Raw genomic sequence first — 72,089 nt, forward strand, 5'->3', positions numbered from 1 at the left:
ACACAGAGAAATCAGTGGTAGCAGAACACTGATATTGCAATTGCCATTGAAGGCACAAAACTACTGTGCCGTGCCAATTGTTTTTGGGACCACCTGGTGAAGAAAGCCATTGTAATAAAACTAGAGAAAAAGAATTTTAACAAAGACGAAGGTCTTGCTCTATTAAGAACAGGAATTCGATGGTAAACAAGTTGGGATAGTGGAAACCTGATTGGAAGAGGGCTAACCAATCAGGATGGATGGATTATGTGGGTATAAATACTGCTGGACATGCCCAGGCATCATCCCTAATGAAGATGGCAGAGTTTGTCATCAAAGCAACATTTAACCTAGAAAACTTGTACCCAGCTGGAAGCCCGAGAAAAGTTTATTCGTGTTTATTGCCTATTTATGTTTTTACTATTGAGCTGTGTTTGACAGATTTTCTTAAGCCTTGAAGTAAATTCTGTTGAAAGTTTTCCTTTTATTGCACCATATGATCTATTTCCTTGGCTTCTTGCTCGCTCAGATACTCATATGTTTCATATTCATCCATTGGTTGTTTTGTATCCTGAAGCTCGGTTTTATACTCTACTAGCACAAATGCACCTTTGTTTATGTTTAATGGTCTGCACTTATCTAGTCCAAAGTTCATGTGTTTATCTTTAGAAATAGTTCTACTATTTGAATTAACTGTTCTAGGTTTACTGGTGAAAAAGCGTATAATTTCAAATCGTCCATGTATAGAAGGTGTGTCAAGGTATAATTCGTTTGGTTGTTTCTGACTTGATACCCTATTTTTGTCCGATTCAGTAAATTAGGGAGCGGATTTAAAGCTGGAAAAAATCATAGTGGGCAAAGAGAGTTGCCCTGGAAAATGCTTCAGTTTATTTTGATAATGGTGGTTGTTGTTTTTGGTTGTTAATAGGGTGATCATAGTACACCAGTGTCGTAGGAACTTCACACAGATTGGGTAAAGTTGATATATATATTAAGAGCTGTATTAACCATGAGTGTGGGACAGAATCAAATGCTTTTCGGTAGTCAATATAACATTATGAAAAATTTCTGCTTTTCCGCTGGGCTTGATTTAAAATTACTGAGTCTATTATTACTTGTTCTTTACATCCTTTCATACCCTTACAGCATCCCTTCTGCTCTCCTGTAAGAATATTGTGGTTATCTAAGTGAGTGCTGATTAGTTGTGAGATGCACGATGTTACAATTATATATATAATTTGTAAACAAGTAAGAGGATGATACTTTGATGGGTCATTTAGTGATTTTTCCTTTAGGTAAGAGATATGGTTTAACTATTGGCAAAAATTCAGGTAATTTTTCAGTACTTTTAAGAAAATTATTGATATGTATTAATAGGTACAGACAAAGACAAGTAATTTTTTTTATTCCAATAGTTATGAATATTATCACTGCCAGTACTTTTCCAGTTGTGGGTATTTTTTATTGTTGCTCCATTTTTCCTGAACTGGTAATTCTATTTTCTTCACAAGCACGGGAAAATCTGCAGAAGCTGAAATCAAGGTAACACACAAAATGTTGGAGGAACTCAGCAGGCCAGGTAGTATCTTGAGACCTTGGCCCAAACGGTTGACTGTGTACTCATTTCCATAGATGCTGCCTGGCCTGCTGACTTCCTCCAACAGTTTGTATCCTGTTTTCTTCATCTGGCGCATTTCATGTACCTACTTAGTCTGGCTTTGTAAGCACCTAACTTTCGTTTTAGCGTATCCATAAATTCTATAATACTTTTGTTTGGTTGATCTGATCTTGCATGGACCTTGCATTTCCTTAGTATAGCCTTAGCTTTTCTCTTAACTTTTTTGCTTGGGTATCCGTATTATATTCCATTATGTGAGCTATTTCTGCACTTAAGGTTTCAATGTTGTTTCTTTTTCTTTTCTGCCATTTTGGTGTTCTTATTTCATTCGCAAACATGAGGAAATCTGCAGATGCTGGAAATTCAAGGGTCTCGGCCCGAAACGTCGACTGTACATTTTCCCTTAGATGCTGCCTGGCCTGCTGCGTTCCACCAGCATTTTGTGTCTGTTGCTTATTTCATTATTAAGTTTTGAGTTTTTATTAATGAGTGCCTATATTTTGAAGCCACTGCACTGCTGTTAATGCTGCACAGTATGTTATAGTGTGTAGTTCTTCAAATGTTTCAAGTTTTCCTAAATATTGTATAATGTTGGGAGTATTGACAACTTCTGCAAATTTTGACAACATGTTTTGTTTTGGTATGTGGGGTCTTTTTGATGGGTCAGTGCCCATGTATTCTGTTTGTGTGATGTTAAATGTTAGGATAATTTTGTCTGCAAGCTCAGCTTCATCATTAGCATTCTGTGATTCTGTGGAAGGCTGTACATCTGTGTCATTGCTATTATCATTAGATTGTGGGGCACTTGTTGAAGTAATTCTATTTTCATCAGCGCTTCAGGGGTTGGCATCTTTATTAGTTTCTTGTATGGCATTGTGGTGGTCTTTAGGTTGGTTTCTTTCTATCTAGCTCTTGTGCAACTTCATGTTTTATTTGGTTTAACATGTTTACAGGGGTTACGTTTTTATTTGCTATCGCTCTACTTTGATCTGCCATTCGTTGTGCATTCACCTGCATGAGGGTATATTGTAATATAAACTATTGATGAAGTTTATTCCTGTGTGTTGTCGTGTCAGTGTCAAGTTCTGTTACTCAGTAATATACATGTATTTTGAAGGTGTTTACTTCTAATGACCCTTTCACGTGTGTCTTTCTTCTTTTAACTGCTTGAGTGGTCTCATTTGTGAGTGGACTCCTTCCCTGAGAAACACCGGCAACAATCGCAGGCTGTAGTGCTGGTGGGCTGCCTTGAATGCTGGCTGTAACCTTTTTGGGTTTCCCGGTACATGCTCACCTATTCGACAGTGCCACACGAGCAGTTCATATACTGCCACGCCCAGTGCTAGCTCCAGGCTGGCTCTGGTGATCCCCAGGCATTGGCCGTGTCACTCTATTCTGCGGACTGCTCTCCACTTATAAAATGAAAGTGTATAGCATTTTATACCTACAGCCAGCTTTTGGCTCCAGCCCCTTTCCTTATTATTATTATTATTATTATTTAGTTTTGTATTTGCACTGATTATTTTATTTTGCAGACTGGTTGTTTTTCAGCATTTGTGTGTAGTTTTTCATGGAATCTATTGTATTTCTTTGTTCTACTGTGAATGCCTGTGAGAAAATGATTCTCAAGGTAGCATGGGCACCATGGTAGTGTGACACTACTACAGCGCGGGCATCTGAGTTCAGAGTTTAATTCTGGTGTCCTCTGTGAGGTAGTGTTTATTTGTGTGCGTGCGTGCGTCCATCCGTCTGTCCTCCTGGTGCTCCAGTTTCCTCCCACAGTCCAATGAACATACTGGTTAGTTGGTTAATTGGTCCTGTGATTAGGCTAGGGAGTTAAATTGGTGAGTTGCTGGGTGACGCAGCTTGATGGGCTGAATTGGCCTGTTCTGCACTGTATCTCTAAATAAAATAAAATTAAAATTAAATATGGTGACATACATGCAGCGGCCACTTTATTTGCACACCTGTGCACCTGCTCGTTTATGCAAATATTTAATCAGCCAATCATCTGGCAGCATAAAAGCATGCAGGCATGGTCAAGAGGTTCAGTTGTTCAGAACAAACATCAGAGTGGGGGAGGAATGTGATCTTAAGGACTTTGACTGTGGAATTATAGGTAGAGCCAAATGGAATGGTTTGAGTAGCTCAGAAACTGCCAATCACACACAGAAGTCTCTAGCATGTACAGAGAACGGTGCAAAAAAAATGAAAACGTCCATTGAGAGGCAGTTCCTCTCAAAAATGATGCCTTGCTAATAAGAGCGGTCAGGGGAGAATGGATAGACTGGTTCAAGCTGACTGGAAGGTGACAGTAACTCAAATAACTACACATTATAACAGTGGTGTGCAGAGGAGCATCTCTGAATGCATAACACATCGAACCTTGAAGTGGATGGGCTACAGCAGCAGAAGACCAGACTCTACTCCTGTACCTAATGAATTGGCCACTGAGTGTAGACATACTTTCATAATAAATTTACTTTGAACTTTGTATACTCGAGAAAGGAATGTGTAATGTAATCTATAATCCTTTCTTTCTTTTTCCATCTTTTTATTATCATTATTAATAACAACAAAATAAAATTGATACATAGATAATGAGATTACACGCATACATATTTCAACTAACTATAAAAGATTACAAGAGCAATGATTACAGTATAAATGAGTATTCCCACATCATAAATGATACAATATACAAATAGACAAGGCAAACCTAAGTGTATCATAATATAAAATAAAAAAAGAAAAAGAAAAAAAAGAAAAAATCATTATGCAAAAAACTAATCTAAAAATCTAATAACTAATAGAAGTGAAAAAAAAAAACAAAAAAAAGAGAAAAAGAAAAAAGAAAAAGAAAAAAGGGGCTGTTTATAATATCTCACAAAAATACAAAATCATCAGTGTCATCAACTCCGATCCTCTTGACATATATGCAATCAAAACTGGAAAATCAAATAGGCCTGGAACAGGGTCCTATTAAATCATATGAAAATATTGAATAAATGGTCTCCATATCTTTTCAAATTTAGTAGAAGTGTCAAATACACCACTTCTAATTTTTTCTAAATTTAAACATAACATAGTTTGAGAAAGCCAATGAAATACAGTAGGAGGATTAATTTCCTTCCAATTCAACAAAATAGATCTTCTAGCCATTAGTGTAAGAAATGCAATCATTCGACAAGTGGAAGAAGATAAATGAAGTGAGTCCATCATTGGTAAACCAAAAATTGCGGTAATAGGATGGGGTTGTAAATCAATGTTCAATACCGCAGAGATAATATCAAAAATATCAAAAATATCTTTCCAATATTTTTTCAAAAGCGGGCATTTTACCTAGGTTAGGTAAAATATACTTACAGAAGGCAAAGAAGGAAGGTGGATTAGCATTGCCTAATTTTAGATTTCATTATTGGGCAGTCAATATCAGATATTTGATATGTTGGTTGAAAGATTGGGATGGATCTTTTAGCCCTCATTGGGTGAGCCTGGAAATTAAATCGGTACCAGGTTTTGCACTGGGTTCTATTTTGGGGACTTCTCTCCCTTTTGCTCTTTCTAAATTGCTGAAACGAATTGACAACCCGATAGTTAAACATACTTTACGTATATGGTTTCAATTTCGGAAATTTTTTGGGTTGACTCAGTTTGTTTTAAATATTCCTATTGTATCCAATTGTTTTTTCCACCCTTCAATTATAGACCAAGCTTTTTTGGCTTGGAAGACTAAAGGAATACTACGATTTTCTGACTTATTTTTGGATAATTGTTTTATGTCTTTTGAGCAGTTATCTAATAAATATAATTTGCCTAGATTTCATTTTTTTTAGATATTTACAGATTAGGAATTTTTTAAATACTGTACTTCCTACTTTTCCAAACTTTGTGTCTTCAGGCATTTTGGAGAATTTGTTTGAATTAAACCCCTTTCAGAAAGAGCTTATATCAAAACTTTATAATATAATTATGAAGATACGTTCAGAGCCCCTTTATAAGACAAAAAATGATTGGGAAAGAGAGCTCAACATTATTATTCCTATTGAGAATTAGGATAAAATTCTTCAATTAGTTAATATATCATCTATATGTGCTAAACATTCATTAATACAGTTTAAGGTTGTACACAGGGCTCATATGTCCAAGGATAAATTGGTTCATTTTTATTCCTATATAAATCCTATTTGTGATAGATGTCAATCTGAAATAGCATCTCTAACTCATATGTTCTGGTCGTAATCTATATTCCTTCTGGATTTCAAATCATAACTTGTTCACAATTATTGTGTTGGATTACTCACGATTACAAATCAGAGCCCATGGTTTCTCATTCTATATCTTCATGACAATCCAATGAAGGAAATTACGATCATATCCTAGAAACTAAATAAATTCTGGAAAGCAGCACTGATTTATGAGTTATCAGTTATGAGGTCTCTACATCCTCTAACAAATTTGTTTGTATAGGACTTAATAATAAGCAATAGCAAATTGCTATGTCTCTCACGTATTTAATTACATGTTTTGTAACATCATGTCAGAGCATTTATTTCAAGATTTGCAAGATCACTACCATTTATGCGGCAGCCTGGTTAAGAACATTGTTATATTCTATTCATCATGTTAAAATGTCAAGCATATTTTCTACATAAGATTAAAAAGTACCCTCCTTCTTTCTGCTGTGATGTAAGAGAGCAAGGCCATAATATTCAACTATGACGTTCATGCACTTTTCTCTACTATTGTATTTAACGGAAGAACAAAATTGAGTACAAGCTTTTGTGGTACACAGTATAATGTTCATAGCACATTATGTTGTGCCAGGTTCTGGACAGATGATGTGCTGAAATAAAGATAATGTTGGATACAGTACAGCAAATATACAATGTACGTTTGACACAGTTGCTGCAACGTGGGACTGACCGTACATAGTGACGAAAGATTGTGGATTTTAACCAGGAAAGCAAGCCTTCATAAAAGAATGAAGCTTGCTCAAATACAAAGGAAAGAGCCAGTTGCTCACAGAAGCATGATTAAGGAGTCAGACAGTGAAGATGACCATGGACCAAACCCCTCAAAGGTATCGGTTGATGAAGGGGTGAGTGTGGGCCCAATGCACTCTGATAGCTTTCCCGGCCATCCATCTCTGTGGCAAGAGATCTTGCAGCAAAATTTACATTTCTCTCTTAGTCCATGAAATTAAACATGAAAACTCGTGAAATTATGGATCATTTATGAAAGCTCTTCTTTGCAAGTCACTTGAATATCATAGAACCGCAAAAAATGGCAACGCAGGTGGCCATTCCATCGTATCCATGCTGGTTGAAAAACAGCTAAGCAGCACAATCTCACCCTCGAGCACAGGGTCTGTTGTATTGCAGATCATGGAACTCCAGATGTCGATGAAGTTTTCTGCAGCCTCCTCCTTTGAGATAATGAGCCCCAGATCTCTACCACTCCCATGTAATTGTTCCATCGATCACTTTAAATCTCCCTTGTTTTTGATCCTTCCAATAGCAGAGTAGCAGAACAGTTCGTTAACTCCGCACTCCATTACTTCCCTCTTGAACCTTGTCAAAACCCTTGCTCAGATCCATGTAGACCATATCAAATAACAGCCCTCATCAAGCCTCTTTGTTACCTCCTCAAACAGTAGTCAAATACAAATGTCTGTCAATAAATCCCAGCTGACAATCCATGATAAATCTATCTTTCTACACGAGAATTTATTCTCTTCCTCAAGAGTGATCCCATCCACTTGTCCAAAGTTAAACTAAGTCACCTGTTATTATTATCACCTGTTATTATGGCAAAGCTTCTGCTGTCAAGAAGGACTGGAAATGGTTAGAGCTCATACAATTTCCTCTGGTGTTTCTTTTAAAGCTTAGGGTACATTTTATCTGGGTCTAACAATTTACTATTTCCTCCCTTTCTTGCTATGGAGATGTGCCAGCATTTCAGGACAGATCCCAATGAAATACTTTTGCTGGCAAACCTCCTGCCAATCTCCTCCTCACCCTCCAAGCAACCATCGAAATGTAAAAAAAAAGAAATTATGTGGAATACCAGAAGCATAATCAAAAATGTCAAAACAATTTTTCCTGAAGAACTTCATATCAAAAATAAACAAGTTTTTGCTTAAGAGGTGCTTAGTAAATTCATACTTTGAAGCAGAGAATTTCAGCTAATTGAAGAACAAAGGAGGAATGGAATATGTGGAAATCTATAAAGCAGTTGCTTGTGGGAAGTCACTTCATTTAATACAAGTAAGACATAAATGTAATATGGCAAGTGGATATTACAAGCAGTAATAACCTGGCTGCTTCAGGCATTAAAAAATGCACACTCTAAACTCCCAATGAAAACAGGAGGCACACCTCGACCAGTTTCTCAGTCGAAAATACATTGTATGATTGCACTTATATCATATAATATAGAATATATAACAACATGAGAACAACTGTTCAGTGCATGATGTCTGAACGCAATGTCAAATTAAAATAAATCTCTTCTGCCTGTAGAGGATCCATATTCCTCATACCCTGCATGTTCATGTGTCTATCTGTGAGAGTGACGGCCTTTGGCAGTCAGAGTTGACCATGGATATTGCGTCCTAGCTGTCTAGGTACGCAGTTCTGGGCAGTACAATATGGAGGGCAAGCTGTTGCCCGTTCAGCAAGCTCCTCCTCTCCACGCAACTGACGAACCCAAAGGACGGCAGAGAGCGATACAGTTTGGCACCAGCAGTGTCGCAGGAGTTGCCAGTCAGCATTGAACACAATGTAGGACTGCCTTAGGGACTCCAGCTCCGGATTTTTCCCTCAGGGTTTGCTCCCGAAGCCTTCCCCACGAGTGGGTGTAGCTGCAAAGCAGCAGAAGTTTGAGATCAGAGCTTTCCTTCTCCTAGATGAGATATCAACCACAGCTGACGAGCCCAATCTGCCCAAAGCAATTGGTTTTAAGGTGCCAGTAACCCACAGTTGCCCCTTCTTCTGTCAGTAGAAATGGTTTTACCGGGCTTAGTAGCTAAGCCACACATGAAGACCAGGAGCTGGATTTGGTTGTCAGAGGCTATTTGAGGTGCATGCCATTGGGAGAGTTTAATAGGTAGTGGGAGCTTGTCCACGTTACCACCACCAGCTATAACAACCTTAAGGATTCTGTGTCGATCGAACAGCCTCCTAATGCCATTATTGTATTCAATTCCACTACTCCCCTGATTGCTTGTTCCAGGTATCTACCACTCTCTATGTAAAAGGATTGCCCTGAACAACTCCTTTAAACTATCACCTATTCAACTTAAAAGCATGTCCTCTGGTATCAGACAATTCAACCCTGGGAAATAACTTATGTATGCTTCTCTTAATCTTACAAACTTCTATCAGGTCTAACCTTGGACCGTGACACTCCGGAGCTAAATCCCCCTCTTTATATCTCATGTTCTCTGATCCAGATGCATCTTGGTCAACCTTGAGCACTCTTTTGAAAGCCGTCACATCTTTCCTCTAATGGGGTGACCAGAAATGCACATAATACTTGAAGTGTTGCCAAGCTAAAGTTTTGAATAGTTGTAACATGACTTCCTAACTCTTATACTGAACGTCCTGATTAATGAGGGCAAACTTGCCATATGCTTTGTTTCCTACCCTGTCTACTTGTGTGGCCGCTTTCAATGATCTCTGCATTTGGATTCCAACATCACTCTGAACATCAATGCTGTTTAGGGTCCTTCCGTTAACTATGTCCTTTCTCCTTACCTTAAATCTCCTAAAGTGTAACACCTTACACTTGCTCAGATTGAAGTCTGTTTGCCATTTCTCCATGTAGGTATGTCTGTAGCTGATCTATACCCTGCTGTATCCTTTAACAGCCCTCTACACTATCCACAACTCCACCAATTGTTGTGCTGCCGACAAACTTGCTTCCTCACCTATTTGCATTTTCATTCTAGTTATTCTTATCATCACAAACAACGGAGGCCCCGACACCAATCACCGTGGAACAACACGGGTCACAGACCTTCAGCCGGACCTTTCCGCCTTTACCCTTTATCTTCAATGGGTAAATTGATTCTGAATCCAATTTATCCGATGATCCCATACTCAACTCTCTGGATCAGGATACCATGAAAGAGACCTCATCTAATCCTCACTAAAATCCAAGTAGATAACACCCACTGCCCTACATTCATCAATCACTTTTGTCACTTCCTCAGATGTGTAAGGTGTGACCTACCTTGCACAAAGCCATGCTGACTATCCCTAATCTGGCTGTATTTTTCCAAAAGTGCATAAATCCTGTCCCTAAGAAGCTTCACTGCCACTGGTGCGAGGCTCATCTGCCTACAATTTCCTGCACATTTCCTACTTCCCTTCTTCAGCCAGAATGCATAAAACAACTCAACAACCTAAAGGCATGTTGACAAGAAAGGGTGAAGTAAGATTAAAATGGAATTAGCAATATGGATGTCGTGAAGAGGCAATATATACTGCAGAAAGTTCCTTCCATGGTTTAAATTACCAGGTTTCATTCCCCACTGTTGTCATGTATAAAGCCAGTTAGCGGAGGGCACAGTATGTAACAGATGGTAAATCATCAGATACTGAGGAAATCATTCGACATAAATTCAGGAGAGCAAGTTTAAGAAGCAATGAGTATCAAAGACCTTGGGAACCATCAGTATTAGTGAGAGGTAACATCATTTAAAATTTATTTGATTTTCTATGTTATACCAGCTCGCAGTTTACATGATTATGCACAAAGATGAAAGCTAAGATATATTCACCTAGATTCTGCAGTCAGAATAGCACAGAGGCTCTCGCTTGATCGATCACCGTTCCTGAAGATTAGATTGGGCAGCAATACTCATAGCTGCATGCAGAAATGTGGCATTCGCTGTCAAACTTGTTCAGTTCCTCCACAACCTGGGCTATGTTGGTATCTTGTTGAGAAAGCTGATGTTCAAACTCAGCAGACATGAATTTGCGTACTTACTTCTAGGTACTCTCTGTATATGACAAAAAAAATCAGAAATTGCCATCAAAATGGAAATATTGCTCGGAATTTGTGTGTAAACATTTGAGAGTGTGCTTCAGCAGAATGGAACCTTAGTTCCTTCAGATTGGGTTACTATCAGCGAATTTTAAAGAAAATGGCTCATACGTTTCTCGCTCTTTTTGTGTTCATTCTTTTCTTAATCCTTAATCATTTTTATTTTCCTCTTCACTCAGCTTTCTGTACAGTATTGGATTTTACACTATTGTGCACTATTTCACAGTGAAATGACATACAAATTTAAACTTCCAGCTTTAGTTTCAGGCCCTCAGGGTGTTTTTGAATGCTGATTTGTGGAAACATAAGACAATAGGCCACTGTAGAGTTCCTGTGAAAGATGGGTGAGATGGATTCAAGGGTTGGGGATCGGAAGAATGAGGGAGTGTAGTCAGAGGGAAGATTAGTAATGGTAAGGTGGAGTGGGGTGGTTGAGAGAAGTAGGTAGAGAGGTGGGGGTTCTTATTTATTTTAGCCAGTCATATTGTAAGTGGTCATGCTGCCCTATAAACTCTCATCCAACGGAAACTATCTCTAGGCGGCCATCAAAAGTAAAGCCTTTTTCTGAGATCTTTGGAGAACTTTAGCTGACATGGATATTTAGACTATTTAAATATAACACCACCAGCCTACCTGGACAGAGAAGTCTGCTTGCTGTAGATTTACCAACTTAAGCAGTACTTTTTGTAAAACAAGTGTTTTAAACTGAGTTTTGCAGCCTGAATTTCAAATTTTCACTCACAATTTATGCACATCCATCTGCCAGAAATGCACCGTGTGCCACATCGGTCAATGAACTCGAAGACACGCACTCACTGACAGCACCCACAGCAGGCAGATTGACATGCCATACTCATTTAGGCAGATTGACATGCCACTATCAGGGAAGCTTATCCTCCACCCTCTCTGACCCATGCAGCTGAACACAGTGTAAAAAAATATAAAGAAACAGCCAGGTTTGAAGAGATCAGCAACCATCTCTATGTCTATTTCTTCTGCCTTAGGGTGGTAACTAGGATGAGGGAGGGGGAGAAGGGTTGTCATGAGGAATTGTTGCACTGAGATGTTTAGGGAGCAATTCTGTAAGAGAAAGTTGGTAGTTGCGCTCTGATGCCTTGGAAGATGGTTTATATTTTGTTATCCAGAGGCACAGCAGTCACATTTGAGGCAGCTGCTGCATGCACCGTAGCTGATGCTGCAACAGGAACTTCAGAGTTCTCATCCTAACTGGATGACGGAAAGCGCAGACTACAGGTTGTACGCAAATCTCAGTGACCACATACTACTCGTCTCCTCTACACACTTTGATATTAAATGCAGCCTTCCCAGTGCGGCTGGCATTTGGTGGGTGCACCCACCAGTTTTGTCCAGAGTCCGCAAACTGGCATCTCCACTCTGCCGTTCTTCCTCTGTCCTACAATTCCCTTGAAGTTCATCACCCCCCTCAGTGCAGAGCCGGTAAAATCATTACGGACGAATTGGCTGATAAATGTGGGGTTGCACTGAAGACAAAGGGGAATTTAAGAAATGTACATTTACACTGTCCAGCACTGTGTCCAGAACAGAATGTGAACTGTAAGAACAAATAGGTGAGAGCAGTAGGCTCAGGTATGCAGAAACTATAATCTTCAATTATTTCAGCCTTGCTGAGTGCCTGTGATTTGAGCAATGATCCATTCTGGGATGGACAGCATGGTGTCCTTCAAGAGGTCAGAGCACAAACAGATAGCTTGACGCCTCTCATTATTTCCTGTTTTCTGCATTGTATATCACTTCCCTCAGTAATAAAGAGAGAGGGGTAGTAGCAAGTGTTGGGAAATCTGTTTGAGTAACACACCTATCAACGATGAAGAAGTGGCAACTTTGTGCAAGCTGTGAGATATGGATTTGAGGCCAACCAGAAGCAGAGGAACTTGGGCATTTTAGCAACAAACCCTAATCTATAGACATTGGTAAACACGTAATGAGCTTGTAGTGATCTGAGCAGTGCTTGAAGGAAGTACTGCAATTGGTATCTGTGATGAACCCCTAGGTTTATCTTGCCGTGGACTGTCATTTTTAAGAGAGAGTGCCTGAGTGACGTCGGCCGCCGGCTTTCTTGGCTCTTGTTTGATTCTTACTAAGAGAGAAAAAGGAGCAGAACTATTTAACTCTGCAGCTTGTTTTGATTTAAGCAAGGACACTCACTCACACATGGTCAGTTGCAGTTGGAGTCAGACAATGGGAGGAAACCAGTGACTAAGGGGTCACAGGTTGGAACTTTCGAGTGCCCACAAGGGTAGGTTGAGCATCGACCCAGCATATCGGTAAGTAGCTATCACATTGTGTGATTGGGGCAACCTTGTGGAATCTACCTATGTGTTAACTCTTGCCTGGGTGGTAGTTCCTTTGAAGACGGTACCCCTGTGATAAGCTACTATTGGTGATAATTCGTAAGTGGATTTGGAACGACAACGGATAAAACCTACGGTGATTGTTATCCTGTTCTACCACTGTGGAACCTGTGGAATACGACATCACCACTTTCTCTTGACATTCACCTTGGATTACAAATGTCTCTCTCATATTATTTAATCTGCAGATCAACTGAACTTTCATACCTCACCATCTCAAGATTTTAAGCCTGGTGCCCCCCCACCCGAGCTGAATAGTTTGGGAGTTATATTTACACATATGTATATTCATAACACTGTTAACTTTTGATTATTCTTGTTTAAGTTGCTACATTAAGTAGATAATAATAAAGATAGTGGTCTTAACATCAAAACCATACTTCAGGCATGGTCTGTTGCTGCTGGTTCATTTAAGCCTTTATGGTTACGTAACATATCTAATATTTGACGATGATGCATTCACTGACAATGACCACGTGTGAGGTCACTAAACACTTTCTTGCATTGCATGCATATTCTTGTAGGCATACTTCAGCATTGACCTGTGCTGTCCACTGCCTTCTTAAGGGAGTCCAGCTTCCCAAAATCTTGGTGCTCGCTCTCTGTCTTGTCAGATTTACCATGACTCCCAACATCTATCCAATCCACAGCGCATTAGTAGCAGCAAGGAAGCAGGAAGATGAGGGAAGAGAAGGAAGTCATGTTTGGAAACTACAGGTATAGTTCAGAGTATGCACGGGTATTCGTGATTATGGACCTCCTGTTGAGCTATATAGTGATCCATAACAATATGGTGAGTTCTAGTTGCAGTGATAAAGATGAACAGTTAGCCTGCTGTGTGCTGAATGGGCCTGCATTATCTGTCAGCTCTATGCCATCTCCAAATTTCATTCACAGGTTTGCTTTGCGTTTGGGCTCCAGCTTTACCCCACCCTACTCCACTGCATTGTCACTTTTTTAAAGACCACCCCTCACGTTGTTACACTCATGCTCAATGATGAAAAGGTCCTCTGTAATTGCTGTCACTGCTATGATGTTACTTCAAACACTTTCCCCTCATTAAATTCAAAATAACCATGGCTGAAGCTGAAGTAAAATGATTCCTTGAACAGAGAACTCAGCAGCTACAGTGTGCCATGGATTTCAATCGTCAGAGCCTGCTAACAAGACAAATTGGCATTACTTTAGCCTTTTTTAAGGTGCATTCATTCATGTATTTGAGCACATTGTCATCTTTATTAACTTCAAATGCTGTACTAAAATGAATGAGGACAATAGTGCTACACCTTCTGTCACTTGATCCTTGAAATCTAGAATTAAATATGTATGCAGTAATTGCACAAATGGAAACACTCTTTCTTCGTGAACACAAAACAAATTCTCTAAAAATTACCAAATATCATTTTATCTATTATAGACATCTGTGACATAGCAAATGCACTGTAGAATTTGTACAACACAACATTGCATATTATTTTCATCTAATTAATACAGTATATGAGAATTAAGATGAATGGATCGACCAATGCAACATTGAACTGTTAACTGGAATGTTCAGATGCTTCAGAAAAAAAGCAGATGTCTCAGTGAATATTGGTAAAAAGCTAATGTATGGGGAGTTTGCTCATTCCCGTTAGAAGCAAGGGATGATTTATGTTATCTCCCTGAACTGGCACAAATTACCTTATGTATGGCTTCTGCCTTCCTCTGGAGATTGTTATTTTTGCACTAGTATACAATGCCAATAACAATGTAAAAATTTACAAAGACTCATCAGAAAAAAACTAATTGACAAGTCAAAGCTGTTCACCTTGTGTGCATGAAATCTATTTAATGTATTGGGGAAAAACAGATCACAATTTACTTGTCGTCGAGACCCTTTGTCAGGATGAGTCCTGACGAAGGGTCTCGGCCTGAAACGTCAGCAGTGCTTCTCCCTATAGATGTTGCCTGGCCTGCTGTGTTCCACCAGCAATTTGTGTATGTTGTTTGAATTTCCAGCATCTGCAGATTTCCTCGTGTTTGCTCACAATTCACTTGGTTATTTACAAAATGTTAAAGAAAGAGGTTTTGGGTATGATGGATCAATGATGTGAAATTTTGCTGAGGCCTGACTAACAGCAAAATGACCAAAGGCTTTGGAGGGTTGATAAAGGAAGCACAAAAATTAAAAAAAATTATAGAGCTGATGTGGAGAATTTTCCAAGTTTCAAATAGAGTAAAACTTCAGAAGTTATTGAAGAAGAAAAATAATTAATATTATATGAACTATATGCAGAAATGTAGCACAACCATTGTAAGAAAGAGGGAGAGAGAAAACAGGGTACAGCAGACCAGTTAGCCTGATATCAGCAGTGAGGAAAACATTAGAATCTATCATTAAGGAAGAGGTAACAGGGGACTGGGAAAGTAATAATAGGATTTAGCTGGATCAACATGGACTTGTGAAAGGGAAATCATGTTTGATAAATCTGTTAGAGCTTTTTAAGGTTGGAAAATTGCAGAAAAAGCAAGAGTTAATCAGTAGATGTAGCATACTTGAATTTTCCAAAGGCCTGTGACAAGAGATTATTAAACTATATTAGAGCACATGGGATTGGAGGTAACATGGAGACGTTTAATTAAGACTGGTTAATTGACAGAAAACGGAGCAGAAATAAATGGGTATTTTTTGGATTTGGAGCTTCTATTCAGTGAGTTAACACAGGGATCAGTGCTGAGGTTGAGGAGACTAAGCTGGGTGGCAGCAAAAGTTACTAAGGGATGTGATTAGACTCCAAAGGGTCTAGTGAATAACCTACACAGGCTAAATGAATGATTGAGGATATGGCAAATTGAATAAACCAGAGATATGAGAGGTCATTCACATTGACGGGAAAAAAATAGAGAAGTAGGGTAATATTTAAATTAGATGATTGGAATTTCTGGTGTTTGGAGGATTGGAATGTCCTTGTGCATACGTCACAAAGTTAACATTGGACTTCATTGTGGCACAGACTCCATGGTTCAGCTTCATTCCCCAGGACCACAGTGGATTCCCCCCAGATGTCCTGGTTTCTGCTCACATCCAAAATACATAACTGTTGGCAGATTAATTGACCACAGTAATTTAATTCCCCTGTGCACTGAGTGTTGGAATCAGAGAGGAAGTTAATGGGAATATTGGAAGAACAGATTTGAGGGAAAATTAGTGGGAAATTGAAGGGTCTGTGATCAAGTCCCCTTCCATGCCATCAGGAAATGTGGAAAATATTGGTAAAGCAAACAATTGGGAAGGAAAATAGTCAGTTGACCTTTATTACAAAAGGAGTCGAGTGCAAGAGTGAAGGGTCTTACTGCGCTTCCATAAGTCCCTAGTAAGCCCAGAAACATTGCTGAGGTCTGAGCAACACACACAAAATGCTGGAAGAACTCAGCATGCCGGGCATTACCTATGGAAAAAAGTACAGTTGATTTTCGGGCTAAAACCCTTCAGCAGGACTGGAGAAAAAAGGCTGAGGAGTTGGTTGGAGGCTCCCACCATGGCCTCCTGTATATCGGTGAGACCCGACATAGATTGAGAGACCACTTCGCTAAGCACCTATGCTCTGTCTGCCAGAAAAAGCAGGATCTCCCAGTGACGGCCCATTATAAATCCACTTCCCATTCCTGTTCTGATATGCCTATCCCTGGCCTCCTCCACTGTCATGAGGAGAGCACACGTAGATTGGTAGAACACCTTATATTCTGTTTGGGTAGCCTCCAACTTGATGGCATGAACACTGATTTCTCAAACTTCTGGTAATGCCCCACCCCCCTCTCCTTCACCATTTCCCATTCCCCTTTTCCCTCTCTCCCCTTATGTCCTTGCCTGCTGATCGCCTCCCTCTAGTGTTCCTCCCCCCTTTACTTTCTTCCATCGCCTTCTGTCTCTTTCACCAGTCAGCTTCCCAGTTCTTTACTTCATCCCTCCTCCTTCAGGTTTCACCTAGTGTTTCTCTTCCCCACCCCGCAACCTTTTAAATCTATTCCTCAGCTTTTTTTCCTCCAGTCCTACTGAAGTGTTTCGGCCCAAAACATCGACTGTACTTTTTTTTTTCCATAGATGCTGCCTGGCCTGTGGAGTTTCTCCATCATTTTGTGTGTGTGTCACGTGGATTTCCAGCATCTGCAGGTTCTCTCTTGTTTGCTGAGGTCTGGTTGTCTACTTAAGGAAGAATAACTGCAATACAGAGAATGTAACAAAGCTTCATCAGATTGATTCTTGTGAAAGGTGGACAGTGGCGTGAAGAGAGATCAAGCAGACTGTACTAATGAAGAAATTCAAGTTCAAGTTTATTGTCATTTATATGTATATATATACCACCGAACAAAACAATATTCCTCCAGACCAAGGTGCACAACTCAAAGTTTATGTTACCACAAACAATAAGGTACATTTACAAACAAGTCAAAAAGCAAACTGTATAAGGCTTCTGTAGTGCTTCATACACGATGAGGCCTGGGTGGTGGCTGTGAGTTCAGTAGCCTTGCAGGCTTGGGGAAGAAGCTGTTTACCATCCTAACAGTTCTTGTCCTAATGCAATGGCATCTCCTGCATTGTGAGGACTGCTCATTGAAACACTTAAAATTGCCATGAGAATGAACATGGTAGATGTAAATTTGTTGCTTCCCCTAATGGGGATTGCCTAGGACTAGGGATCACAGTCGCAAAATAAGGTGTTGAACTTTATGAATTAAGACTGAGCTGAGAAACAATTTCTTCACCGAGGGTGCACTGAATTTTGGAATTTGATACAAGAGGGTTGTGGAGGGTCGGTTTCTGAGTATTTTCCAGATATTTTTGTGTGTTAAAAGACCCAAGGGATATGAAATCAGTACAGGTAAAGATAAAAGATCTGTCATGATTTTATTGAATGGTGCAGTGGGTGTGAGAAGCTGAATAGCCTATATGTATTTTTATTTCATATATTTCTTATGTCTCCACTCCTACAGGAGCTAATGTAGAATGAATTGTTGCTCCTTATTATGAGATCTATCACGAGGAGACACTGTAAATTTCTCCCTCATGAAAACTTCATCTTTATCAGACTATAAAATCAACAATGTATCTAGATTGACTGGCAAACCAAAAACGTGGTAGATGTTCCTTGTTGATATGGTACTAAAAAAATGAACCTGGGAATTCTACAGCACTGGGAGAAGTATGCTGAATGTGCATTGTGTAGTGAGCTGGGGCTACCTTTGTGGAAGGAACCATTGAAAAATTATTATGGCATACTTGGCCCAAGGCACGATGCGGTGAATAACAGGCTTTTTTGATTCACGTGCTCAAAGGCAAGTGGAAGGCAACAGGGGGTGTCTGAGACCAGGTCAGCACAAGTATAGAAGTTTGCAAAGCAAAGCCATTAACTGAGTTCAATGTGGTTAGTCCAATGTTCCGCTACTGATTAAATTTCCAACATGAGTTTGTGGAAGATTTTATATTTTATTCAGTAACTCTGATTGTTTGAAGTTAGTGGTTACTTTATCCACTCAGCACCATTGATTACAGTTCTTCAATTTCACTGCCAGAAGCAAGGTTAAGCAGGGGAAGTAGAAGAAAGCATGAGAAGATCTTTGCCCTCTCCACAATTCACCTCACAGTCACTCTCCCATACATGTCTTAATTCATTAAATGTATCAAACACTATTGAGCTCTGCCTTGAGTGGAAAAGCATGAGGAGTATTGGAAGAACATTTCCCAATAGCAAAGATGTCTAAAACTAGAGGATATTGATTTAAGGCAACATGCAGGAGGTCTAAAAGACAACAAAGGGTTTTTTTTTCTCCCACCCAGTGAAGATCTAGAATCTGAACATTACACATCCTGCAGAGGTGGTGGATGTAATTCTCAACATTGTAGTGTGCTGAGGCGCCCACCACGTTAGGATCCATGAGGATGGACATATCACACTGTATTCTGCCAAATACAGAGATAAAATTGTACCTTTCAGCAGGTGCAAGGTGGTCCTGTCCTTTGAACATGCAGATTCACCAGTCCAGCTGGGGAACAGTGATAGTGTCCCAAATCTCCTCATTGCAGTCTAGAGGTGAATTGTAGGTCAGAACCTATCTTTTCAGAGAACAGCAGAACATAAACAATAGAAATCTAGGACATTTGGCTCCTTATACCTGCTCTACTGTTCAGTAAGGTCATTGACACTTTCCTACACCAACCTCCTATCTTTTAATTAACTTAATATGTAAAATTACATTGATTCCTGTTCTGAACATACTCAGCAACTGAGTGTCCCCTGCCCATGTGGGTAGAGAATTCAAAAGGTGCACCAACAGCAGAAAGTATTGTTCATCTCTGTTTTGAATATCTCAGATATATTGGCATCTATTCTATTAATCACCAGATGGATTTTGCATGTTTCAATATCCTTCCAGGTTAAGAGTCCCAACCTGCTTAATCTGTCCTCATGTGACAAACCCACCATCCCAGAAGTCAATTTGGTTAAACTAGTTTTATCATCATCAAGTGTATCAAGGTATAGTGAAAGTCATCTAAAAAAAATGTATATTGCTTGTGACATAGGTAGTTTTTTTTTAAAGTTGGCCATTGTGTGTTAATTGTCATATATTTTAATGTGGTTTTTCCAATCCATCATAGGCATCATGAAGACCTCACGTCTTCAGAGTTGCTTTATTCAAATATAAAACTTCTATTTCAAATGAAGTTCAATTTCTTTCAGTTTTAATAAAATACATCATCATATTCTGATCACTGTTCCCTAAAGCCTCTAACTACTAGATTGTCATTCATTCTTTCCCACTGAACGTTGCTAGATCCAAATGGGCCTTTTCCTTCTTTCGATCAACACAGCAATTCCGAAACCATTTCTTCCACATCCCACGAATTTGTCCACAGTTATTTGCTCATTTGATTTTCCAAATCTATAATACAGATTAATGTAACTCTTAATTAATATATTATACTTATTTTATATTTCTAAATCCCTGAGTTAGTACACACCCAAGGTTAAACCACTATGTGTTACCCTTTTAAAAACCCCTATTATTTTTACCTGCTCTTTGTCTTTCTGAGCTCAACTTAAGCAACTTCTACTTCTTGATTTCATGAACCAAGCTGCTTCCTCTCTATTGCCCTTGCCATTCTCTAATGTCTGAGCTACCCTGCTTTCTTTCTCATTTTGCCGTTCCCCTCTAGAATCCCAGAATATATCATACCCACCTTTTGTCACTTTGCAGCCCTATCTCTGTGTAGACTTATTAAACCTTTAACATTAATTTCTATTTAAGAGAGCAGTGTGTATTCAAAGAGATTTCATTTGTTTTAGTATCTTCTCCTACCATTCTGATTAGAAGCATATTCAAATTACTGCAAATAACCTCCCTTCCTGACATATTTTGATTGTCAATACCCATTTTGCTTCCTGAAATATCAAGTTATATTGAATTTCAGGATGTATATTGTATACATTACTCTGATATTAAATGTACCTTTTGAAACCTATTGAAACTTTCTGAATTACCCCTTAACAAACTCTTTCCCCCACTCTTTAGTTTGAAATATTATTTATGGCTCTAAATATGCACTCTGCATAGGCCTTGGTCCCAACCGCACTCAGCTGAAACCTATCCCAACAGAGCAGCTCATACCAGACATTAAGAACAAAAGTAGCCCACTGATCCATCAGTGCTGCTGTGTTAACACAATCATGGGTGAACTACTTTCAGACTTACAGTATGTACAGTAAAAATCATCTCCTTGTTTATCCAAAAATACCTTAAAAATATTCAAAGATTTCCTTCCATTCCCCTTTGAGGAAGGAAGTTGTAAAGACTCAGCACCTGCAAGAGAAAATAATCGGGCTCCTCTCTGTTTTAAATTGGTGATTTCTTTTTCTTAAATACTGACAGCCCGCCCCAGATTCCCCAACAAATTGAAATATTTTCCCATACCTACCCTGTCAACATTCTCCCATACCTACCCTGTCAGTATCCATGGGGATTTAATGTTTCAATTAAATTCTTCCCAATTACCCTTTTAATCTCCATTGAATAAAAAGCCTAGACTTCATTGGAAGTTGAAATAACTTCAAAATTCCTCATATTAGTTCAGTAAACTTAAAATGTGTTAACTGCCTTCTTTCAGTAAGGAGATCACATTTTTCCATTTATCAATCTTCACCCACTTATTTAATCTTTCTATATTTCTTCATAACCTTGTTATGCCCTCTTTTTAACTTATTTTCCTAAGTGCTTTTGTGTCATCAGCCAATATAGTCACCACTGCCCTGGTATTTTCATCCTAGTCATTCATAAAAATTGTGAATTGTTGATATCCTGAAAATAATACTCAGATCTTACCACTTATACACCTTGCCTACAGCTAATACATTGCATCCTGTCAGGCTGTCAAACTTTTTTCCCTGCTGATATGAGGTTTTAATTTCTACACTTTGAGGTTTTATTTCCTGCAATGACAAATAAAGGTACTGTAACATAGTGACTAGCGTATCATTTTACAGTGCCAGCAATTGGGGTTCAATTCCTGCCGTTGTCTGTAAGGAGTTTGTACTTCCTTTTGTAACCAGGTGGGTTTCCTCTGGGTACTCTGATTTTCTACCATGTTCCAAAGGGTGTACAGGTTAGTAAGTTGTGGGCATGCTATGCTGTTGCTGGAAGCACATATTTGGACTGTTTTGATCGTTGATGTAAACAATTGATCGTGTGGATAGTCAGAGGCTTTTTCCCAGGACTGAAACGGCTAACAGGAGAGAGCACAGTTTTAAGGTGCTTGGAAGTAGGTACAGAGGAAATGTCAGGGTAAGTTTTTTATGCAGAGAGTGGTGAGTGTGTGGAATGGGCTACCGGCAATGATGGTTGAGGCGGATACAATAGGGTCTTTTAAGAGACTCTTGGATAGGTACATGGAGCTTAGAAAAATAGAGGGCTATGGGTAACCCCAGGTAATTTCTAAAGTAAGTACATGTTCGGTACAGCATTGTGGGCCAAAAGGCCTGTATTGCGCTGTAGGTTTTCTATGTTTCTAATTCATTTCACCGTATGTTTCGATACTTTGATGTATATGTGACAAATAAAGCAAATGTTATATGTTTATTTTCTCCTAATTTAACCCCTCTCTCCACCCCTCAGTAGACTGATAGTACAATCTATCAGGAGTTTTTGATACCTGTTTTAAGGTTTTTTTTTGGCATTTCAGGGTCAATTATAAGTGTCTATAATTTTATAAAATTTAGAAAAACCCTCACTGCTTCATTCCATTCATTTTATAAGTGCAATAAATAGAATTCTCAGGTGGAGTTAGTTGACATACCCATGCCAATGGTGGTCACCTTTTGCTTGAGGAAGGAGTCAGAGTTCTACAGCACAGACTTGGGCCCTTCAGGTCACCACATTATGCTGACCATTTTTGCCCATCTACACTAATCGCATATCCACACTTTTTTGTGTCACTGGCAAGTTTGATAACCACACCTCCTACATCCAAAATCATGTCATTAATATAATAGCAACCAGCACTACCTTCCAGTCTCCTGACACCTCAGTTGAGGCTAACAAAGATATTAGCTACAGGACTAACTGTGTCAGGACACCAGCAATCCCCTCCCTTCTTCCCCATTGTAATCTGGGGATTTATCCACCACCGTGCAGTCTGACACATCTAAACCCTTCCTTTGCTTAACATTGACATGCTCCAGACTATCGATGTGTCTTTCCTTAACTCAGAATTCTCCAAGTCCTCCTCCTTGGTGAATATAGATGACATTTTGTACCTTGCCACATCTTCTCACTTCACACATAATTACATTTTTGTTCCCTGAGGATATCCAGCCTTTCTCTGACTATCCTCATGTTCCTAATATAAAATGAATTAAGATGTTCAATCTTAACTGACGAGAATACCTGATGGCTTCTTTTAGCCCTTCTAAGTTCTTTCTTAAGTACTGTCTCTATTCCTTAATGACCTGCCAAGTGTTTCTCTATTTTCCTAAATAAACCTTCATGGCCTTTGTTATCCAAGATTCTGTAATCTTTCCATCTTTGTCTTCCACCTTTACTAGAACATGCTGACTCTGAACTCCTGCCAAATCTCTTTTTCTAAAAGATTTCCATCTGTCAGACTTTGTTTTACCTGCAATCTTCTAATCCCAATCTACAACGTCTCTTGTGCTACTAAATTCTCAATTTAGGACCAACCTTATTCTATTCCGCAACTTCCTTGAAACTTACGGAATTATTTCCACTGCATCCAATGTGCACCCTAATTAATGCTTCTACCACCTAAGTTAGGCTCCAGCAGGCCTTGCTCTAGTAGAACTATCTACATATTGTCTCAAAACACTGTTTTAGATGCACTTTATTAAATTTCTGCCCATCTAAACTCTTTGTACTTCCATTCCCAGTCAATATTGGGAAATTTAAACTCCTTTACTATTATAAACTATTTCATTTAATTCTTTCTGCATACAACTAGAGAAATATTTAAAAATCACTGATAACAGCAGCCATTTACATCTCTGAAATGTCCTTCCAAGAAGGCGATACAAGAGGCAACAGCCATTCACATCTTTGAAAGGAAAGTGGATACTAAAGACATGAAATAAACAACGTGGGAGCATCGACAAAAATCGACACGAGTGTAATTACTTCTAAGGTATACTTTATTGAAATCGCCAACCAATGACGATGTTGTATATAGAACCATAGAACATTACAGCACAGAAACAGGCCTTTTGGCCCTTCTTGGCTGTGCCGAACCATTTTTCTGCCTAGTCCCACTGACCTGCACCTGGACCATATCCCGCCATACCCCACTCATCCATGTGCCTGTCCAAGTTTTTTTTAAATGTTAAAAGTGAGCCCGCATTCACAACTTCAACTGGCAGCTCATTCCACAGTCCCACCACTCTCTGTGTGAAGAAGCCCCCCCCAATGTTCCCTTTAAACTTTTCCCCCTTCACCCTTAACCCATGTCCTCTGGTTTTTTTTCTCCCCTAGCCTCAGTGGAAAAAGCCTGCTTGCATTCACTCTGTCTATACCCATCATAATTTTATATACCTCTATCAAATCTCCCTTCATTCTTCTACGCTCCAGAGAATAAATTTCTAACCTATTCAACCTTTCTCGGTAACTCAGTTTCTCAAGCCCCGGCAACATCTTTGTAAACCTTCTCTGCACTCTTTCAACCTTATTAATATCCTTCTTGTAATTCGGTGACCAGAACTGCACACAATACACCAAATTCAACCTCACCAATGTTTTATACAACCTCACCATAACACTCCAATTCTTATACCCAATACTTTGATTTATAAAGGCCAATGTTCAGCACAGACTAAAAGGACCAAAATGGCCTGTTTCCGTGCTGTAATTGTTATATGGTTATATGTGCCAAAAGCTGTCTTTATGACCCTATCTACCTGTGACACCACTTTTAGGGAACTACGTATCTGTATTCCCAGATCCCTCTGTTCTACTGCACTCCTCAGTGCCCTACCATTTACCTTGTATGATCTACCTTGGTGTGTCCTTCCAAAGTGCAATACCTCACACATGCCTGCATTAAACTCCATCTGCCATTTGTCAGCCCATTTTTCCAGTTGGTCCAAATCCCTCTGCAAGCTTTGAAAACCTTCCTCACTGTCCACTACACCTCCAATCTTTGTATCATCAGCAAATTTGCTGATCCAATTTACCACATTATCATCCAGATCATTGATATAGATGACAAATAACAATGGACCCAGCACTGATCCCTGTGGCACACCACTAGTCACAGACCTCCACCCAGAGAAGCAATTCTCCACTACCACTCTCTGGCTTCTCCCATTGAGCCAATGTCTAATCCAATTTACTACCTCTCCATGTATACCTAGCGACTGAATCTTCTTAACTAACCTCCCATGCGGGACCTTGTCAAAGGCCTTTCTGAAAACTATGTAGACAACATCCACTGCCTTTCCTTCATCCATTTTCCTGGTAACCTCCTCGAAAAACTCTAGATTTGTTGAACATGACCTACCATGCAGAAAATCATGTTAACTCTCCCTAATAAGTCTATGTCTATCCAAATACTTGTAGATCCTATCTCTTAGTACTCCCTCCAATAATTTACCTACTACCGATGTCAAACTTACCGGCCTATAACTTCCCGGATTACGTGTTGTATATGTATATATAAAAGAAAAAAACCCGACCCAAAAAACGTAATAACATACAACGTAATACGTAACATACACGGCAAACTTAAACCGTAAAAGTCTGAGTGAATACTGCCTAACGATATTAAGGAGAACCTACACATGCACCCCCCTCCCCCGGCCCCAGAATTCACCCTAACAGACAAAGTCCAATGAGCAGGGACCCACAAAACTTGGCCGAACCTACTCCTGTCTTCACAGGCGGGTGCTGGGGAGGAAGAACAGTCAATGTCAGAAGGTCTGGAGGGTGGGAGGCATGCCTCTTTGCAGATCTGTGCCACTTCCACTGAAGAGTCCAGGTCCAAATGGGCAGGCTTGAGAAGATCCACAGAAACACTATCTGTGGTACCTTCAAAGTTTTTTAAAAGTTTATTCATTTATGGGAAGTGGGCATCTCCAGCTAAGCCAGCATCTAATTGCCCTTGAGAAGGTGGTGATGAGCTGCCTTCTTGAACCACTGCAGATCCTGAGGTGTCGTACACCCAGAGTGCTGTTAGAGAGGCATTTCCGTGATTTTGACCCAGCGACAATGAAGGAATGGCAATGTTTCCAAGTCAGGATTGAGTAACCTGGAGAGGGATTTCCAAGTGGTGATGTTCCCACCTGCTGTTCTTGTCCTTCTAGATGGTAGTGGTCGTGGGTCTGGAAGGTGCTGCCTTAGGAACCTCGGTGTGTTGTTGTCGTGCATCTTGTAGATCCAGGTTTCCTCTGCTGTCCAAAAGTAGAGCATTCCTGTGAAACGTTTCGTAAGCCGAAATGGTGTAAAGTGAAGAAGCAATCACCATTAATCTATATGGGAAAAATTTTTGAGCGATCCCAGACCCAAAAAATAACCTACCAAATCATACCAAATACAGTTTTGTCACAGTTAAACACTTGCTTATACACATAACCACCTTCTGTAATTTTTCTCTTCAGTTCTGCTGGGAACTTTTCAGCAGCTTCAGTATCAGCCAAAGCACTCTCTCCAGCAACCTTTAAACTATGAAGTTGCCTTCGCCTCAAAAACTGATAAAACCACCCATGACTACCTTTAAATTCCGTTTCCGCAACACTTTCATCACCATCGTTCAGTGCTTTTTGTTTCAGCTTATTAAAAAGACTGACTGATTTCTCCTTACATATAAGATAACTTAACCATTTTATCCATTACTGGATGCAGACTAAAAGAGACCATTTTCCTACTAGCAGAACCAATAGTAACATCGGCAGCTTTCAAGATTCTTTCTCTCTGTGTGTAAATAGTATGAATGGTGGACACAGGAAAGTTCACCACATGCACAATGTCTTCATTTCATTCACCACGATCAAAACGCTTAATTACGTCCAGTTTTACGCTAAGTGTAACACCCTTACGAGCTCTCTTAGGCTTTTCTGATACCTTAGGACACATCTTGCTAACGGATGCACAAAATAAATCGAGATAAAGCACAGATGCTCACAGACACAGTTCAAAGATATGGCGGCTTGATGCTGAGTGTAGTTCCCGGGGAAGGAGCTTGGCGGCGCCACTCTCGCTACTCGGGGTGTGCGCTGCCTCTATAACGGCTTGCTGCAAAACAAACGCTGAATGCTACTTTCGCTTTTCGCCTTTTTTCGTAAAAGCGAAAATCCTCTTCGGATTTCTTTCCGTTAGTGAAAACAGGTACTAATGTAGGTCTTTTGTAAAAGCGAAGTGGCATAAAGCGAACTTTCGAAAAGCGGGGTATACCTGTAGTACACACTGCTGCAACTGTTCCTCAATGGTGAAGGGATTGGATGCTTCTGGAAGGGGTACCAATCAAGTGGACTGCCATGAACTGGGTGGTGTCGAGCTTCTTGAGTGCTGGTGGACCTCCACTCATTCTGGCGAGTGACGAGTATTCCATTACACTCTGGACCTGAGCCTTGTAGATAGTGGACAGGCTTTGTGGAGTCAGGAGATGAGTTACGTGCTGCAGGATTCCTGGCCTTTGACCTGCTCTGGTTGCTACGGTGTTTCTATGGCTACACCAGTTCAGTTTCCTGTCAATGTTAACCCCCAGGATGTTGATAGTAGGGGATTCAGTGATGGTGATGCCACTGAATGTCAAGGGGTGATAGTTCGAGCCTCTCTTGTTGGAGATGGTCATTGCCTGGTACTTGTGTGGTTTGAATGTTATTTGCCACTTGTCAGCCCAAACCTGGATATTGTCCAGGTCCTGCTGCGTTTATGTATGAACTGCTTCGCTACCTGAGGAGTCACGAATGGTGCAGAACATTGTGCAGTCATCTGTAAACATCCCCACGTCTGACCTTCTGATGGAAGGAAGGTCATTGATGAAGCAGCTGAAGATGGTTGGTCCTAGGATACTTCCCTGAGGAACTCCCGCAGTGCTGTCCTGAGGATGAGGTGATCGACCTCCAACAACCACAACCATCTTCTTTTGGTTAGATATGATTCCAACCTGTGGAGGGGCTCCCCCCAAATTCCCATTGACTGCATTTTAACTTGGGCACCTTGATGCTATACTTGCTCTCACCTCTGGTATTTAGCTCTTTGGTCCATGTTTGGATCAAGGAGATGATGAGCTCGGGAGCTGAGTGGCCTTGACAGAACCCAAACTGGGCATTCGTAAACAGGCTATTGCTGAGTAGGTGCTGCATCATAGCACTGTTGATGACCCCTTCCATTACTGATGATTAAGAGTAGACTGATAGGACAGTAATTGGCTGGGTTGGACTTGTCCTCTTCCTTTTTTTTTGTAATTTATTTTTTTTATTGAAGTTCATCATCAAACAAACATTTCCATAAGATGTATTTCAGACATTGTACATATATATCATATAATCATATATGTCACAAATCTCCACATAGTATTTATCTGAGGTATACACCTATAGAAAAGAACAGAAGGAAAAACAAGCAAAAGGAAAAAAACTATGTACAAGTAGGGAGTGATCTTTTTTTTTTACAACATATTCATTGATTTGTGAGAATAAAATCAGGCCTATGAGGCATTATGTACTTAAACCATTTTTCCCAGTATGAATCAAATTGTTCCAGCTTATGATTTACAGATGCTGTTATCTTCTCCATTTTGTAAATGTCCATTGTAATTTCCATCCATGCATTTAAAGTTGGGTTCTCCTGTGATAACCATTTCCTAGTAACAGTCAGGTCCGGGAACTCAGCGGGGAGTTGGAGGAGGTCGTAGGCAGAAAGGATGTGGACAACATTGAAGTGCTGGTGGCAGTGGGTGTGCTGGAGAGGGAGTAGAAAGTCTCCGTGTTGACAAGGTGCTGGTGCTGGACATCAGTGAGAAGGATGTTGGTGCAGAGTTGTGGACACCGCAGCCAGCACAAAATTCCAGCGGAACTTCTGCCCGCTGAAGCTCAACGCCATGACACGCTTACCGAAAGACCAGATGGCGCTGCCGTTCGCAGCCTCGAGATATGGTCCATATTCCCCAGTTCGTATCTCCAGTTTTGATGTGGGCAGGACACTCGCCTGAGCGCCTGTGTCACAGAGGAAATGGCACCCTGAAACAGAGCCTGGAACAAGCAACAAACTGCCTGACCTGCCGAAGCTCGTAGCAGCTAACGGCACCAGCCTTTCCATTTCCTGAATACTTGAACCCCCAGGGTGGGCAGCACTTAGCTCTCAGCCCAGACCTCGCCTGGTAGAAACACAGGGTAGGAGACAGTCGTTCAGCCGCAGCGATTGTCTCGTGTTCAGGTGGCGAGGTGGTGAAGTCATCCAGCTGCATGGTCGCACCTTGTCAGCCTCTCTCGCTAGAGCCCGGAGGTCTTTGAGGGGAGAGCCAGCCAGAGCCGACTGCACCTCGCCAGGTAGTTGTCGTAAGAAAAGCTCTCTGAAAATGAAAGGTGGCTGATGTCTGCCAAGGAGGGACAACATGTGGTCCATCAACTCCAATGGCTTGGAGTCACCTAAGCCAGGCGGTGAGAGGAGCCGACGGGCACGTTCAGACTCAGAAAGTTCAAAACTCTCTGGAAGGAGTAGCTTAAGCATCTCGTACCTGCCAACTTCCAGGGGGTGCTATAGGACGCTCATCACCCTGGCCGCCGAAGAGCTGCCTAACGCTGTGACGACGTAGTGATATTTTGGGTCATCTTGCGAGATTCCCTGCACTGTGAACTGGGACTCTGCCTGAGCGAACCAAACAGCTGCATATTCCTGCCAGAATTCAGGGAGCTTGAGAGCAACGGCGAACTTAACCCTCAACAGTCTGGGAGGATTCTGCCTAATGAAATTAAGGAATCCCTACACCTACCTGCAACGAAAGTATAATATTTTGGATTTACTCTGCCTCAGCTCCTGTGTAGCCAACAGTGGGATTATGAAGGTTTGGTTGGTTCCAACGGCTGACAGCCTCTCTCCAACTGATTTGATGATTCAAACATGTTCATTTGTTTATCCAACACATTTAACTCAGTTAAACTATCAAACTGTCTGCTGAAATATTAACTGATTCTCTCTACAAATGCCATCTGATCTGCTTGGAATTCTATTTTACATTGGGAAACAGAAAGATCAAAAAATGATTCATCTCAAAATTTCACAGCGATCACAGGAATTTATTATCTTTGGATATGTGGAGATATTATGGACAGTATTAATACTCATGGATAAAATTAAATAATAATTAATATCAGCAATAAATTGAATCAGTAAGATTATGTGGGAGCAGTTAAATGTCAAGTTTTAAAAACAACTTCACTGTCATTGTTTCAACTAACTTAAATTTAGTTGTTCTTAAATAGATTTATATAACATCAGAGCAATTAACCTACATTGATATTTTCCAAAGAGCATTGGTCAGATAATAAACAGTAAGGAATTTGATTTTGTTGCACATACTTGCAAACTTAAATGGGAATGTAGACAGAGGGTTATTGGATTATGGAGAAATTAAAAAGTATTTTTTATTTCTCTGGAAAAATTATGATTTTGATATTATTAAAATGATTAATGACCAAATAAGCTGCTTTTTGTGATTTTCTCTGAGGGAAAATATTGTCTGGAACTTTGGGAATAACTTGTCTGTCCATCACCTGCAAAGGGTTGTGGATTTTTTTTATTCATCTAAGACAGCTGACAGCGTAATTTCTCATCCCAAAATCTGACTGTGCAGCATTCTCTCAGTGCTGCACTGGAGTGATTGCCTGCATTTTTGTAGACACCGAAGCATGACTTAACTCAGAAGTAAAAATGATATCAACTGAGTCACAGGTGACAATGGATTATAAATGTAATCTGATGTCACAGTTAACAACTTTTTAACTGAAATCAAATATAATTCAGAAAAATTAAAATTTTCAATGTGCAAACACGAGGAAATCTGCAGATGTTGGAAATTCAAACAACACACACAAAATCAAAGTCAAGTCCTGACGAAAGGGTCTTGGCCCGAAACGTCGACAGTGCTTCTCCCTATAGATGCTGCCTGGCCTGCTGTGTTCCACCAAAATTTTCAATGTACTTTTTTTTACACAAATTAATGATTACAGTAAGCTGAGCAGTGTTATAAACCAGAGGGCTAAATTTAAAATTCTGCAGTGGAAAGCTTAGTTGTATTTTTACTGCTGACTTGTGACCAACAGGAAGAGTTTAAATAAATTATTTTCTGTGACAACTGATTTGTCATAGGAACATTAACGCAGGTTCTTGGATCTTATTAACAACAGATTGGTGTCAGCAGAAGGTATAATTATAAAGGAAGATCAATACTTAGTCCTACAAAGGGAAAAATAATTGCATACAATAAACACTTCCATCGTTGCAACTCAACACTAAATGGTTTCCAACAACATATTGTACAAGGCAGATTACTCGATTTGCTTGCTAGTTAAAGCCATAAATAAAACATAAACTGCAATCCACTAGTAAATCTGTAGGGGCAGAATTTTAAACTTTCATTCCAAGGACAATAATTGCAGCACAAGTACAGAGCAGTGGCTTCTTAAGAATTCAGTCAAGTTCATTGATGCAAGATGTCATAAAAAGAACATTTGATTATGCCATATACCTAACATGATGAACCCTGGATAGTAGACATTGTTTGGTTATGAAGAATCAAACATCAAGAGCATTGATATCACTTAACCAGTTAAAGACTTATAGATTGCATGTTGGTGATGAGTTCATTCCCATTGTATCTATTGTTACGTTCCCCAGTAACCGGGTGACTTACCAGCAAAGATAGATAGGTCTGCTGAAGCCTGGTGCTACTATTTTCAAACGTTTTTATTTATAAAGGGGCACAAACATATGGTTAATACAAAACATTCAGATCATATACGTCGTCACAACTCAATCTAAAGCACAGGTATAGTAATAATCAATCAGAAATAAGCTCTATCGTTGTCTAGGGGTAATGTAGATATATATTGTTTGCTGGATATCTAAAAGTCTTTTGCGGTCACTGCAGTTCCACCAGCTGCCGTCGTTGTGGTGTCGCGTTGGTGCACTTTTGTTAGAAAGAGAGAGATTGAATGAAACATTTACCCGACAGGTTTTCCAACCTGTAGGAGTTCGTCGGAAGGCTCGTTGGGGAATGGACTCTCATCTGTGGCCTTCCCTGTAGCTAGGCCGTTCTTCCGTGGTGAGGTTGCCAATCCCAGGCAAGGAAAAGACGCACACGAACGCCACCACCGGCTGTCGCTATCAAAACGCTGTCGCAGGATTTCTAGCGTGTCTTCTGGTGCGTCTGAGGCCCCGCCTCGGCAGCCCACCTTTTATCTGGACTGGCAGGGTTGTAGATGTCAATCAGGGTGAGGGGTGAGGCAATCTTTCCCCCATCACCCAGCCCACGTTGCCCTAGGGCTTTACACGTGGTCTTCATGAGACAATAGTCAGAGTCACTTTATTCTGCTTCTCGGGAGAACGTGGTCTTCCGCACGTCTCCCTCTCTCTCTCCCATTTCCTGTGTCTATTCAGCACGTCTCTCCTCCTCTTGGGTCAGTTGACCCCCCCATGACTAGGGCTCTTGCGATTCTCACAAAGGAGGGGGCTGAGGTCATAACACTATATTTTAGATTTTAGATGCATATTAGATTTATACTGAGTTAAGTATTGTATGTAATTAGTTTTGCTACAATAAGTGTATGGGACATTGGAAAAAATTTTGAATTTCCCCATGGGGATGAATAAAGTATCTATCTATCTATCTATCTATCTATTTCAATATAACTCAGAATATTTTAGGATGTCTGTTGAATTGCCTCACTAGGTTAAATAATGCAAACTTAGTGTTATGTTACTTTAAGATATGCATGATTGGCAATTTTACAGCTTTTACTGGTCCACAAATCATAATCACTCTTCTACTAGAGCACTAGTAGTTGCAAAGTGCCAATGGCATTGTTGGTCTATAAAATGTCAGTTATATAATCATAGTGCCAATAAGTTACAGGTAACGTCTAGATGAACTCTTTTTAGTTTTCATTAACAACACTTCAGTGATGATTATGGCTATATGATGAATAAAGTATTACCTTATGTTAATTGGAAAGCAATATTAGTTTTTCAAGATATTTGCTCCAAATCAAAGAAATATCTCTTTCACAGTGCCTTTATGCATAATGATGCTAATAGCTGAGTGCCGTGTCCATTAAAGATATTCTCTCCTTAATTTGCTAACATTAACCATTAATAATAATTTTGCCAATATTATTCAATCTGATTTAGCTGCTTTATGATTCACAGACTATTTATAGGTTTCATGTCATGAATCAATGAAATAAATATAAAAGGCAACTTAAAAACCATGAACTGTGTTAACTTCACTTTTCCATGCTCTGGTATTTAAAATGTTTATTTAAAAAAAACACTATTAGTTTATTTGCATGGAACTACATAATCATTATTAGAATCAGGTTTATTATCACCGGCATGTGACGTGAAATTTGTTAACTTAGCAGCAGTAGTTCAATGCAATACATAATCTAGCAGAGAGAGAAGAAAAAAATAATAAATAAAATAAAACATGATAATAAATAAACAAGTAAATCAATTATGTATATTGAATAGATTTAAAAGAATGTGCAAAAACAGCAATACTGTATATTAAGAAAAAGTGAGGTAGTGTCCAAAGCTTCAATGTCCATTTAGGAATCGGATGGCCGAGGGGAAGAAGCTGTTCCTGAATCGCTGAGTGTGTGCCTTCAGGCTTCTGTACCTCCTACCTGATGGTAACAGTGAGAAAAGGGCATGCCCTGAGTGCTGGAGGTCCTTAATAATGGACGCTGCCTTTCTCAGACACCGCACTTTAAAGATGTCCTGGGTACTTTGTAAGCTAGTGTATCATTAACTGTATCTGTGTCATTAATCAAAAATTTTAGATTAAAATTAAATGATTTCCTCTAGACTGATACCTTCATTTGAACCTCATATAGACATTTAAATGTACCTCAGACTCATTAAGATTTGGATGACATGCCAGATGTTCTTTCATTGCAATACAGAAAGCAAGGAGAAAAACAATGTTGTCTTGCCAAGCCTGATAAAGGTTCTGGAGAAATAATTCTCAGGACAACCCTGAGTGAAAATGATTTTAAACAACAGGAGTCTATCTGTAATGCAGCTACTGTTGTCAAATTGCTCCATCACAATAAGAAACACTGGATATGAAAGAGCAGAAAATGAAAATGTCAGAGGTGATGAGAGTGACACCCTTTTTAAAAATCATATTGGGTCACAATTTTGTCAATTGAATCAAACAGGATGCCTATTTGGCCTACCGTGTCCGCAAGTGACCAGTCAGGATCCATACCATAAGACATAAGAGCAGAATTAGGCCTTTTGACCCATCGAGTCTGCCCCACCATTCAATCGTGGCTGATCCTTTTTTACCTCTCCTCATCCTTCTCCCCATAACCATTTATGCCATGCCCAATCAAGCTTTGTCTCAAATACGCCCAAAAACCCGGCCACCACAGCTGCCTATAGTAATAAATTCCACAAATTCACCACCCTATGGCTAAAGAAATTTCTCCGCATCTCAGTTTTAAATGGACATCCCTCTATCCTGACATTGTGCCTTTTTGTCCTAGGCTCCCCCACCATGGGAAACATCCTTTCCACATCTACTCTGTCTAGGCCTTTCAACATTCGAAAGGTTTCAATAAGATTCCCCCCCCCCATCCTTCTAAATTCCAGCGAGTACAGACCCAGAGCCAACAAATATTCCTCCCTCTCATTCCCGGAATCATCCTTGTGAACCTCCTTTTGACCCTCTCCAATGCCAGCACATCTTTTCTTAGATGAGGAGCCCAAAACTGTTCACAATACTCGAGATGAGGCCTCACAGTGCCTTATAAAGCCTCAGCATCACATCCCAGCTCTTGTATTCCGGACCTCTTGAAATACATTAACATTGCATTTGCCTTCCTCACTACCGACTCAACTTGCAAGTTAACCTTTAGGGTATTCTGCACAAGGACTCTCAAGTTCCTCTGCATCTCAGATTTTTTGATTTTCTCCCCATTTAGTAAATAGTCTGCACATTTATTTCAATTACCAAAGTGCATGACCATGCATTTTCCAACATTGTATTTCATTTGCCACTTTCTTACCAGTTCTCCTAATCTGAGTCCTCAAAACTACCTACTCCTCCACAAATCTACGTACCATCTGCAAACTTGGCAACAAAGCCATACAGATTAATATTATCTTCTAGTACTTAACCCATAGCCTCCCATACCTAAGCAATTCAGACACACCTTAAATGCTGTCAACAAATCTGCAGGAGACTCTGAAGAGGCTCTAAATTGCATGTATTCTTTGCTAAGTTAATTGAGAGTATTTAATGGTCTTTTGGATGTAAAGATTGGGGAAATAATGTTCTCTTACCTCACAAATGTCATCCTTAACCTGAAGGAACAAACATCAATGAAAATATATACAAATTAATGCTAAAATTTCACAGATAAAACCTGGCATAAAGTTCTTGTTTTCCTCCTGTTAAGAATACAAATTACATTCCTAAACACTACAGTAAAAGGCACATTGGAAATCAGTGGAGCCTGCAAGTTTCCTGCTCTGACTGATGAAATATGATATAAAATTGACACAACATTGGCAATTCAAGGGAATAAAGGTCAGAACTGTATCTAGGGGCAGGGGTGGGTGAATATGTTTGTATTACAGAAACCTTGGCCTTTTAAATGCCACAAGCTGATGAATCTGGTGCAGAAACATACCTTTCAGTTTGATGAGATGTCAGTTTTGTTCAGAGCTGATCAAATGAGATGAATGAAACCTAAACAAAATAAAAAAAAATCATTTCTGTCAGCAATACTTTAGACATTAAAGGAAGCGGAATACTGGGTCAGAACTGTGGGTCAGAGAGATTTCTTTTAAGCAAATAGCAATCACTGCAGAATGATGCTCACTGGTCAACTTGACTGCCGGCAATACCAATAGGCTATTTTTTTGCCTAGAAAGGGCATATAATACAGAGCAAATAACAAAGGAAGGTAAAAGCAAACAAGGTCTAATTTCATGTTTTGTTGTTTGTTCTAATTGTACTAATAATTACAAACATAAACTAAATTATATGTAATGGTTTGCCAATTTAAATGTAAATCACTGTTACAAATGTAAACATTAATCATGATGACACAATAAAGGTTTGTAGGTTTCTGTTCGTACTATGGACAAACTCCATCATTTTTAAAAAAAAAAGATTGGCCTTATTTGTCGCATGCATATAGAAACGTACAGCAAGAAGTGTCATTTGGATCAAATCAATTCAGCGAGGATTGTGCTGGGAAGCTCACAAGTCTCACCGAGCTTCTGGCACTAACATAGCATGCCCACAACTCTCTCTAAACTGGATGTCTTTGGAATTGTGCGGGAAACATAGGGGGGAGGTTTCCTATGGTGGGAATGTCTAAGTCCGGAGGGCACTAACTCAAAATTGAGGGGCGTCCTTTCAGAACAGAGATGAGGAGAAATTTCTTTTGCCAGAGGGTGGTGAATCTGTGGAATTTATTGTCACAGACAGCTGTGGAGGCCAAGTCTTCGTGTACATTTAAGGCAGAAGTTAATAGATTCTAGTTTGGTCAGGGCATGAAGGGATATGGGGTTGGGGTTGGTGGGGAGTGAGAAGGCAAGAGCTGAGAGGAAAAATAGATCAGCCATGATGAAATGGCAGAGCCGACTCAATGGGCCAAATAGCCTCATTCTTATCTTATGGAAACTCGAGTACCCAGAGGAAACTCACGTGGTCATGGGGAAAAAGTACAAACTCTTTAAAGACAGGTGGGAATTGAACCATGATCATAGAGCTGGCACTAATAGAATTATACTAACCGCTACACTACCATGACACCCTCAACCTATTTCCATATAGCCACTGAACGAGAGTAGACTTTTCAACCTAAACTGCTGGCTGATGTGAAACAAAGATTAAAAATGACTGTTAAAGGAAAAACGTGAGTTTTTGTTAAAGTACTGTTACGAACCCCGTAACTGGGTCACTTACCAGCAAAGATAGAGAGGTCCGCTGAAGTCTGATGGTACTATTTTTAAACGTTTTTATTTATAAAGGGGCACAAAAGTAAGGTTAATACAAACATTCAGATAATATACGTCGTCAATACTCAATCTAAAGCGCGGGTATAGTAATAATCAACAATAAGAAGTAGCTCTATCGTTTGTCTAGGGGTAAAACTATTGTCCGATGGAAATATGAAAGTCTCGCCAGTTCATGAAGTCTTTTAGCCGTTTGGGGACCGCTGGGTTTTCATGGGTTGGAGAGAGAAAATAAACTTGCAGCCTTTTGGACTCAAATCGTTGAATCGGGAACGTGAGTTCCCCGTTGTCAGTTCGAAATCCTTTTCGGGGTTATCAGCCACTCGTTTCCCAAGCTAGGGGAACCGAATCATGCATGGCTCCCGAACAGCTTCCCGTCCTTACGGGAGCGATGAGCTCCGTCTGGTGCGTCGCTGGGGTACTGCCTCCTGCTGTCCCCTTTTTATCGTGACTGGCAGATTTGTAGATGTCAATCAAGGTAGGGTGATACAATCCCCACCCCACATTGCCCGAGGGTGTCCATGTCCCTGAGAGCCAGCACGTAGTATAAAGTTGCAATTCACACAAGTGTCTCTAAGAACAATGGTCAAATCCTTTGCATTGTCTCTCATTTCCTGGGTCCAAGACCCGAATTAATAGCGATCTTGCGATTCTCAGGAAGGAGGGGGCTGGTCCCGCACCCTTCGGCCCCTCAGAGCTGTGGTACATTCATAACACCCCCTTTCTTCAAAGCGTTTTCACCAGTGGTGAAAACGAAGTAGTACAGAGTCTTACAGGATTTTAGAATCTAACACAATACACAAGCTTTTCTTTTTTCTAACTACAGAGCCATACAGTTATACATTTAATTCAGCATCTAGATAAACAATCCGCTAGCACATTATCACTCCCCTTAATGTGCTGTATCTTAATATCGAATTCTTGCAGCATCAGACTCCAGCTTAATAACCTCCTGTTTTTATTTTTCATATTGGCCAGGAATACCAACGGGTTGTGATCGGTATAGACCACTAGGGGTTTTTGCGCTGGACAAATGTACACTTCGAAATGTTGTATCGCCAACACAAGTGCCAACAATTCCTTTTCCACGGTAGAGTAATTCCTCTGGTGTCTATTGAACTTCCGAGAGAAATATGCTACCGGGTGCTCCACTCCATCCCCTGCTTGCTGTAAGAGGACCGCTCCTGCAGCCTCATCACTGGCGTCCGTTGCCAAGGAGAAGGGGGCTAACAAATCGGGTGCTTTTAACACAGGGTGATGGCACAATATGGCTTTTAACTTTTCAAAGGCATTCTGACAAGAATGACCCCACTCAAATTTTTCCTCCTTCCGTAAGAGTTTTGTAAGGGGGAGCACAATGTCCGCGAAATTTTTACAGAATTTCCGATAGTATCCCACCATGCCCAAAAACCTCCTCAGGGCCCTTTTATTGTAGAGTACAGGGACCTCGGAAATAGCCCGGACCTTCGCCTGCACAGGGGCCAACTGCCCTTCTCCCACCACATACCCCAAATAGGTGATCGTGGCATGACCAAATTCACTCTTTGCGAGGTTTACTGTAAGGTGGGCTGCCAACATTTGGGTAAACAGATTTTCTACAGCCTCCAGGTGCTTCCCCCAGGTGTCATTCCAAACTACCACATCATCAAGATAAGCCTTGGTGTGGGTTAACCCCTTTATCACAGCGTCTATCATCCGCTGAAATGTCCCTGGGGCATTTTTCATCCCAAACGGCATAACGTTGTACTCATACAACCTGGACGGGGTGACAAAGGCTGAAATCTCTCGAGCCCTGTCTGTTAAAGGAACGCACCAGTACCCCTTTAACAAGTCAATTTTTGTGATGTACCTCGCCTTCCCCACTTGATCAATGCAATCATCCACCCGGGGAATAGGGTAAGCATCTGTCTGGGTGACCGCGTTGACCTTCCGGTAATTGGTACAGAATCTTATGGTACCGTCCGGTTTTGGGACAACCACGCAAGGAGAAGCCCACGCGGAAGAGGATTCGCGGATTATCCCAGCAGCTAGCATATGTTCAATCTCCTTTTCTACTAGCTGGCTCTTTTCAGAATTCATCCGATACGGGGCCTGTTTTATAGGTTGGGTTGAGGTAACTATCACATCATGTTGCGTCCCACTACACCTTCGGGGAACATCTGGACAGAAGTCTGCATGCCGGTTAATGAGCTGTATTACCTGCTCCCGCTGTTCAGGCTTTAAGTGGCTAACTTTCTCTGCAAGGCTTGCCAATAGGATAGAGTTCTCCAATCTGGTGGGGACTATACCTATCTTTTCAAATCATTCTGGTCCCTCCTTACCATCCCCCTCTACCTCATCGGCTTTCATGGCCGCACCAACCACCGCGGGGGTGGTTTCATGATACCTTTTCATCATGTTCACGTGAACTAACTGGGTCGGCTTTCGCCGGTCGGGGGTTTCAATCACGTAATTCAGCGAGTCTATTTTCTTACGCACTGTATATGGTCCGTGAAACCTCGCCCGCAGGGGGTGGGTAACTACCGGGAATAGGACCAAGACCTGGTCGCCTACGTGAAACTCTCGTTCTCTCGCTCTCGGGTTATACCACTGACTCATTTTATCCTGGGAGTCTTTAAGGTTTTCTTTTGCCAAGGCGCATACTTTATGCAGCCTTTCCCGGAATTTCAGCACATAGTCGATCACACTGACTTGGACGGTCGGGCTAGACCACTTTTCTTTCAGTAGGGTTAGAGGTCCCCTGGGCCTGTGACCGAAAATGAGCTCAAACGGACTGAACCCCAGGGAGCACTGGACTGTATCCCTTACGGCAAATAACAAAAGGGGTAAAGCCTCATCCCAGTCTCGAACGTTCTCCTGACAATAAGCTTTAAGCATGGTCTTTAGGGTAGCGTGGAACCTTTCCAACGCTCCTTGGGATTCCGGGTGATACGCAGAGGCCAGAATCTGTTTTACCCCTAACTGGGTCATCATCTGCCGAAATGCGCTAGACGTGAATGTACTTCCCTGGTCCGATTGTATCTCCTTAGGCAGCCCCACTGTGGTAAAGAATTTAATAAGGGCCTTCACCACCACAGAGGTCCTAATATTACCCAGAGGCACGGCCTCTGGAAATCGTGTAGCGGCACACATCAGGGTCATGATATACTGCCGCCCACTCGCAGTTTTAGGTAAGGGTCCCACAAAATCCACAATGATTCGGGAGAAAGGCTCCTCGCATGCGGGGATGGGTTGGAGGGGTGCCTTAGGGATAACTTGGTTCGGCTTTCCCACCACTTGGCATGTATGACACCTTTTACAATATTCAGTAATATCTTTTCTCAGGTTTGGCCAATAGAACTTTCTCTGAACCCGATCCACTGTCTTCTTTATTCCCAAATGCCCACCTAAGGGTCCCTTATGAGCTAAGTTCAAAATTTCGTCCCGATATACTTTCGGAACTACTACCTGATGTACCACCGCCCAGTCCTTATCGACCGGTACCGCGGGGGGCCTCCATTTCCTCATCAACACACCCTCCTTCAGGTAGTAACCCTTGGGCTCTGTCTCAATCTCGGTCTCAGAAAGAACCGACTCCCTCAAGGCTGTCAGCTCCTCGTCACCTCCCTGTTCCCGTACAAACTCTCTTCTTGCTAAGGGCAGGTCTATTTCCCCCCACCCCCCTTTTCTCTCTCCTCCCTCCCTACTCTCCGGTTTACCTTCCTCTGACCCTCGCTGGTACAGAGTCGGTAGAAACGTCTCGGCCAAATCAAAACTGGCTAAATTTAAACTGCTCTCATTCTCAGCTGCCTTTTTCGACATGCTGCGAGTGACCGCGCATGCGGGATAGACCTTAGGATCTGAGGGAGTGGCCTCAACCCTCGCAGGCTGGGTTGTCAGCTTCACGGCTGCACCCATCTTCCCACCCGCTAGGTCGTTACCCAGAAGGACGTCCACGCCTTCCCCCGGCAACTCCGGCAGGACCCCCAATTCCACTGGTCCCGACACCAACTCGCAATCTAGAAGGACCCTATGCAAAGGCACCACTTCGGTCCGTTTTCCTATGCCTCTCAGGGCTATCTCTCCCGTCTGAGGTCCGAATTTTAACACGTTATGGCTAATCAATGATAGCTCCGCCCGTGTCTCTCCAAATCCGTACGGGAATTGGTGGGTCCCCCTCCCTCAAAGACATGGTTCCTTCGGAACTAAACGTCTCCCGCCCCTCCTGTATTCCATCTACCGGGGGCCCTCTCGTCAATTTTCTGATCGACGTAATACAGCCTATAGTGATAGCTGCTTTCCCTTTTTCTGGCTCCTTCCTCGGAGCGGGGCATTTTGATGCAATATGTCCCACCTTTCCACAATTAAAACAGGTCAAACCAGGAAATCTCCAGGTTTCCGGCCTGTTATCCTCACTTTTCCTGCTAGCTCCCGGCGGTGTTTCTCCCTTAGCCAGCGGGCTTTCCCTACCATTCCGACGGTCTCTCGGGTAACTTTTTGGCGAGGAAAACTTTGTCCTGTGGGTTAGGGCATATTCATCTGCGAACCTAGCAATTTCTGAGATGGACTTATTCGGCTTCTCATTCAAATACATCCGGATCTCCTCCGGAACTCACCCTTTAAAGTCCTCAATCAAAAATAACTCCCTGAGATGCCCATGATCGTCGCCCACCGTTTCTGCGGTGCACCAACGGTCCAAGAGCACCCCATTCTCATGGGCAAACTCGGTATACGTCTGATTCCACCCTTTTCGTAAATTTCTGAACCTTTGTCTATAAGCTTCAGGTACTAGCTCATAACTCCGGAGAATGGCCTCCTTTACTTTGGCATAATTCTCCGCTTCCCCCTCCTCGACGGACAACGCTGCATATGCTCGTTGTGCCTTCCCTTTTAACACACTTTGTAACAACGCCACCCACTGCTCTTTGGGCCACTTCTGATTTACTGCCACCTTTTCAAAAAGCAAGAAATAACTATCAACATCCAACTCTTCGAATGGAGGTTCTACCCTTAACTCCCGACTAACATTAAACCTCTCCTCTCGGTCTGACCCTTGATCTCTTCGCTCTTTCTTTAACTTCTCCATCTCCAAGTCATGTTTCCTGTTTTTCTGCCTCCTCATACTCTCTCTCCTTCTCAGCTCTTTCTTTCTCTTTTTTAGCTGCTTCCAGCTCCTTTAGCTGGAGCTCATGATCCCGTTTCACCTTTAATTCCTTTAGTTGGAACGCCTGCTTCCTTTCCTTCTCCTTCTCAGCTACTTCCAGCTGCTTTACTTTAAATTCATGTTCCAACCTTAATTTCTCCAACTCTAACTGATCCGTCCCACTCGCCTTTTCAGATATATTTTCCAAATCCTCAGCTGTAAACACCTTCTTCCCAATGTAATACTGAGTTATGACCCTTCGCACTTCCCGCTTTTTCATTGATGACCTCACCTCTGTGAGGCTTAACCCCTTCGCCAGATTTACCAAGTCTAATTTTGTAGCCGCCTCTAGTGTCCGGTCTTCCATAAATTCATCCACGTCCATCTTTGCTGGTTTCCCGTCTGGCTACCCGTTACCAGATCCAAATTTTTGACTTAAGCCCGATTCACTGGCCCTCCAATTTGGTATCAAATCCTGAGACGAGTATCCCAACGTTGTTACGAACCCTGTAACTGGGTCACTTACCAGCAAAGATAGAGAGGTCCGCTGTAGTCTGATGGTACTATTTTTAAACGTTTTTATTTATAAAGGGGCACAAAAGTAAGGTTAATACAAACATTCAGATAATATACGTCGTCAATACTCAATCTAAAGCGCGGGTATAGTAATAATCAACAATAAGAAGTAGCTCTATCGTTTGTCTAGGGGTAAAACTATTGTCCGATGGAAATATAAAGGTCTCGCCAGTTCATGAAGGCTTTTAGCCGTTTGGGGACTGCTGGGTTTTCACGGGTTGGAGAGAGAAAATAAACTTGCCAGCCTTTTGGACTCAAATCGTTGAATTGGGAACGTGAGTTCCCCGTTGTCAGTTCGAAATCCTTTTCGGGGTTATCAGCCACTCGTTTCCCAAGCTAGGGGAACCGAATCATGCGTGGCTCCCGAACAGCTTCCCGTCCTTACGGGAGCGATGAGCGATGGTGTCTCCGTCTGGTGCGTCGCTGGGGTACTGCCTCCTGCTGTCCCCTTTTATCGTGACTGGCAGATTTGTAGATGTCAATCAAGGTAGGGTGATACAATCCCCACCCCAGATTGCCCGAGGGTGTCCATGTCCCTGAGAGCTGGCACGTAGTATAAAGTCGCAATTCACACAAGTGTCTCTAAGAACAATGGTCAAATCCGTTGCATTGTCTCTCATTTCCTGGGTCCAAGACCCGAATTAATAGCGATCTTGCGATTCTCAGGAAGGAGGGGGCTGGTCCTGCACCCTTCGGCCCCTCAGAGCTGTGGTACATTCATAACAGTACATCAGTGTATACTCCTTTTAAGGTGGAGGTGAGAGGGATTTGTTTTGTCACAGGGAAGCTTGTGAATTTTGGAATTCTCTAGATCTCAGTGAGTCAAATCGTCTTCTTCTGAGTTGTTAGAAAGTATGGAATATAAAATCTGTACAGCATTAAATTATCCATTTCCTTGCTAATGCGTTTGTTCTACATAGCTTTCTCTTGGAGCACATAATTATCATGTAAAATTCCCGCATTACAAGATGTAGACAGAGCTTCCCAGATTTTACACTGGACGACAATGAAGTCGAAGCCCCAGCTCTTCACACTGGAACGGAGGTGTGAAGCCAGAATGTTGCACGGTCTGAGGCTGGGCCGTTTTCACCCGCAAGCCTTACTTACATTTTTCCAATAGACTCCTGCTTGACGTCACCGATGACTGAGAATCAGAAAAGATGCTGCTGCATATTTCCACTGGCGACTAAAGTAAAGTGACCTCTACGAGGTGAATTGAGGAAGGATCGTCAATGGACAGTTTTGCCCACCAGCTAAGTTTGTCTTTGTTTCTTTGCAGCTTTTTGTTCCCATCTTACTGTGCCTCTTGCTCAGTGTCTTCTGAGAGCTTTGATTGAAGCTTTATTCCTTCATCCAATTTTTGATGAATCTGATAAAAAGACGATTCCTTAGTACAGATCTCTGGAGAATGATGCTCATTTCATCCTACCTCATTTTCTTTTTCCATGACCTCTGTTTCCTGCTTCATAAGCAATCACTAAACTATGTTCCAAGATTGCCACTATTTATTGAACTTCTGGTTATTATTGCAGATGTAGTGCTAAATCAGATACTTCCTGTAAAGCAGTACTTGTAACAGTTATGCGCATTCCCACAGATCTTTGTGTGCTCAAAAAGAAGTCAGCTTGATGATTTGGCATAATTTGTCCTCTCCAAATCCATATTTACCCATGGTGACCATATTGCCATGGTGTACTTGAACTATTCCAATAATCTTCCCCTGGCTCATGCTAAACGTTCGATGCTCATGTTTCTATTCTCTCTGCTCCTTCGCATATAATAGTTTTGTTAGGAGTTAAACTGATTAGCAGCAGAGGTAAAATTTTATTCATATATCTGATAATTTAATATCTACACTGACAATGTAGGGTGGCGGGGCGAAGATGCATCTCTACCAAAGGCGCTTCTTCCCCTCGCTAGCCTGCAGGTCTCCTTTGGGCAATGTGTAGTGCTTGTTTAGCCTCCCCGCCCCCCCGAATCAGGGTGACATGAAGACATGGGTGCAGGTGGTGAATGGTCGTATAAGCATCTGGTGCACATCACAAGTTCTGGTTATGTGACTACTGACACCAGGCAGACAATCTCTGAAGGGTGCTGATGATGTCTGGGGTCACCGATCTTGAAAAAGGCACTGCCCAGAAGAAGGCAATGGCAAACCACTTCTGTCGAAAAATTTGCCAAGAACAATCATGGCCAAGACCATGATCGTGCACATCATACAACACGACACATAATGATGCTGATCATGCTGACAATGCTAGTCAAAATAAACACAACATTTCAAAAATATTCTCTTTTTCTCCAGTTGCATAATATAAAACACTAAATATCCAAAATTATATATCGTTGCACTGCTAATGGTTGACACATATAATCAGCAACATTTGTATGCTGCAAGATCTTCTGCTAATCTAGGGTGACTTTTATTTCCTGAGATTAATTACAGGTATAGCTCTGTGAAACAATGTACTCATAGTGGTATGTGGCTGTGAATTTTAACAGGTACATGTTCTAAGATTATTGAGATGGCTATAGATTTCGAAATTGTTTGTTCTAATGTAGCAACAAGCTTACACCTTCATCAATCACTGGAAACAAATTTGGGCAATTCTGCTTGCATCATCTACCATGTGACACGGTAGGTTGTCCCACTTTAATCGAGCAAATATTAATTTGGTAAAATTGACTGTGGACTCTATGTAAACCCAGTACAGTAATAAATCAGAAAACAAATACCTGTACCACTAGAAATTTACCATCCAATCAGTGAGATAAAAGAGCATGTGCTGCTTACAAGGTCTCCACAACAAAGATAATGAAGTCACCTTCGGTGTTAAACAGTTAAATAAAAATATAAAATATAAATACAAAAGATGTGCTCTGAATGTCAGCATAAAAGGAGAATAAAGGATACTGCAAATTTTTCTGAATAAATTACTGTTGGGAAAGGCTGCTTCAGGATAAAAGCTTACTATCTAGGGGGAACATGAATGATTGCTGTGGGGTCAAGAGACAGGAAATGTACTACTGTGTACTGTAAATTAAACTAATTTATAAAAAGAGCTGGCAAACATAAACACAAAGGATGCTTGCTCATTAAATGCATAGATTTTGGGAGATTATTGCTTATTTCAAGTAAAATGCATTTAGGATGCATCAAGGCAGAAACTAAACAAACCGTTTTACAGATTTCGAAACAGAACTCCTTGCCTTCAGCACAAAATGCGATAAATTTTCTGAAAATCTTTGGGGAAGTACGTACTACATAACAGCAGGAGTGAGAAATATATTGATAATAATCAACCTCAAAATTAGTGGGCTGGATCGTGCTGGCTGTGGCCAATGGCTCCGAAGGGAATGGTTGATGTTCAGCCACTCTCAGATAAATAACGCCTGGTATTACAGTGGGTCCTTGTGATATCCAGCTGTAGAGCTTGAATCTGCTGGGAGTTCCCAGCCTGGGGCTTGGAATCTCCCTCCTAATCAACACATTCCAAACCTGCTGTAGGATCAGCAACCCCACCCAATTTATTGGAAGTCTCACACCTGGAGATTAAAGGTAAGTTCTTGTTTTACATCTTTATTTTGATTTAATGGACATGTACAGTATTTCTTAGTGTTTTAGTATGATGTTTTGTTTTAAGCAATCTTAGGTTTTTAAATACCAGAGCTTTGAGAGTCTGTCTGGGCAGTCACTTGATTTGGGCCTTAAGGGGATACCACATTAGCCTATTCAGCACTGTGATTTTGCAATGCCTTGGGAGGATCTGCTTGTGCAGTCCTTTTAACCCGGACAAGTAAGTATGAGCGAGCAGGGACCTGCTTATTTCATAGTGTAATAAATACAAAGAAAGGTGGAAGTAGAAATAGACAGCATGGATCGAATGATACAACTCTATCCCCTACCACAATGCCTTCCCATACCTGCCTTGAACCTCCAACCCCGAAAACCTTTCCCTCCACCTGCTTTGTGCTATTATTCGCTGAGTGACAGGCTGGGTCAGAGTGTGGAATGGCTGACGACAGTGGGTTTGGGCCAGTGGACACACAACAGCGTTCCCAGACACCTTCCTTCCCCTGGTCATACTCCTCCACAACTCCCAGCAGGAACCTGCCCAAGTCCCAGCAGTACGCCTTCCCTTACCCCTGCTCCATATTCCCAGCTACAAATATTGAAAATAACTTGCATGTTTTATTTACTGATCTGTCACATCGCTAAGACACCATTGAAGTAACCCACCTGTATTGAATGTGTCCATCATTTTCTTAGTTAATCATATTGTTTGTCCCAGGCTATTTTCATTGTTTAATTTCTGTCCCTGCTCCCGGTCTCCTATATGTGTGCTATCTCGATAAAAGGGAAAGATCTTTTCAGTAGAGCTGGTCTCATGTCATCCTTGCATTGGATCAAGGACCTGCTCTTTTGAGTCAATGCGATAGCTGGGGTTCACTAGCCATGGCCATCCCACGTAGAAAGGTGATGTGCACATTTCTTCCGCTGCTCAATGGTGAATTTAGTGACGTGGAGTGGCAAGTCTCCAATGGACAGCTACAAAGCAACAGCCGTGAACATTGCTCCACAATCCCAGCCTCAGAATTCAGATACTTTGACAGCAGCATCGCTGCCCGAGCAAGGTACAATAGGAGGAGGAGGAGGTGGAGGGGGCCAGCTCAAAGAAATAGCTGGTTGGTACAACTTCAGCTCACAAAAGAGACTGTGGAAAAGGTCGACCATTTTCAATATCCCAGAGCCCACCAATCATTAGCCAAGGCAGACAAATATGGTGAAATTCACCGGGAAGTTAGTGCTATAAAGGGAGTGATAGGACTGCCCCAGTCATGTGACAAAATATGAAATATATTGTTCGCTTGTCAGAAACCGGACTCCCAAGCAATCAGAGAATGAGCTTCGTAACGGTAGGAGATAACTGGGTAACAAGAACAAAAATAAATGAGCGACGTTTTCAAAGCCTCTTCAAAAAAGGGTAACATCTACACCTTCCTGTAGGAATTGCTGAGCCAGTTGGTTTAAGCCTAGCAAAAGTGACAGAGAGGGTGCACCATCTCTCATACTACTCAACTACCCTTCAGCCTGCCCGTTTGAATGCCTTCTCCCCAGCGCCCTACCTCTCCCTACAGCAGGGTCTGGGATCCCACAGTGGGCTCATCGGCCACTTATGGAACTGGAGTCCAAACAATTTATCCCAAGAGACTACCTAAGCAACAAAATAAAGACTCCAGTGGTGTTCTTCTGGCATTATATAGGTCATTTTTCGCAATCTGTTATCACACTCTTTACTGCTTGTTATAAAACATGAATTTACTGTCTGTATTTTTATACAGACTTAAACTGCTATCTTCTCTGTTCTATGAGCCTAAATCCAAATCTCCTGCAGTACTGCTCTCACATAGCAATGTGCACTCTTACATTTATAATCACCACAGAACCCCATAAAAATCAGTTTCCCTCTCCAGTCCTCAGCCCTTTACTGTCCTATTTCACATCTCCTCTCCCTAGCCTTTCATCTGACATACACGGCTCTTGAGTCACTTCCTCTATGCAAAGCAGTGCTTTCCTGACTGCTGGTCTATTCCTAGTTCAAGCTCCAGTTAGTGACCCTCATTCAAACTTGGTCAGGAGCTATACATTTTCATTCATGAACATTTTTGATGCTGCTTTAGTGGTACATCATACCTTTTGCACCATGAAATTTGCTACTGGGCCCCATGAACAAAATGATCATTGACAGCCATCACAACAAGTGTACAGCACATCTATTTGAGAGCACTGGAATATCTAAGAATACTCTGTTTTGTACTGGTCTGGAACTTACTGAATAGTACTGTGATTGAGTATTAGCTGAAAGTTTTGGCTAGAAATCTAAAACACAAATTACAGATTTCACAATTTCGGTGTTGCGGGAAAACTAACAATACTGTGAGATTGCCCACCGCCTTTAGCTCTCAAGCCTTGCTGAATTCTCTCGAGACTATATTTCAAAATCGAAGCGGTGGGGCTGAGTCTGTTGAACTAAATAGGAGTAGCTGAATGGACGTAGGAACTGAAGATCTGACTCTCCAATGGAAGTCTGAATGCCCTGGTTTTGGTGAATGCCACAGGGAGACAATTGGCATCCTGGAACATGCCTTGGCATTGCATCTATCAGTCAAGATTCAGAGGTCAATTCCGGAGGCAGAGTTACCAGCAGTGGCTCAGATTAGTCTGGTTCAAACAGATCCGTTTCCCCATTGTGGCCTAAACTATTCACTCAGCGTGAATATATACTTCCACACTGTAGGAATGGTGTTACATGGCGACTTACATCTGCTGCACTTCCAGCATAGGAGTGCTCTACATGTTGAGGGGAATAATTCAATTCCAACAATAAATTGCAAGGCAATTTATTTTACTTCCTGTCATTCATGCAGCTCAGAAGGAAAATGCAACAAGGTGCGACCTTCTTGGTGGCTTTCAGTGGGCGTTACCACTCGGGACTGTAATGATTACTGTAGACCAGCCATCAGCTAATCAACATCTTGCCCTACTTGAATAATAAAATTATATTTACTTGTTTCACACTGCTTTCACTTAAGGCAGCGGCTTTTATTAAGCATTTGTTGTCCTCAAAGCAGCATAACATTATATTCCATTGTGCTGCCTGCAGGCTGCACCAAGGCAGGCTTGATAGATAGACTCTCCCTCAAGCTTCTTTGAGATGTGGGCCATTTCCAGTCGATGATTTATTTGTACAATAAAAAATGAAAAGCATCACCCAAGTTCTTGTCCCTAAGTGGGTTAAATGAAGAAAGAAAGGATTTCAGGAGGGCAACAATTCTGAACTTGATATTGGGACATCCAACAGGTTTGAGCAATACATGAACCAGCAAGTGTTGAGAGGAAGGGTGAAGGGGAGTTTATGGGGATGTATGAGTAAGCATGGGATTACTGTACTACAGATTGATGAGTGATTGTTGGCTCAGACGTAGTTTCCATACAGTCATAGAGAGAGCACTACAGTACAGAAACAGTCCTTCAATCCATCTAGCCTACTGTTATCCAGAGCAACGCACACAATGACACGTGAAGCTAGGTGGGTTGGAAAGGTTAAGGGCTGGAGAAGAAGGAATCTGATAGTGAAGAGAGTGGGCCAGGCATTATGTGGTGCTGAAATACAGGTGAGGAGAAGGAGCGAGAGGCCAGAGTGGGGAATGGAAGAAGGAAGGGGGAGGGCAAAACAATTACCAGAAGGAGAAATTGATGTTCACACTGTCCATGTTGGAGACTACCTAGACGGAATACGGGGTGTTGCTTCTCCATTGTGGCTAAGGATGAGACCATGGATTGACATGTTGGAATGGGAACAGGGATAGGAATTAAAATTGTTGGCCACTGGGAAATTCGGCTTTTGGTGGATGGAGTGGAGCTGATCGACAAAGCGGTCCCCCTATTTATGTCACGTCTCACTAACGTAGAGGAGGTCAAATCGGGAGCACTGGATCAAAGAGATGACCTGAAAGATTCACCCGTAAAGTGTTCCCTCACCTGGAAGAACTGTTTGGGGCCCTGAATGAAGCGAAGGGAGGAGATAAGTGGGCAGGCATAGCATTTCTTTCACTTGCAGGGGTATTTGCCAGGAAGGAGATCAGTGGGAGGGACAGAGGAACAAATGGACAAAGGAATCATGGCAGGAGTGATGCCTGTGGAAAGGGGAGAGCAGATATTGTTATTTGGCCTATTCCCATTGATACCAACCATGCAATATAACTCTATGAATGTAAGGTTTACGCAGGACATGAATTCTGCAAAGGAAGATATTCAGGCAATGTCTGGAGGGAATTCAGGAAATCATGTATGAAGCAAAAGCCAGGTGTTGTGTTAGGATCTTTCAACTTGTGTAATTGCAGAGCTCAGTCAGTTATAACTGCTATTGCCCAGTGGATCTGTTGGCTACTTTTAAGTTGCTCACTCCAAACAGCTTTTAACAATGATCAGTGTGCAGATTTCATGCTGATTTTTGTCTTTATCTAATAAACGTAAAACTGCAAACTATATGCAACGAACCTGGAGGTCTGCTTGCAAAAGCTACTTTATTGAATTCTTTATGGATGGCATTGCCAATAAGATGGTTGATCGTAGAGCTTGCTGTCCATTGTCTACGAAGAATCTTGAGAAATGGAGCATTCATTTAAAGTGAAAGGAAGAGGTCAACATTAGACTAAATGCATTCAATCTCTTAACTTCCAGCTCTCTTAGTCATCTTCTGTTTCAGTTATTCAGGAGAATACACTTTGTAGGCACTAAGTATCAGCAGTTAGATGTTGCACTGACTGAACCTTGAGTAATTTGGTGCTCTTAAGTTACGATCAGTACACACTTTGACTATTACAGTTTAAAACTGCTGTTATTACCTCCAGTTTAAGGAGTAATTAACTCCTGTAGAAGGTCAAATTTCTGTGCACTAAATGCATTGTCAGGTAAAATGTTATGCCCAATGACAATTAGATAAAGGATATGAAGATATGTTTACAGATTCTGTAAGATTCCTTCTGAGATGAAAGGAATTTGATTTAGATTGCCAGTATCTCTGATGGCTCACTCTGTAATGGGAGACAATTCTGCCACAGTAATGAATACAAGAAAATCTGCAGATGGTGGAAATCCAAGATACATGCACAAAATTCTGGAGGAGCTCAGCAGGCCAGACAGCATCAATGGAAAAGAGTAAACAGTCAACATTTCGGACTGAGTCCCTTCACCAGGATTGGAAAAAAAAAGATGAGAAGTGGTAATGCATAATGGTAATCAATAATGAATGTTTGTGGTCTAACTTTCTGAGGTCTTCTGCTGCAATCCCCCTTTGAACAAAATTCGAGCTGCAGCCAATGGAAGAAAGTGTTCAGGTGGCAGACTGGGAGAAGTCTCACATAGAGTCCTGACATTTGCCCATCCTTGGAAAGTAGAGGCTCAGATTTAACAGTGTCATTCCAGAGTGTCTGCCCTTCATTTGTAAGTTTTGTATTTACGGCAGGGCGATAAACCAAGATAGCTTGTTATTGTGGAGTTTATGATGTACCTGGAAGATTTCCAGCAGAATATAAAAGTCAGTTAAAAATGAGAAATTGGTTGCTCTACCCACAGTTGCACAACACAAAAGATATACATCCAGAAACACCAAGCCTAAAATCAGTAATATTATACTTCATGGCATTATAAACTGTGCACTTAAACAAAAGAGCCTAGGCATCTAAATTCTTCTGCTTCAGGTGATGAGATGGGGAACATTTTAACAGTCCACAACCATTCAAGTTTGTGCACATTTGGGCACTGATAAAAATATTGCCCATAACTTCACTGAATGTTCTTCCCTCTCACCGATAATGCTGCAATGTAATTTTTTGACCAAGATGGCAGAACAGGGCAACAACATATGGGAAAGGGGTATCTACCACAAAAGGCAGCAGCTAGTGCTTCTATAGAAACAAAGAAGCATGAAAACATAGAAAACATACAGCACGATACAGGCCCTTCAGCCCACAAAGCTGTGACTAGATTTACAACATCTGTTTCCAATTTATGCTTCCACGTTCCTGCCTGATAGCCTCATATTTCCCCTTATTCCAATTAAACGTTTCCCTAACTTGTCTGTTCCTATCCCTCTCCAATGCTATGGTAAAGGAGATAGAATCGTGATCACTATCTCCAAAATGCTCTCCCACTGAGAGACCTGACACCTGACCAGGTTAATTTCCCAATACCAGATCAAGTACAGCCTCTCCTCTTGTAGGCTTATCTACATATTATTGATATTTACCAATAACTCAATATTTGTCCTTTCAGTGGGAATAACGTGTGCAATGTCTGCAACAGAACATGTCTAGGATACCGCAGAAGAGTTGCATTCAGACTTTAAGGAGATGGTGAAATCAGCAAGTGTAACCTCCATTACCCCTAATTTACCACACTGATATACACTCAGTGGCCACTTTATTAGGTACACCTGTACACCTGCTCTTTATTGCACAGTCCATCATGTGCCAGGAACTCAATGCATAAAAGCATGCAGATATGATCAAGAGGTTTCGTGGTTGTTCAGACCAAACATCAGAATGGGGACGAAATGTGATCTAAGTGACTTTGATGGTGGAATGGCTGTTGGTGCCAGACAGATTGGTTTGAGTATCTCGGAAACTGCTATCTCCTGATACTTTCACACTCAACAGTTTCCTGAACGTACAGAAAATGCATCCAGTGAGCAGTAGTTCTGTGGGCGAAAATGCCATGTAATGAGAGGACAGTGAACAACGGCCAACTGGTCCAAGTTGCCAGGAAGGTGACAGTGATTCAAATAAAGATGCACTATAACAGTGGTGTCCAGAAGAGCATTCATATGTGCACAATACATTGAACCTTGAAGTGTACGGGCTACAGCAGCAGGAGAACACACCAGGTTCTAGTCCTGTACCTAAACGAATAGCCACTGAGTGCACAGACATGTCTGAACTCCTTGCCTTTCTTCCTCATTGCATTATTGGTTGTGTGAAAAGCAAATTGACCTGTCCAGCTACGATAACAATAATCGACCACTCAGCTGCAAGCCATTGTAAGCATTTGCCTGAGTTGTTCCTCATCTCAGATCAAAGATCTTTAAATGGATATGGTACCTGTAAATCACAGAAGCACGTAGGTACATAAACAGGCATGGCGGGCAAACTCTGTTCATCATACACCTCTTGCTACAAGTAAAAAGTTTTTCTAGATAGATAGATAGATAGATAGATAGATACTTTATTCATCCCCATGGGGAAATTCAACTTTTTTCCAATGTCCCATACACTTGTTGTAGCAAAAACTAATTACATACAATACTTAACTCAGTAAAAAATATGATATGCATCTAAATCACTATCTCAAAAAGCATTAATAATAGCTTTTAAAAAGTTCTTAAGTCCTGGCGGTAGAATTGTAAAGCCTAATGGCATTGGGGAGTATTGACCTCTTCATCCTGTCTGAGGAGCATTGCATCGATAGTAACCTGTCGCTGAAACTGCTTCTCTGTCTCTGGATGGTGCTATGTAGAGGATGTTCAGAGTTATCCATAATTGACCGTAGCCTACTCAGCGCCCTTCGCTCAGCTACCGATGTTAAACTCTCCAGTACTTTGCCCACGACAGAGCCCGCCTTCCTTACCAGCTTATTAAGACGTGAGGCGTCCCTCTTCTTAATGCTTCCTCCCCAACACGCCACCACAAAGAAGAGGGCGCTCTCCACAACTGACCTATAGAACATCTTCAGCATCTCACTACAGACATTGAATGACGCCAACCTTCTAAGGAAGTACAGTCGACTCTGTGCCTTCCTGCACAAGGCATCTGTGTTGGCAGTCCAGTCTAGCTTCTCGTCTAACTGTACTCCCAGATACTTGTAAGTCTTAACCTGCTCCACACATTCTCCATTAATGATCACTGGCTCCATATGAGGCCTAGATCTCCTAAAGTCCACCACCATCTCCTTGGTCTTGGTGATATTGAGACGCAGGTAGTTTGATATTGAGATGTGCACAAGATGTGATTTAACCCTAGGACATTGATGGCAAAGGGTTTGATGATTTTGCTGAACATCAAGTGGAAATGGTTAAAATCTCTGTTGCCACAAATAATCATTCTCTGGTATAAATGTGTGATATAAATGTAACTTTCCACTTATCAGTCCATGCCTGAAAATTGTCTATATGGCACAGGTAAGCTCAATATCCATTCGGTTATGAATGCACTTAAATGCTGTGTAGCCATTCACCTCAGCCTTTTGATGAAGTGAAAATCATTGATCAAGAGTCGTTTAGATTAAGACATTGCCTTCAGACATTGCTGTAGATGTCACGTGGAGCTACAATGATTCACGTCCAACAACATTCTCTGCATGAAGTGGGGTCACATTCAGTGACATATTCTTACTTTGATTCCCACTGTCTACAATTTTACCACAAGTATCTGGTCAAACTTACCTTGATGTAAAGGGCAGTCACTTTGATCCCAGCTTTGGGAATCAGCACTATTATCCAGCTTTGGACGTAATAATGTTAGACCTGAGACTGAATGTCTGTCAGCAGGTTAACAGTCACCTAGGTGCACTCTCAGGGAGACTTCGTGTCACTGAGGGCCGGGTATTTGAGCTAATTGGAACAAAATGCTGCAGATGCTTGAAATTTGAAACTGAAAATGGAATTTGTCAAAGCAATTAACAAGTCAGACCACATTCACAGAGAGAGAAAGAAGATCCACAAGAGGAAAAGTACTTGGTACAAACGTGAGTGAGGAGCTCAATTTGATTGGTGTGGAGAATAGGGTTTAAGGGTTCTGTCTGCTGGTGGGTGAAACCATTGCTTCCCATTGTTCATGTCCTACTCACAGCATATCAGCTAGCCCCAACTACTAAGTTGCTGGTCTACTTCACCGTGAACAGGGCAGACCCATGGAAAGAAAGATACCAGCTCTTCAATCAGCAAGCCAGAATATCAGGATCTTGCACACAATACTGATAGATGGCCTGCTGGTCAACCAAATATGCCCAAGGGGTTTAGTGACATGGAAATTGTTAGGCATCAGCCTGGCCTTCTTACAAAGAGACAAGACTTGCTGAGAGTAAATCACAAAAAGAAAGATCTTCATCTAGAAGGTGAAAAATTCAGAAGAAATGTAGGTCTTTTCCATCAGGAACTTGCTCTCCTTAAGGTTAAACCTTTCAGTAATTGGTTTGCATTTTTAAAAATTTGCCTTTCAATCCAAACGGGGCCAGTCATCAAAGTTTAAGCTCCAATGAGGCATCCACCAATGAAATAAAAGACTAGTTCACCAAAGAAGTTTACACTGCCCTCATCAAGATCATTAACCTAGAATATCTTTACCAAATGGGGAATTACATCAAAGATTATGGACATGCAATCAGTTGTGGGCCATCTGTCTCGGACATCACAGCCTATTATGTTATCATTATGACCTCTGTAACTATTATTTTCCTTCAGAACATGTCATGCCATAAGGTACCCGAGGGGTGTCCAAGGTCAGGACAATGATACCAGTTGGACTTGGTCATCACCTGACAGCAATGCATCTATAATAGCGCCGACTGTGACACAGACCACCCAATGACCCAGGTGCAACTCTCAAAAGTTTTATTTTTCAAAGTGAAAGGGCTGGCCCAACATCAGCATAGATCTTTGGGGGGACTTCAATGAAACCTATCAAATATTGAAAGGGGTCAATGGAATGGATATGGAGAGGTTGTTTCCTGAAGTAAGGGAGTCTCAGACCAGAGGACACAGCCTCAGAACCGAAGGCCTTCCCTTTAGAACAGAGGTGAGGAGGAATTTCTTTAGCCAGAGGGCAGTGAATCTGTGGAATTCATTGCCACAGATGGTTAGCAGAAGCCATTAATGGGTCTATTTAAATCTCTCTTTGCATATATTTAAAGTGGAGGTTGATAGATTTTTGATTTGTAAGGGTGTCAAAGGTTATAGGGAGAATGCAGGAGAATGGTGTTGAGGGGAATAATAATCAGCCATGAAAGAATGGTGGAGCAGAATGTGCTGAATATGCTAGGAAACAACTCCTTGTTTTCAATGAGCAAGCTCTCTTCAGCATTTCTGCATGAGAATGCAGAAATATATGATTAAATTGAATGTGAAGCATCATTTCCAACTCACAGTGTTGCACTCTCAATACTTAGGATCTTGAACAGAGAACTGGCTTGAGGGCAACATGATTACTGCTAAACATGTCATTGAAGCTGAGCAATCTGCTCTTATGCATTATAACAGTCACCTTAACATGATGACTCTGGATAATAATAATAACAATAATATTAAGAAAAAGAAGAAGAAGAATAACAGACCAAAAACAATTAACATAACAGTCAGATCAAACTTTTACAGATATATTTTCATGAAAAAAAAACAGAATTTAGCACTCTATGCAAGTGTATGCAGTTCTGATAAGAAATACATATCACTTAAACGAAAGCACAACCAAGAAAAATATAGAAATTATCAATACAGAAGAAAATGTTAACCAATGGAAAAGAATGACCCTCCATGGAGAACATCCCCACAATCTGAGCAGACTAGATGTTGACACATAAGTGTTGAACATCTGGCTCAGAGTTGGAGAGCCTTTCCCAGAAACATAGGGGTTTCTTGTGGCAATATGGGACTAGGTGGTTAACACAAAAAAAAATCAAAAATACATGATGAAAGACCAACAAATTCAAGATGATAACTGCAGAAAATGCTAAGAGAAACCAAAAACAATTGACCGCATTACAGGATCCTGTAGCAATTTAACTCAATCTGATTACTTACACAGGCACAATCAAGTGGCAAACACCATTCACTAAAATCTTGTTTTCAAATACAAACTCATAAAAGGTACTATACCTTACTATAAATACAAGCCTGACTGAATTTTAGAGTCAGACTCCTACAAATTATATTACTATGAATTTATTATTACAGATAAACATCTGGATATAATATTACAGAAAAGAACAAGCAAGAACAACCTACTTAATAGATATAGCCATTTCAAATATGTACAACATACAAAATCAATCAGTAAAAAACACTGGAAGTATGCTAACTTAAATGAGGAAATTATAGGTCTATGGAATATGAACAGGGTATATGCATTGTCTCAGTAATAATATCTACAACCAGTATCATCCCATAGTTACTGCATAATAGCATTAAACAATTTGGCCTACACAATAATATTGATGTAAATCTCCAGAAAGATACAGTACTAAACACCACTAGAATAGTCCGAAAATTTCTAGCAGTTGAGAAATGTCTGTGCCTGGCTATATCCATAACTCAGGTTTTACCAGCTTGAGTTGAGCAAAATAAATAAATAGTATTGATAACCACCCTGCTTACATAATTAAAAATGAATTAAACTGTTGTGCAGGATCGTTGGGATGGGGAAGGGTTTAATAACTCCAGTTCTCTGTGTTCTGAGGTGACTGATGAAGCAAAAGTTGATTCTGCACTGTACTGTAGGTTAGACAGGAGGAGTTAGATGTGGCAGGCAGGTGGAGGTCTGGAAGATAGTGTGCTTTTTTTTGCCATTATGTTGAGCTTCTGTCAAATCAGGATTCTCAAAAAGCCCCCATGTCCTGCTTTTTCATTTTCAGTGGTTATGGGCCAGAGATCCCCACAATTTGATGGACATGTTATACATCACTGGCACATTTCCGACTACCATTGGTAGTTTTTTCATAAGGTGCGGCCCCAAGAAGGTCAGAATCAGAATCAGAATCAGGTTTATTATCACCAGCATGTGACGTGAAATTTGTTAACTTAGCAGCAGCAGTTCAATGCAATACATAATCTAGCACAGAGAAAAAAATGCTAATAAATAAAATTAATAATAATAATAAATAAACAAGTAAATCTGCTTTGTATATTGAATAGATTAAATAAATGTGCAAAAACAGAACAACAGTATATTAAAAAAAAGTGAGGTAGTGTCCAAAGATTCAATGTCCATTTAGGAATCGGATGGCAAAGGGGAAGAAGCTGTTCCTGAATCACTGAGTGTGTGCCTTCAGGTTTCTGTACCTCCTACCTGATGGTAACAGTGAGAAAAGGACATGCCCTGGGTGCTGGAGGTCCTTAATAATGGACGTTGCCTTTCTGAGACACTGCTCCCTGAAGATGTTCTGGGCACTTTGTAGGCTAGTACTGAAGATGGAACTGCCTTGATTTACAAACTTCTGCAGCTTCTTTCGGTCCTGTGCAGTAGCCCTTCCTTACCAGACATTGATACAGACTGTCAAAATGCTCTCCACAGTACAACTATAGAAGTTTTTGAGTGTATTTGTTGACATGCCAAATCTCTTCAAACTCCTAGTATAGCTGCTGTCTTGACTTCTTTATAACTACATCGCTGTGATGGGACCAAGTTAGATCCTCGGAGATCTTGACACCCAGGAACTTGTATCTGCTCTCTCTCTCTCCACTTCTGATCCCTCTATGAAGATTCGTATGTGTTTTTTCATATTACCTTTCCTGAAGTGCACAATCATCTCTTTCATCTTACTGACGTTGAGTGCCAGGTTGTTGCTGCGGCACCACTCCACTAGTTGGCATATCTCACTCCTGTGTGCCCTCCTACCAACAGTGGTTGTATCGTCAGCAAATCTAACATCTATCATTAAAGATCCCACCCATCCAGGCCATGCAAATACTCTACTGCAGGAGGCACTGAAGCCTGAAGCCCCATAGCACTAGGTTCAAAACCAGCTCGTTCCCTTCAACCAACCCTGGTCACTACCACTTTGCACTAGTGTGGGCCTTGTTGCTCTAACTCAGAATCAGAATCAATATCACTGACATATGCCATAATATGTGTTGTTTTGCGGCAGTAGTACATTGCAATACATAATAATAAACGTTGTAAATTACAGTAAGAAGTAGAAGTATATTTTAAATAGTTAACTGAAATAAGTAGTGCAAAAAAAAGGAGAGACATAGTTTCAAGGTCCATTCATAAATCTGATGGCAGAGGGGGTTTTCTTGTATAATTTAAATTTTCTTTGTATGTTGTGTATCAGATGTTGCTGCAATTAAGTTTTTCTTTGCATTTATGCATGCGGATACTTGTGCATTTGACAATGAACTAGACATCAACTTTGATTGACTTGGGGACTTTGAACATGTAGATGTGTCCTCCTCCTCCTCTGCCCACTTGGTTATCAGAGTTTGTAGTGTTTATTACAGGAATGTGCAAAAAAAAATGTGGCCTATCAATTGAAACCTACCCTGCTGTATGTAATTATGGCCTCCCTGGTGAGAATGTGGTCTGGGATGTTGGTTCATTTATTCTGCCAATAGATTTGGAAGCTAGTAGATTGCTTTGGTGCTGTGAGGCATCTGCTCGAACTACTCTATGCCTTGGAAAGGTACCAGAGGGAAGGGATCACTGCAGCTAATAGGCAACGAGAATTGTGCTGGATCTGAGATGTTAATTTTCAGCGGCTCTTTTTCTCAGATGGTCAATCACATAATTGGTTGAGAACTTTTGGGGGCATTATGCGTAAGATCTATTCTCTCATGCGCTGCAGTGCAAGAGTTGACAAAGGCTAGAAGCTCAGGCTGTAAACTTGAGGATTTGCAAGAGTGATCTGGTTTCTGCAGCTTGATGACAGAGGTTAGGGTGATCTTGGAGTGGAGAGGCGAAGTAGATTGTATAGTTTCCCAACAAGGGATGTTAATTTGTCAAGGACAGGGAAGTGCAAGCTGGAAGAAGCACTTCGAAGAATTCCTTAGCTGTGACTCTGCCACAGCAAATTATCCAGTTCAGCCACATGGGTGCAGCAAGCCAATGAAAAAAAACACTTTAATTGGAAACAAGAAGACCTTAGGAGCAGGGAGACTTCCTGCTGAAGATCTAAAGTTTGTCTGAGAGGAATTTTAATTACAAATTTGCAACCTTGTCTCTCATGTCTCAGAACATGAGGACATGCCAGGGAACCTTGGAAACATCATAAAAGAAGATAACTAATTGTAACAAGTACAGAAAATTTTCCCTGCTGCCTGCCATTGGGAATATCGTCCCAGAATCTTCTCAACCATCTCCTCATAGTGGCTAAAAAAGTGTTCCCTACTATGTTTTGAATTGTGGCTGGTTGGAGGCTCTGTAGAATTGACTTCATTGCATATCAGTGGCAAAAAATGCTAGAGACAAGAGCTATTGCAAATGGCATTATTTTTTTATTTTGACTTCATCAATCAAGAAAGGATTATGGAGCATCCTTCTCAATTTTGACTGCAAGCAGAAATCTGTCCACCTCTTATGTCTGCTTCATTATGACAAGCAAGCTCATGACCTTAACCAATGGGTCCAGCAAAGTCCCAGTCTGAGTGCAGACATTGTATCATTGTCCCAATACTTTTCTCAGTCTCTCCTACTACAACGTTGCATCTCGTACCAATAAGTTTCCTCTTGGAATGGAGTTAGTATAGAGGACAAATAAATTAAATCAAAACTAGATAGCTGTCTGGATTGTTAGCTACACTTAGTGGTTCTCATTGGAGATATACGTTGAAACATGTGAGCCATAATTGTTGAAGTAGCTATCTGTGCTGGGAATGTTGCATAGATTAATCAGCCAAGTTCATTGACTTATATACATATAAGGCCTTTAAGCCCGTTGAACCAGTTCCTGTGCAGACGACCCTGTCAATCCATTTCTCTCTCTCTCTCTCTTTTCCTCTTAACCTTGCAAATTACTCTCACTTGAGTATCAACCCAACTTTCTTTGAAGTCACTGATTAATTTTGTTTAGCAAACACGAGGAAATCTGCAGATGCTGTAAATTCAAACAACGTACACAAAATGCTAGTGGAACACAGCAGGCCAGGCAGCATCTATAGGGAGAAGCGCTGTCGACGTTTTGGGCCGAGACCCTTCGTCAGGACTAACCGAAAGGAAAGATAGTAAGAGATTTGAAAGTAGTGGGGGGAGGGGGAAATGCGAAATGATAGGAGAAGACTGGAGAGGGTGGGGTGAAGCTAAGAGCTGGAAAGGTGATTGGCAAAAGTGATACAGAGCTGGAGAAGGGAAAGGATCATGGGACAGGAGGCCTCAGGAGAAAGAAAGGAGGGGGGGGAACACCAGAGGGAGATGGAGAACAGGCAAACAACTAAATACGTCAGGGATGGAGTAAGAAGGGGAGGAGGGGCATTAATGAAAGTTAGAGAAGTCAATGTTCATGCCATCAGGTTGGAGGCTACCCAGCCAGTATATAAGGTGTTGTTCCTCCAACCTGAGTTTGGATTCATTTTGACAATAGAGGAGGCCATGGATAGACATATCAGAATGGGAATGGGATGTGGAATTAAAATGTGTGGCCACTGGGAGATCCTGCTTTTTCTGGCGGACCAAGCGTATGTGTTCAGCGAAACGGTCTCCCAGTCTGCGTCGGGTCTCACCAATATATAAAAGGCCACACCGGGAGCACCGGACGCAGTATACCACACCAGCCGACTCACAGGTGAAGTGTCGCCTCACCTGGAAGGACTGTCTGGGGCCCTGAATGGTGGTGAGGGAGGAAGTGTAAGGGCAGGTGTAGCACTTGTTCCGTTTACAAGGATAAGTGGAAGGGATGGGGGGGACGAGTGGACAAGGGAGTCGCGTAGGGAGCGATCCCTGCGAAAAGCAGAAAGAGGGGGGGAGGGAAAAATGTGCTTGGTAGTGGGATCCCGTTGGAGGTGGCAGAAGTTACGGAGGATTATACGTTGGACCTGGAGGCTGGTGGGGTGGTAGGTAAGGACAAGGGGAACCCTATCCCGAGTGGGGTGGCGGGTGGATGGGGTGAGGGCAGATGTGTGGAAAATGGGAGAGATGCGTTTGAGAGCAGAGTTGATGGTGGACGAAGGGAAGCCCCTTTGTTTAAAAAAAAGAAGACATCTCCTTTGTCCTGGAATGAAAAGACTCATCCTGAGAGCATATGCAGCAGAGATGGAGGAATTGTGAGAAGGGGATAGCATTTATGCAAGAGACAGGGTGGGAAGAGGAATAGTCCAGGTAGCTGTGAGAGTCTGTAGGCTTATAGTAGATATCAGTAGATAGGCTGTCTCCAGAGATGGAGACAGAAAGATCATGAAAGGGGAGGGAGGTGTCGGAAATGGACCAGGTAAATTTGAGGGCAGGGTGAAAGTTGGAGGCAAAGTTAATGAAGTCAATGAGCTCAGCATGTGTGCAGGAGGCAGCGCCAATGCAGTCGTTGATGTAGCAAAGGAAAAGTGGGGGACTGATACCTGTATAGGCTTAGAACATGGACTGTTTCACCAAGCCAACAAAAAGGCAGGCATAACTGGGACCCATACGGGTGCCCATGGCTACACCCTTGGTTTGGAGGAAGTGGGAGGAGCCAAAGGAGAAATTATTGAGAGTAAGAACTAATTCCGCTAGACGCTCGGTCCGCTAGAAAAAGCAGGATCTCCCAGTGGCCACACATTTTAATTCCACGTCCCATTCCCATTCTGATATGTCTATCCATGGCCTCCTCTATTGTCAAAATGAATCCAAACTCAGGTCGGAGGAACAACACCTTATATACCGGCTGGGTAGCCTCCAACCTGATGGCATAAACATTGACTTCTCTAACTTCCGTTAATGCCCCTCCTCCCCTTCTTACCCCATCCCTGACATATTTAGTTGTTTGCCTGTTCTGCATCTCCCTCTGGTGCTCCCCCCCCTCCTTTCTTTCTCCTGAGGCCTCCCATCCCATGATCCTTTCCCTTCTCCAGCTCTGTATCACTTTCACCAATCACCTTTCCAGCTCTTAGCTTCATCCCACCCCCTCCGGTCTTCTCCTATCATTTCGCATTTCCCCCTCCCCCCACTACTTTCAAATCTCTTACTATCTTTCCTTTCGGTTAGTCCTGACGAAGGGTCTCGGCCTGAAACGTCGACAGTGCTTCTCTCTATAGATGCTGCCTGGCCTGCTGTGTTCCACCAGCATTTTGTGTGTGTTGTTTGAATTTCCAGCATCTGCAGATTTCCTCGTGACTCCTTTGGTCGACATCTTCTGGATAGATCATGAAGCCATCTTTTTCACTTCTTTTATGTCTTTTATGTTTGTTTCTCATCTTGAATGTGATTATGGAAATGTTGGGGCCCATGTTTTGCTGTTTGGGTGCAGTATCCAAGGGAATTCTGGGAGACAGATACAGCGTACGCAAGCCTCATGGCCGGAAGGCTGCAGGATGGTGTGCGAGCTGTTATTTGATCCCATTCTTCTGATTAAAGCTTCCATTGTTCACCGAGTAAAGCAACAAGAGTGCTTGACACATCGAGGCGAATGCGGAAGTTTGGAGATCGTTCAGGGGGTTCCAGAGCTCTACAGTCTCCGAGAGAATTCCGGGAGACAGAGGCAATGGGTGTGAACCCAGTAGTGGGCAGGCTGCGGGATGGGGCACAAGATGGTGTTCAGCTCCATTTCACTGATTAAAGCTTTCATTGTTCTCTGATGAGGGAGACTGAAGCATTGAAGCGAGTGCAGAGGGTGAGCGCCTGCTGCCTGCCTTTTGATTGCTCTGTACCAGAGAGGGAAAGGGCTGCAGCTGGGCCCGGAGAGTGTTCCCCAGTCTTTATCTGCATTTTGAATGTGGACTATGGACTACAGAATTTTTTTTCAGTTTTATGGCTTTTATATTCTTTTTTTTTCTCCCAATCTTCTTGTTTTTTTGTGAGGGGAGGGGGATTTGGGGATCAGTGTGCCTGAGCCATTTTGTTCAATTTTTGGTGTGGATTTGGGAGTTGATGTGCCGGTTTGGTTTTTTGGGTTTTTTTTGTGAAGAGATAGGATTTGGGGGTTGATGTTTCTGTTGTCTTTCTTTCCTTTCTTGGTTTCATGGCTACGCAGAGAATTGAAGAATTTCCGAGTTTTATACTTTGATAATAAATAGACCTTTCAACCTTTGACTGCATGGGTTTCCTCTAGGTGTTTCACTTTCCTCCTACATTCTAAAGGTGTACATGTTAGAGTGAGTAAGTTGTGGACATACTTTGTAGACACTAGAAGTATGTCGATGCTTGAGCACTGTCCCCAGCACATCCTCAGGCTGTATTGGTCGTTAATGACGCAAATGACGCATTTCACTGTATATTTTGATGTGCCTTTGTCAAGTAAGGATAATCTTTCTTTATTTTGACAGAAACTTGGAATTGCACAAACAAAACAGTGATTTGGAATCAACTTCTCTCAGATTGCGAATGAAGTAGAGGTCTGATAGGTTCAAGGTTGAATCTTTGAGTTGGTCAATAAAGAGCAGCATTATTCTCAACTATTGATCCCATCTTTCACATTGTTAAAATGTGGATTTCCATCTCCTGAAGAGGAATATGAGATTTGTTTGAAGAGGAATAATAATTCATATTATTATAAACCAGATAAGAAACCTGTTCCTTTAAAATTGCAATAGGACTTTATTTCTTCAGAGACTTTCAAAATATATTAAAAAAAAAGATTTGTTGGAGTTGTAAAAACAGAGAGCATGTAGATACAAGGAGCAACAGAACAGTTTGAGTCTCTTTTCTGAGTACTGATCTGTCAAGAATTTTAAGAATCTGGGAGAATCTAGAACATACATAGAACGCTAAAGCACAGTAAAGGTTCTTTGGCCCAAAATGTGCCAACCTTTTAATCTACTCTAAGATCAATCTAATGATTCCCTCCTGAAGAAAGCTCTTGGCCCAAAATGTTGACTGTTTACTCCTTTCCATAGATGCTGCCTGACCTGCTGAGTTCCTCCAGCAAGTTGTGTCTGTTGCCTTTCCTCCTATATAGCCCTCCATTTTCTATCACCAGTGTGCCTATCTAAGAGTTTCCTAAATGCCCCTAATGTATCTGCTTCTACCGCCTCCACCCCGTGGCAGGGTATTGCATGCACTTACCATGCTGTGTAAAGAAATTATCTCTGATATCTCCCCTAAACTCTCCTCCAGTCATCATAAAATTATTCCCTTATATTAGCCATTTTTACCCTGGGAAAAAGTCTCTGGCAACCTGCCCCCTTGATCTGTATCACTTATCATCTTGTACACCTCCATCAAATCATCTCTCATCCTTCACTCCAAAGAAAAAAGTCTTAGTTTGGTCAACCTATCCTCATGAGATAAGCTCTCTAAACCAAGTGTGTACACTCAGTGGCCACTTTATTAGACACTTCCTGCGTGGCTATGCAGAGCTCAAATGCCATCTATAAATTTGCTGATGATACTGCTATTGTTGGCAGAATTTCAGGTGGTGATAAGGAGGCATATAGGATCATGAAAGATCAGCTGGATGAGTGGTGTTGCATCAACGCCTTGTACTCAACATCAGTGAGACCAAGGAATTGATTATGGACTTCAGGAAGAAGTCAAGGGAACACACGTAAATCGTTATCAAGTGATCAGTAATGAAAAATGTGAGCAGTTTTGAATTCCTGAATGTTAGCATTTCCAAACATCAATCCTGTGCCCAACATATTGATGCAATTATAAAAAAGGCATGACAGTGGCTGTATTTCATTAGGACTTTGAGGGGTCTTTTTGAAAAATGTACCATGGAGGACATTCTAACTGGATTCATCACTGCATGTATGAAGATCAGAAAACGCTGCAGGAAGTTGTAAACTCAGCCATCTTCGTCGTGGGCACTAATCACCCCAGCGTCGAGGACACCTTCAAAAGGTGATGAGGCGGCATCCACCATTAAGGATCCCCATCAGCCAGGACATGCCCTCTTTTCATTGCCACCATCAAGTCACACTCAACATTTCAGGGACAGCTTTCTCCCCTCCACCATCAGATTTCTGAACATACAATGAACCCATGAACACTAACTCACTGTTTTCCTTTTTGCACACCTTAATTAATATCCTTAATATATATCCTTTATCCTTATTATAATCTCTAATTTTTAATATTATGTATTGCAATGTACTGCTGCTGGAAAACAACAAATTTCATGACATATGTCGATGATATCAAACCTGATACTAATTCTGATTGTCTGAGTGTATGTCCATGATTTTTCACTACTGTTGCCCATCCACTTCAAGGCATGCATTCAGAGATGCTCTTTCACACAACAGTACTGTAATGCGTGGTTATATGGGTTACTGTTGCCTTCCTGTTAATTTGAACCAGTCTGGCCATTCTCCTCTAACACCTCTCATTAACAAGGCATTTTTGCTCACAGAACTGCTGCTCACTGTATGTCTTTTTGTTTTTCACATCATTCTCTGTAAGCTCTAGGGATTGTTGAGCTTGAAAATCCCAGGAGATCAGCAGTTTCTGAGATACTCAAACCACCCTGTCTGGCACCAACAATCATTCCATGGCCACTTAGATCACATTTCTTCCCCATTCTGATGTTTGGTTTAAAGAGGAACTGAACTTTCTGACATGTCTGTATGTTTTTTATGCATTGAATTGCTGCCATATGATTGGCTGATGAGATATTTGCATTAACAAGCAGGTGTACAGGTCTACCTAATGAAATGGTCACTGAGTGTAGATTAATCACGTGCACAAATGCAGGCGTAACGACCTCAAGTGCAGGGAAGACAAAAACTAAAGGATGTAAATGTAAAGTAATTGTGTGAATTTAGAACTTGCTACAACTTGGACTGATTGAGGCAAGTGTGCAGATACAAAACTCAGCATTTACATGAGGAAGAATTGGGGGAGGAATGGGGGCCAGTTGTAAACTCTGATAGTGATCTGCTGGGTCAAGCAGCTTGTTTCTGTGCTGCAAGTAGTAGATTTTATCATGTGAACAGGTTAATGATCGAGTGTTATAGATGGTGTTACATGCCAAACAATTACATTGAATTTATTGCCAAGCTGCTAATGATGTCATTCAAAAAATAACATGGATCTGAGTAGCTGCTTAGACCTTACAAGATAAATTTCCTCTTCCTCAATAAAATAAAAATGTTAATTGTCTCAATTAGTAAGACTCCCTCCTCTGAATTAGTAGTTTATCGGCCAAAGCAGTTTGCAGAAACTTGATTGGAAAAATCTCGGCAGACATTGCTGTGAGCTGAGAGATATTTGCTCTGCATCCTTCACAAGGGATATCGAACAAAGACGCAGTCTTCTGTCTCAGGCGAACTGGTCTGTGGCACCTTCTGGAAGAAGGTGATTACCCTCCGTGGCCCTGATTAAAACATATCCCTCAAATGACCATCAGATTGTTGATCATTATTGGATGGTTGTTTATGAATGTTCCAGTGGAAGGGTTTCTTACACTTCGTTGGAGATTACACATTAAAAGAATTTCACTGCCTGTTAGTTGTTCTGCATTATTCTGAAATCAAAACTGTATTGGAGTCTGATTTTCAGATTTTTTAAGTGTGGTCATTGAACTATTATTTGCCTACCCAGAGAAATAACTATACACTCAGTGGCCACTTTATTAGCTTCTTTCTCACCCACAGAACTGCCGCTCACTGGATATTTACGGTATTTGTTTTTACTCCATTCTCTGTAAACCCTAGATTGGTAGATAGATAGATGAATAAATAGATAGATAGATATTTTATTGATCCCAAAGGAAATTACGGTGTCACAGTATCATTACAAGTGCACAGATATAAATATTAGACAAAAAGTAGAAAGAATAAAAAAATAAGTTACCATAAACAATCTAACAGGAGGGGATCATCACTTCCCTGGCTAGAATTTGACTTATTATAGAGCCTAATGGCTGAGGTTAAGAGTGACCTCATATAGCGTTCTTTGGAGCAGTGCAGTTGTCTTAGTCTATTACTAAAAGAGCCCATCTCCAAAGTGGCATGCAGAGGTTGAGAAACATTGTCCAGAATTGCCAGGATTTTCCGTAGGGTCCTTTGTTCTACCACAGCCTCCAATGTATCCAGTTTGACTGCTATATCAGAGCCTACCTAGTCAGGTTATTCAGCCTGATGGTATCACCCGTATTGATGCCATTGCTCCAGCACACCACCACATAGAAGATTGTGGTGGTGACAACAAACTGGTAGAACATGTGAAGGAGAGGCCTGCATACTCCAAACACCTCAGACTCCTCAGGAAGTAGAGGCCACTCTGGCCCTTCTCGTACACAAACTCTGTGTTGGTGCTCCACCCAAGTCTGTTATCCATGTGCACCCCCAGGTATTTGTAGTTCCTCACCACATCCACATCCTCACCATCAATAGTAACAGTGAGCAATACAGGCTTAGCCTTCCTCAAGTCCATCACCATCTCCTGGAGACTGCTTGAAAAACCCAAGGCATCAGCAGTTTCTGATATATCTGGTACCAACGATCTTTCCATAGTCAAAGTCACTTAGACCACAACTCTTCCCCATTCTGATATTTGGTCTAAACAACAACTGAACCTCTTGACCATGCCTACATGCTTTTATGACCTGGGTTGCTGGCACATGATTGGCTGATGAAATATTTGAATTAACAAGCAGGTCTATCTACCTAATAAAGTGGCCACTGAGTGAATATTGCAATGTTATATTATGACAAGAAATTATTTTGGAAATAAATGGGAAGTTGAACACAATCATCATGGCCAATTCTTTACTTAAAATTGTTTTCTGGATATTAGTAGTGTATATGAAATAACAAGATCAGTCAGATTATATTTCAGCACTCCATTTGGGAATAGGGCAGAAAGATTTTAATTAAATATATGGATTGATTTAATTGATGCATCAAATGGCTTCCCTAAATTGTACTACTTCTATGTTTGGACATCAATTCTGGATAAAGTATAGAAAATGTAAATCCTAAGAACTTGAATATGGGCTGAGAAACATTTAATTTTAATGAAAATCTAAAATTAAATGTGTTGGCAAGCCCAATTATTGTGATAGATCTGAAATAGCTGATCCTTCTATTGTTCCGATAAAGATAGTACACTATTGTTTACTTGCTCTCAATTTATTTCCACTAATTTCCATTTATTTTCTTACTTGCATACGTGCTCAAAGCTGTGTGCTTGCATTCCATTTATTTCGGCTTTCTCAGAAAAGTTATTTAGTTGATTCCCACCAAATCTTTGTACTTAATACAATTCTATTCTTTTTATTTGAAGGATACAGACGCAGTACAGCCTTGACATCTACAGTGTAACTGAATTGTAAATTCTACACCATGGCAACGTTTTCTTCTAGTAAAAAGGAGCTTACCAGTCTTTAAAGGAAAAAATTTTCCAAGCAAATATCCCATATTTATGGTCACAATGATCTATAAAATATGTGAAGAGCAGAACAATGTGTGCTATGATATTGACTCAATCAAAATCTTCTTTGTTGCCTATAATTAAAGTTAAAATCAAAGAAAATATGTATTTCCTTGATCATCTCTGATTCAGGCCTATTATAAATGGAAATACAGTGTAAACATGACTGCTGGTAGAGGGCTGGGAAATTTTCAAATGCTTATGTGAAAAATGGGTAAATACATAGCTAGGTAACACAATGTTTGCTTGCTAGTGCTGTTGATTGTAAGATAAATATCGGTCAAGACGTTGGCAACTCCACTGCTGGTCAGAAAATGATATATTTGAGAGAACATACAGAGCTTCAGTTTAATGCTTGTGTAAAAGTTTGTAACTTTTATTGAACGGCATTTTCTTCAACGGTATAAGTTTGGTTCTTCTCTGGAGTTTGCCTTGAAACCATAAACTACAGACTGAGCAAGTGAGACTGGGATGTTTACTGCGCTGCTTAAATCACTGTAAATCACAGATGTCAGATTCAGCAATCAATATTTGCAAATGCTACAATACTGGGTGAAATAATTCATGTTGGGGAAAAGAATAAAAGTATTTGAACTAATTTTTAGAGATGGTTTATAAATGGCAAATGGATAAATGGAAGTATTTACAAGGCACTGTATTTTGGTAGCAGATATAAGGATAAAAACTAGCCCCTTGGAAAATGAATCTAAACAGAACAAAAGCTGAGAGTAAACTTTGGAAATAATAGCAAGTAGCAGTACAGTTTAACAATGCTGTAAAAAGTGCACATAAAACACAGGGAAATGAAATTATGAAAGGAGAGTCTCAATTGACAAATATATTAGGTTGTTGAGGACCAGTGGAAGTGGTGTATTTGGATTTCCAGTCAGCCCTTAATAAGGTGCAACATGAGAGATTAATAAACTATGTATTGCAGATAGGATACACTCAGTAGCCACTTTATTATCTATCTCCTGTACATAATAAAGTGGCTACTGAGTGTATGTTTGTGTTCTGGTGCTGTAGCCCACTCACTTCAAGACATGTATTTAGAGATGCTCTTTCATAGTGTCGTAATGTGTGGTTATTTAAGTTACCGTTGTCTTCCTGTCAGCTTGAACCAGTCTGACCATACACCTCCGACATCTTCATTAACACGGTGTTTTTGCCCACAGAACTGCTGTTCACTGGAGGTATTTTATTTGTTTTTTTGCACTGTTTTCTGTAAACTCTAGAGACTGTTGTGTGTGAAAATCCCAGGAGATCAGCAGTTTCTGAGATACTCAAACCACTCCATCTGACACCAACAATCATTCCATGGTCAAAGTCACTTAGATCATATCTATTCCCCATTTTCACGTTTGTTCCAACAACAACTTAACCTCTTAACCATATCTGTGTGATTTTATGCATTGAGTTGCTGCCTCGTGATTGGATGATTAAACTCAGATTCTGATTCAGAATCACGTTATCGCCACTATCTGAAACATTCCAGAAATGATGGTGATTCAGTGCCAGGCATAAAACACTGGGCGGTATCATAACAGACAACACAACAGCAATCGACAATTTGCAAAGCAATAATGCAAATAGCCATGAGCAATCAACAATTAGCGGTAAGGTCACATGCACAAAAGTCAATAATCAAGCATAAATAAATGAGAACAGATGAACAAACTCAATAATTATCAACAGAACTAGGAGAGCAGAAAATTTGCATGAATGATCAGTTCTATGTAATAAAGTGGTCACTGAGTGCAGTACTGTGCATTCAGGATCAGCTAATGGACAGAAATCAGAAATGAAATAAATGAGACATCTTAAATAAGAAGCATGGAAGACTGGACTGTTATGCCTAGCAGGGCAGCAGAGGGATCATGCTGAGATCCCAGTTATTCACAATCCAAGTTAACAATATGGATTATGGGATTGAAAGGAATATGACCATGCTCGTTGAAGAAACAGTGCAGGCTGTGAGGGAAAAGCAGTGAAGCAGCAGGGAAATGCAGACACGTTAAGTCGCTGAGCAAGGACATGGTGGATGGAATGTGAGGTCATCTGCTTTGACTAAATAAAGCAAAACATGTTTTTTTTTAAAATAACAAGAATATGAAATATATTAGTATTCAGTGGGATCAGAACGTCCATTTACAGGAATCACTGGAAGTTACCATTGCGGGCAGGTAACCAATTAGGAAGGCAAATAGTATGTAGACTTTATTGCAAGAGGCTTTACATGCAAAAGTAGGATTGGGAGTGCCCCATTCCTATTCTGACATATCTGTCCATGGCCTCCTCTTTTGCCACGATGAGGGTGGAGAAGCAATGCCCCAAATTCCATCTAGATAGCCTCCAACATGACAGCATGAACATTGATTTCCCCCTCTTGTTAAAAAAAACCTCTCCCTTCTCTCTTCTTCTATTCTCCACACTGGCTTCTTATCTCTTCTCCTCAGCTGCCTATCACCTCCACCTGGTGTCCCTGCTTCTTCTCTTTCTCCCATGATCCACTCTTCTCTCCTATCTGGTTCCTTCTTCTCCAGTCCTTTACCATTCCCACCCACTTAGCTTCACCAATCACCTTCTAATTGGTCCTCCTTCCCTTACCCCCATTTTTTTTGTCCTGGCATGCTCCCCCCTTCCCTTCCTGTCCTGATGAAGGGTCTTAGCCCGAAACATTGACTATTTATTCATTTCCATGGATGCTGCCTGACCTGCTGAGTTCCTCCAGCGTATCGTGTGTGTTGCTCAAGAGCAGAGATATCTTGCTCCATCAATGCAGTCTGGATTTTGGATGCTACATACAAATCTGCAATCCTGCCTACAGAAGCTAAACTTCCTACAG

Source organism: Hemitrygon akajei, chromosome 17 (assembly GCF_048418815.1).
Source record: "Hemitrygon akajei chromosome 17, sHemAka1.3, whole genome shotgun sequence".
Lineage (NCBI taxonomy): Eukaryota > Metazoa > Chordata > Chondrichthyes > Myliobatiformes > Dasyatidae > Hemitrygon > Hemitrygon akajei.